A 72,089-nucleotide genomic window follows, 5' to 3' on the forward strand; every position below is an offset into this window, starting at 1 on the left:
GAAGCAGTACAGTGAAAACGTTCCCAGTGAAAACTGTTGGATAACACCCACTTAAACACCCTACCTAAAAAACGTTCACTCTAGTGATGATCAAGCGTGCTCACCACTGCTTGATATTCAGTGGAGCATTGGGGTGCTCGGGAATGCTCATTACTCAGCCAAGTATCACAGGTGCTCAAGCTCCATGCTCGAATCCCCGTCCCGCATGTATTAAGGCTGTTTTTAATTTCCAAAAGTATTATTTTAGATGAGGAATTACAACTGGGTAATGGGAAGAATAAGGAGAATACATTACAATATTTGAGGACTACATTGTAAAGATATATAGTAAAACAATATAGATAACGGGTATAGGAATGGGAGGGGAGAAATGGGAAAGTAAACTTTTATTGGGAAAACCAGGGAAGAAGAGGAGGAAAAAGAAAGAAGGAGGGAGAAGAATATTTATATAAATTCCAAATATATAGCTGTTAAAATATAATGTAAGTTACACATATATAAAGTACAATCCTCTAGAAGGAAAAGTTAGAAACATACAATTAATTGATCGTAACAGTTATATAGCGAAATAAAACATTAGAAGTCAAGATGTGAAGAAGGAAAGAATGAAAGGAAAGGAAAGGAAGAAAAGCAAAGGAAAGGAAGAGAAGGAAAGGAAGGGAAAGGAAGGGGAAGAAAGGGAAAGGGAAGGAGGGAAGGAAGGGAAGAAAGGGAGGGATGGGAAGGAAGGGAGGGAAGGGAAGGAAGGGAGGGAAGGAAGGAAAGGAAGGGAAGGAAGGAGGAGAGAAAGGGAAGGAAGGAAGGGAAGGAAGGGAAAGGAAGGGGAAGAAAGGGAAAGAAAGGAAGGGAAGGAGGGAAGTAAGTGAAGGGAAGGGAAGAAAGGGAGGGAAGGGAAGAAAGGGAGGGAAGGAAGGAAAGGAAGGGAAGGAAGGAGGAGAGAAAGGGAAGGAAGGAAGGGGAGTTTTTCAGCCACTATACATGCTGAGATTGCATGCCAATCATAGTAATGTCATAGCTATGTGGCACTAAAGGGTATTTGTAGCCTGGTGTAATATAATAAATAAATAATTACTTTAGCTGGTTATCAAAGATGGGGGGAACCCGTCACTTTTTTTTAACTATTTCATTTTTTACTTCGCAGCAGCGATCTGGGAGTCAGAGATGTGTCGAGGTGTCTTTCCCATGCTTTTCCCATTACATTTTAGCACTGTTTCCATCCATTTCAGGATGGACCCTCCCGCCAGCCTTCCTAGGGTGGATCTACTGTAAAAATGCTCGAGGTCTCCATAGACTTCCATTATACTCATTAATTGAATCGAAAGGGTCCAAATGTCTGACCTGCTAGATTCGAGTAACGCGCACTTGTGCGCTTTTAGTGCTCGCTCCTCACTAGTTAACTCATTAGATGCCAAATACTTTGATTGCTAATATCTCCACAACACAGGAATACATTTTTTTCCACACTGCAGCTACTATTGCATTGTGTGTGAAGTTAAACGTGAATAATTTGCTGAATGGTCCTCCTTTTGAAATCCTGCATTTGACTCATGCCATTATACACCCTGCACTGATTTGTACTTCTTTGAGGTTTGTCAGCAGCTTATGTAATAAGCTCATAGTTTATAATTAAACAAAGGAATATCCTCCATTATTTGCTCTCAAAACCCGCTGTATAAATCCAGCTCCATTTTGGGCCTCGAGTATTAAGTAACTGAAGGAAATATTGTGTTTGCTGAAAAGTACCCAGCACCTCATAAGAATAAAAGAAATTAACTGTAGCATACCTGAGCGACTACTCACCATGTTGAGCCTCTCACATAACCACCTCTTGTCACATGGCTCCTGTGTTAGGACATCACTAGACAAAAGATCTGGAGAGCATTTACAGAAAAGCTCCACATTTCAAGGTGTAGTTCTGGCAATGGGCGCTCTCATTTTTTGTATTCTGTTTTATTTCTGTTTTGCAAATAAAAGGTTACATAGAAAGTTAAATATCAGTCACTTAATCCAGAAGTCACATTGCACAATTCAAGCAAAATGCTAATAATTACAAAACTCAGATGTTGGATAGATGTCTACCTCGAAACCATACAAATGTCTGTGTGACCACTGATGTAGTAAGGATAGAAATAAAAAAGATGGTTTTAGTGATTGGTAAACTCGGCAATCATTCTGAGGATTAAACCCCCAGGAGGAAGCTAAGCATGGAGCCTGCAAATCTTCACTACGCGGGACCACCGAAGATTGTACGATTAATCCCAGCAATGTCCAAGACCCCTAAATCCTTCACTACATTAGCATTGTATGGCGATGTTATTTCGACAATGAATGGTAGCATTGTGTAGGAAATAGATGACAGTGTATGTATAACCAAGAACAAATCAGGGAGTATCTTACAGTATGTTTGCGTTTATTTGGGCAGCAAAGGAATTATTAAAGGGAATCCGTCAGGTGATTTTATAGTACAAAACTCATGGCATCCTTGGGCAGCCCTTTCAGAATCAGTAACTTTTATTGCTCTACCTTATCCTGTTATCTTGCTGTAAGCCCCTGGAGGAACCTGAGAGTGAAACCTACAAATCTTCACTACCAGGGACCTCCGGAGATTGTACCATTAATCCCAGCAATGTCCAAGACCCATAACTCCTTCGCTACATTAGCATTATATGACTGTTATTTTGACAATGATTGGCAGTATTGTGTAGGAAATAGATGACAGTGCATGTATAACCAGGAACAAATCAAGGAGTATCTTACAGTATGGTTGCATTTATTTGGGCAGCAAAGGAATTATTAAAGGGAATCTGTCAGGTGATGTTATAGTACACCTGTCAGGTGTAATATGTACCCAGAACCACAAACAGTTCTGGGTGCATATTGCTAATCCCTGCAATGTCCGTGTATCTATCTAGTAGAATAGATAAAGAGATCTTTAGAAAAAGTATTTCTAAAGATCTTTTATTTTATGCTAATGAGACCAGGGACTAGTCACAAGGGTGTTAGTTTCCTTGGGTAGTCGGCCCCTTAGCATGTTAGTACGCCCCTGTGGGTGAGCTAGCATGCTAATGAATGTGCAGCGTCACAGGATGGTTGCATTCACCTCTCTGTTGCCACAGTGTCAGAGTCCTGGATTTCGGCTCAGTGCGCATAATCTTGGACTTTCAGTCATGCACACTACATAGATTTGAAGCCAGGACTCATACACCTGGTGGTCCTGCGCACTATGAAGTCGGGTCTGGGTGTACGAGTCCTGGCTTCAAACTCATGCAGTGTGCATGACCAAAAGTTGGGGATCAGACACACTGAGCCGCAATCCAGGACTTGGATGCGATGGCAGCAGAGAGGCGACGCGACCATCCTCTGACGTTGCGCATTCATTAGTATGTTAGCACAGCGGCGTACTAACATGCTAAGGGGCCGACTAGCTAGGGGAAATCACGCCCATGCGACTAGTTACTTGCCTCATTAGCATACGATAAAAGATCTTTAGAAACACTATTTCTAAATATCTCTTTATGTATGCTACTAGATGCTCGGACAGTTAGGTAGGGATTAGCAATATGTATCCAGAACTGCTGGTAGTTCTGGGTGCATATTGCACCTGACAGGTTCTCTTTAATAGCGATTAGGAACATGATAGGCTCCCTTAAAAGGAAGTCATGACAGAACGCTAGATCTATCATACGACAGATCCAAACAGTGTTCGATGCCCCATTATCTTATAATGATGTATGTGGGGGTTCCACTAATTTAACAGAAAGAATGGCACTGACAGCCGGTGACAGAACCCCTGGAAGAAGCATATGTGGCATGAATATGCACACGTGGTCTATCAGATCCAGTAACATGAAGCGTCACGCTGCTGTAACAGAATACAATAATCATTATCGTGGTAATTATACGGCGAATGAGCCTTTGTCAGCTGCCCAAGGTGCTGGATGAAGAATTATTTGCTAAAATGACGGAGCGTGAAAATTCAGTTTTACGTGTGACAATACAATGGAGATTTCAAGACATTCCAAATATGTGCGAAAAGACGCCATACGCATTTAACCCTTCATGAGCCAGGATCTGCTACTAACTACATATATGGTAGCAGTACCAGTTTTATTTTATTTTAGTAATAGTATAATAAATACTTTGAACTGCTGAATGCGGGATCTGCTGATATAATGATATTATTGGTCTGTGTGACCCTTTAACTCAAAGTGTTGTACAGTTATGGTGCTGTAAAGGGATATACAGCATAGTGATGACAATAGTCATCAATGGCAAAGGAGAAGGGAAGACTGATACGTTTTCTTTCTTTTGTATTGTGTGTGTGAATTCAACCTAAAGTAAAGCCTAAACTGTTTTTTAGACTTTCCCTTGGTCCTTTTGGTTGTGTCCTGTCATTACAGTGTAGGTGTCAATTCATGTGATATAGCAACATATTGTGCTGTGACTGTATTTAGATGTTTGTTACCTTCGACTATTGCATAGCCCTTATAATCCTCTAGGGGGAGACAGCATGTTATCTCTCTCCGACTGTATTGTACAATTCACTAGGAGGAAAAAGTCAAACCAACCATTTGTGTGACTTCTTCAGCAATAAGTTACATCTTTTTCAATTTGTTGCAAAAAAAATAAAGAATTTTGCTAAATATGCAAACAATGACTCGTGGGGGTGGGATGGGGCAGCTAAAGTAAAGTTGCACCGAACTTTACAACTTTTTTTTAGAAGTCACAATTGATGAATCAGGCGAAGACTTCTGGAAGTCAAAAACTGAGCTCATAATGGCAAACATAAGAAAAAACAGGCGAATATGTGTAATATAGCTTTAAAAAAAAGGTGGAAACTACAACAGGCAAGAAATACCAAAAACTAGACACAAAACAAGAACGTATGAAAAAATGAATCAGGGGCAGATACTATTCGTAAACATGGTTTAAGGCTACTCATGTGATATTGTGGAGCCCCTGAGGCTTCAGTCGCAACAGGGTACTTCACCTCACTTAAGGTGCAGTATTCATCTCGGGTCAGGAGGGGGTTAATCACCGGTGTTTCCACATTTCACCTTATATACAACTTAGGTACCTTCTCACTGGGGACTGGACTAGGGTAGGCTAGGCTAGGCTTAGGAAAGGACATTTCCAAATACCGGTGGCTATCTCCAACTTATCCGGGATCGGCTGAGGCCCATCACGGCAGAGACCGGTACCATGAGGCAGCACTTTAACTGTGAGTAAAAAGACCTGAAATCGCAGTAGCTGACTCAGCCTCTTATTGCCGGTGCCGGCGCCCTGCGATTCGGCGCCTACGGCCACCACTACAACCTCCATCATCCTCCCCGGGGCTCGCTCCACCTGTGGGGAGCAGAACCTTCTTTGCTGCGACACCACCAGCCCCGGAAGACATCACCCGCAGTGGCTAATCCCTGGCCGCATACCACAGGTGGTGTCACGAGACAAATTACTATTCCATCATCCTCCCTTTTATTGTACACCAAGGGGCCACGGAGATGGGCAGGACCACTCGTGACATCCCAGACCCGACATCACCGGCCCAGCGACGAGTATATTTAACCCCTTGCCCCGTGGGTGCTACAATATCAATAAATACCAGAAAGTATCCAAAAGAAAGGAAATTTATTTAACTGCTTGACCCCCCGAGCCTGTTTTTACCTTCATGATCAGGCCATTTTTTCAATTCTGATCAGTGTCACTTTATAAGATTATAACGCTTCAACTGATCCCAGAGATTCTGAAATAGTTTTTTCCTGACATATTGTATATCGTGATAGTGAATTTAGGGCAATATTTTTTTGTGTTTATTTGTGAAAAGATCGGAAATTTAACGAAAATTTTCTAAATTTTGCAATTTTCAAACTTTGAATTTTTATGCCTTTAAATCCGAGAGTGATGTCAGACAAAATAGTTAATAAATAACATCTCTACTTTACAACAGTGCAATTTTTGAAGCATCTTTTTTTGTTAGGAAGTTAGAAGAGTTCAAAGTTTATCAGCAATTTCTTATTTTTCCAACAAAATTTTCAAAAACATTTTATTAGGGACCAGATAACATTTGAAGTGACTTTGAGAAGCCTAGGTGACAGAAAAAAGTGACCCCATTCTAAAAACCACACTGTGTTTGTGTGGCGCCCCTGACCTGGTCAGGCACCACTGAGTACTGCACCCATGCTGGGTGAGTGCAAACAGGTAATCCTGAAGGCTGGAATAGGGTGTGTACGCACAGACACATAGTGACCAGGTCTCACACACACTCTAGAGGGGACCCCTGGGCAGACCCAGGAGGGGGCGTGGCCTCCACATCTCAGCTAGGAGTGTAGGGGAGGGGCTGGAAGCTAGTGTAGCAGTGGCAGTCAGAGAGAAAGGAGCAAGAGAGGAGTAGAGCCTAGTCTGAAGCGGAAACGCAGAAGAGCGGACACGCTAGTCAGACCCTGCAAGTGTAGTGGCTGTTGGTGGGGGAGAACGGTCACCAGAAGTTGGACAGAAAGACGCTGAGGAAGCCAGTGGGTCAGAAAGACACTGAGGAAGCCAGCTGGTCGTGTACGGAGACTTCTGGTGGCTAGGCACGCATGGGGAACAGGTCCCTAGAGCCAGACATCTGTAAGGTCCTGGTGGTGTAAACACTGGACCGTACACCGGACTGCCCCAGTGAGGCAACCAGACCAGTCACCCCGCCAGAGGGCCCTGATGCACGGCAGCCGAAGCACTACTGGTAGCAAGACAGTCCGTTCTGGGAACTGGGAAGTAGATGTCTCTGGGGTCACTGAGTTCCTGAAAGTAGTCCGGGTGACGAGACTCAGGTTCAGATGCCGGGCTGTGGCGTCAGGTGGAATCCGGAACCAGCTGAGCGAGAGGGCAGGTCACCAAATGGAACCGGGGATCGGAGACAGGTGGAACTGAGGAGGTGGTGGAATCCTCAGACAACAGTCACCGACAGGAGTCCTGGACAGCCGTGGACAGGACCGGTTGGTGTAGCAGGACAGTCTCTGTGAGATAGACAAGGTTAATACCAGACAAGGCAAAAGGGGGACCTGGACTCCTAGCTTACTAAACACGTAGAATAGGCCCCGCCCACCTGGAAGGAAGATCCTCTTATACCCAGTACCTGCATAGGCAATATCCTGTTTCTGGACGCTGGCCCTTTAAGAGAGGGTCAATGACCGTGAGCGCGCCCTAATGCGCATGCGCGAGGCCCGAGTGCCGGCGGCCAGAGCGGGGAGCGGTGCAGAGGAAGCAAGAGTGCCCGGCAGAGAGTCTTGCGTCGCAGAGGAGCGAGGAACAGGACGCATGGAGGACGCAGGAGAGGGAGCAGGGTGAGCGCGGAGAGGAGGGCCAGAGGCCGGAGCGGTGAGTAAGGAACGCCGTCGGGGACCGGGGAGCGTGACAATATCCATTTAGTGGTCTGCTAAACCTGCCGGTGGGGTGGACAACAAGTCCCACACCAACCAACACAGAGTCCGAGCATCAGCAGCAACGAGAGAGCCCTTAAGGAGGATCGAGTCTGGAGCTATCTTCCTTGGTCCACGCTGCCAGTAAACCGGCCAGAAAAGGGAGAAAAGGCAGTTGCGACTTCCCTGGATGAATCCCACGGTACTTTAAGTCAGGGGTTGTCCGAAACAAGAAGTGCTAGGAAGGCGAGTCAGCAGCTACCCTTATACCAGCCTGAAGGATACCTGGTGCTCTTCGTGTGTATCTCAGCATCGCACGGGTTAGCTCACACCACCAGCAGAACGTGAGTAAACAAGTTGAAAGACCCTTTGGACAGAGACTGAGTTCTTCTGCGACCTGTTGTTCTACACACACACACACACCCGAGCCCCTGGGGCCAGCCTCACTCTCGGGAGGCCACACCATCTGACGGCAGATTCCATCAGCCCCAGACGCTTGTTAAACTGCAGTGGCGGTCACCTATAACCCTGACCGCAATCCGAGAGTGGCGCCACGACTCAGAAGTAAATAACCTGACATACCTATTGCCAAAGAAGATCCTTAAGAGAAGTCCCCTCTGCGTCTCTGGAGGTGGAGCGGTGTCCCTGAGGCGACCGCCGCGGCGTGGGGCGAGTCTTTTGGCCTCAGTTAAGCGGGGTCCATTTTTTCAAAGGTGCATAAAACTGTTGATGACCGCACTTTTGTGCACGTCTAAAAAGATGGACACTGTTGCACCACAGGTCAAAAGGGCGTTCAAAGTGACTCCCTCTGCCTCATTACAGTGAATTTTCCGTTGTGAGTTTTTCCTGAATCCCGTTTATCAGAGATTTAGGGTATAGGACCATGATCAGCACACGCTGTGTTCTGGACGCAGCATGTCTTCTCCTACGAAGACGCGAGTGTCGTCCGTAGGAGATTGTAGCTGCCTGTGCGCACGATCATGATCCAGGGTGCTGTGGAATTTCACCGAGTTCTCCCTGCAGAGAACACTCGTATCTCCACAAGCATAAATTGACAGGACAGAAAGCTGTGCTGCATGTCAGTTTACGCTGCGGAGAAAAAAAGCACAGTGGGCATGGGATTTCTATAAATCCCACCCACTGTGCATGTACTGTACAATGCAGTGTTTTGAAGGCATCAAAAACACGTTTAGTTTAAAACGTTGCTATTCCTGATCGTGGCACACCCCCCTGCACATAATCACCAGAGTGGCATGTTGGAGAGGTGTTCTCTTCAAGGGTGAATCCTGGTTTTCACTGTACAGGGAAGATGGCATACTGGCAAATGGAAGTCACACCAGCTACTGACTGTTTTTTCTGACTACCCCTCACTCACCATGGACCCTCACAATACTGTAAAACTGCACATTTTAGAGTGGACTTTTATTGTGGGCAGCCTAAGTCACACCTATACAATAATCATGCTGTCTCATCAGCATCTTGATATGCCCCACCTGAAGCTGGATAGTTTATCTCACAAAGGAGAAATGATCACTAACAGTGATGAGCAAACCCACAGATGTTCAGGTCCAGTGGATCCAGCCACACTTAAAAAAAACAGTCCGGTTCGGGCCCAGATGCCGAACCTGAACATCTGCCTGGACGCTATATCCCATATAATTCCATGGAGACCTGAACGGCCTGTAAAATAAAGGGATAAAAAGGAGCATATACTTATCGAGCCTCCCTGTGGGGGTAATGCTACTTCTGGGTACACTCATCATTTCATTACTCATACATATTCACTGCTTTTCCTGACCACCGTCAGCTGTGAATGGCTGCTAGTAGGCCATGCCCCCACACTCTCTAACAGCACCTGTAATTGGTTGCAATCACAGGCACTGTTGGCGGCCTTATACTGCAGTGTAAAATAAATAAAGAAATAAAAATGGCGTAGGATCCCCCTATAGTGATACCAGCACAGATAAAGCCATGACTACAGGCTACCGCCTCCAGCTGTGGGTTATCTTGGCTGGGTATCAATATAAGAGGAATCGCATGCGGGTTTTTCTTTGTTTTTTTTTAAATATTTAAATAAATAATTTTAAAAAACGATGTACGATCCCCCTTAATTTTGATACCAGCCAAGATAAAGCCGATAGCTGGGGACTGGTATTTTTAGCCTGGGGAGGCTCATGGTTATTGGGACCCCCAAAGAGATGAAAAGTAGCCAGTAGCCGCCCCGGAATTGTCGGCATCAATGTGTGGGCACACCTGGAGGTGTTGCCAGAGTTCAAAGCCTGCAAGTGTCCAACACCTGTGAACTCAGTGATGTCACAGGTCTCAACTGTGGCTCAGTCAGTCTCTGCCTGCAGTTGCAGCAGAGTAGTCCTGTTCTGCCCTGCTGCCACTCCAGTATGTAGCAGAGTTGGGATCGTCATGGATGTTGTGTTTGTGGATTTATGCAAGACCTGGTTATATCGTGGTTATAAAAAAATAATTGAAATAAAGGATTTTTCCCTGTTTTAAGATTAGTGATGGGGGGGTCTCATAGACCTCTACCAATCACTAATTTAGGGCTTAGTGACAGCTGTGTGCTGTCATTAGCCCGTTATTACTCCGATTGCCACTGCATCAGGGGAATCATTAAGAGCCAGGTAAAGAGTCGGGATTGTTGAATTTATTGGATGCAACAATTCCAGGGCGGCTGCAGGCTGCTATTCTTAGCCTGGGCGTCCCAATAACCATGGGCCTTACCAGGCCGAGAATACCAGTCCCCAGCTGTTGGCTTTATCTTCACTAAGTATCAAAATTGGGGGGACCCCACGCCATTTTTTTTATATTATTTTTTTAAATTATTTAAAAAAAGCAGCCTGTAGATGTGGCTTTATCTGTGCTGGTAGTAGTATACAAAGGGGACCCTATGCTATTTTTTAAATTTATTTATTTTAAACTCCAGTATAACACCGCAAATGTGACGCCCTGGACTAGCCAGGTAGTCACAGACAGGCCCTTGCACAAACACCCGTCCCCTAAAAAGGTAACAGCAGCTAACCTAAACACTTTGGTCACCCCTCTCGGGTCTTGACGTTCACACAAGGGGGAGGAGCCAGGTGGTTGACCACGCCCACCGAGGAGTTCGGATAGCCTGAGGTGGGAAGTCAGACCAGATGAGTTTTGGAGGTGAAAGAGAGAGGAGTAAACGTCTGACAGGGGTCTGGGTCGTAGCCTGGACACCCTTTGGCCAAAAGGCAGACGGTGGTTGCGACCTGCAGGAGCCGGGAAGACGGCCTGGTGGAACCTTAAGGCACTGGGACAGGGTGGTGGTCCACCGGTACCGAACCGGGGAACCGACTGGAAACCGGAGCACAGAGGGGGGTACTCAGACCCTGAAACGAGGTCCCGAATCTACCGGACTAAGTTAATTCACTGATTGAGGTCTGGACTTTAGGTCCTTTCCCAACCAAGTCCCGACTGAAGACAACAGCCCAATGAGGGGGATAGAAAGCCACCGCTCAGGCAGAGAGATCCCACGGGCCAGCGTCTGCGGGCAAACGGGCTCTCCCAACACACACACAGCCGGGGAGCGGACTCCCGTTGCTGAAGCGCAGGCAGTCCACAGCTACAAAACAAGGTGCAGGAGAAAGGCAGCGACCACCCAAGCGGGTGGGGGACCAGACGCAGCCGGCTGCGGGCACTGACCACCATCTTTTTGGTTTACCAGAGACTCCGGTGTATCTGTCAGAGTGAGTACAACTGTGCCCTCGGGCCGCGCAACGCCCCGCACCACACCAATCCATCCGCACCCTCACAACCGGGTCCCGGACCACCAACCCACGGAGGGGTCAACACCTGGCTACACAACACTGTCCCCGGCGGCCTATTAAACAGCAGCAGTGGTGTCTACATTCACCACAACCCGTGGGTGGTGTCACGAACTTAACCCAAACCACGGCCCCGGCGGTAAAACTACCTACCAACCCCCTACGTAGCGCCAGCATCCTTTCAGAGCGACGTGACCCCGGGTCCGGAGGCGCTCGAGCCACCCACCGATGAGCCTGGATCCGAGCGGCTCGGCTGCAGCCGAGCGTGGGACGGTACACATCGACTCTTCTGGCGTCACAAACAGGATACTTACCTAATCGCCTACCTGGTGAAGTGCGCTTTGAAGTGAAAGTCAGCGGTGACTCGTTGAAAAATTTCAGAATCTGTCATCTTGCCGCCATCTTTTGGCGCGAAGATTCCCGCCAAAGCCTTCTTCCCCGCAAAAGAGCGCGAGAGTTGAAGCCCCGCCCCCTGGGAACTCAGCTGTGCAGGAAAGTGCGCGGCCGAAAAACGAAACTAAGCAGCAAAAGAACCGAGTGCCGCGAAAAGACCAAGGGGGAGCGGATGCAAGATGTTGGCGTTCAGGGAGGCGAGCGGAGCGGTGCCCGTTACCGGAGTGGCGGGACCCAGAAGCGTCAGAGGCAGAGTGGCTTTTGATCCGGAGGACCGCAACCCAAACGAGCTCCCCGCCGGAACCGCTGCTTGGTTGGAGCGGGAGCTGGGCCGATTCTGCATCCGGGTAAGAGCGCAAACCTTTTAACAGGTGCTAGACTGGAAGGCGAAGGTCCGGAGAATGGTTGCCGTGCTGTGGGCCCGTGAGCAGAGAGCTGCCGCAACCGTGCAGCACCGGGACAAAGCCACGCAGACCCCGATGTCGTCCCTGATCAGCTGGGAGCTGGAGCCTGCCAGTACTGTGACCAGCGAGCCTGCAGTAGCGCAACTCATGGAATAAGAGGTACCGTGTACGCTGCCCCCGCCGCCGTTCCCGCTGGAAGTCCACAGCCCAGGGATCTATTGCCCCTGGAAGGGGAGCCCGATAACCCGTCCAAAGATGGCGCAGTGTGGTCCCCTACAATGGTAGCTGCATCTGAAAGTTAACCCCCGAAGTTTTAAAGTTTTAAAGTTGAAAAGTTTTAAAGGACCTGCTCCAGCAATAAGACTCTTAACTAGTGATGAGCGAGTATGCTTGTCACTACTCGGTACTCGCACGAGTATCACTGTACTCGGGCTACTCGGCGGGTACTAATTTCGCGATACTCGTGCTGTACTCGTGGTCTTCATCCCTGCATGTTGGCGCTCTTTTGAGAGCCAGCCCTCATGCAGGGATTGGCTGGCAGACCACTGCAATGCCACAGCCCTGTTAGTTGTGGAATTGCAGTGATTGGCCGGCCCGCACAGCGTGACCGAGCCTTTATACCGGCGGGCGCGCTGTGCTCTGCACACAGCGATCTCATATTCCCTGCTTTCCCCGCCCACAGGCGCCTATGATTGGTTGCAGTGAGACACACCCCCACGCTGAGTGACAGGTGTCTCACTGCACCCAATCACAGCAGCCGGTGTGCGTGTCTATACTGTGCAGTAAAATAAATAAATAAATGATTAACAAAAACCGGCGTGCGGTCCCCCCAATTTTAATACCAGCCAGATAAAGCCATACAGCTGAAGGCTGGTATTCTCAGGATGGGGAGCCGCACGTTATGGGGAGCCCCCCAGCCTAACAATATCAATCAGCAGCCGCCCAGAATTGCCGCACACATTAGATGCGACAGTTCTGGGACGGTACCCGGCTCTTCCCGATTTACCCTAGTGCGTTGGCAAATCAGGGTAATAAGGAGTTAATGGCAGCCCATAGCTGCTACTAAATCCTAGATTAATCATGTCAGACGTCTCCCCGAGATTCCTTCCATGATTAATCTGTAAATTACAGTTAAAAAACACACACACACGAAAAATCCTTTATTAGAAATAAAAAACAATAACAAAGTCCCTCATCACCAATTTATTAACCCCGACAAAGCCCTCCATGTCCGGCGTAATCCACAGTCCTCCAGCGTCGCGTCCAGCTCTGCTGCATGCAGGTGACAGGAGCTGCAGAATACACCGCCGCTCCTGTCAGCTTCACACAGCAACTGAGGTGAGTAGCGCGATCAGCTGCTGTCAGTCAGGTAACTCACGGCCACCGCTGGATCCAGCGGTGGCTGCGATTAACCTCAGTGACAGCTCAGCTGATCGCTATACTCACCTCAGTTGCTGCGTGGAGCTGACCGGAGCGGCGGTGAGTAGCGCGATCAGCTGAGCTGTCACTGAGGTTACCAGCGGCCACCGCTGCATCCACCGCTGGATCCAGGTAACCTCAGTGACAGCTCAGCTGATCGCGCGGCTGTCTTCAGTTGCTGTGTGAAGCTGACAGGAGCGGCAGTGTATTCTGCAGCTCCTGTCACCTTCATGCAGCACAGCTGGAAGCGATGCTGGAGGTCCGTGGATTACGCCGGATATGGAGGGCTTTGTCGGGGTTAATAAATTGGTGATGAGGGACTTTGTTAGTGTTTTTTATTTCTAATAAAGGATTTTTTGGGTGTGTGTGTTTTTTAACTGTAATTTACAGATTAATCATGGAAGGAATCTCGGGGAGACGCCTGACATGATTAATCTAGGACTTATTGGCAGCTATGGGCTGCCATTAACTCCTTATTACCCCGATTTGCCAACGCACTAGGGTAAATCGGGAAGAGCCGGGTACAGTCCCAGAACTGTCGCATCTAATGTATGCGGCAATTCTGGGCGGCTGCTGACTGATATTGTTAGGCTGGGGGCTCCCCATAACGTGGGGCTCCCCATCCTGAGAATACCAGCCTTCAGCCGTATGGCTTTATCTGGCTGGTATTAAAATTGGGGGGACCGCACGCCGTTTTTTTTAATTATTTATTTCACTGCACAGTATAGACACGCCCACCGGCTGCTGTGATTGGGTGCAGTGAGACACCTGTCACTCAGCGTGGGGGCGTGTCTCACTGCAACCAATCATAGGCGCCACAAAGCAGGAAAGCAGGGAATACGAGATTGTTTAATGAGCGGCCGGCTTTTTCAAAAGAGGAAAAGCTGCCGGAGTTTAGTGAACAGCTGTGCAGCGCCGCGCCGGTGATCGGGGAACGGTAAGTAAGAGAGAGGGGGGAGAATGACCGACAGACTGTGAGAGGGGGACAGACAAGACAGAGAGAGACCGACAGAGCGAGACCGACCGACGGGAGATAGAATGAAAATAAAAATGACCGACATCGCTAGTAAAAAGCAAAAAACGTGCGTTTTGGACATCGGAGTGCCACACAATGTTTTTACGTAAAATCTTTCATGTAATAATCTCAAAAAGTAACATACATCAGCTCTATCTCACTATTAGGTATGTGCCCTTAACATTTCCGCCATGAAAATTCATTTTGGTGTCATTTTGGAAGGTTTTCTGGTGAGTCCGTAAAAATGGCGTAAAACTCGGACAAAATTGTTCACAGCTGTGACTTTTGAGTGATAAATGCTTCAAGGGGTCTTCCCCATGCTGTTGCCATGTCATTTGAGCACTCTTCTGAGACTTTTGTGACATTTTTAGGGTTTCTACATGCTGCCGGGGGTCATTTCAGAAAAATACTCGGGTCTCCCATAGGATAACATTGGGCTCGGTGCTCGGGCCGAGTACAAGAGTATCTTGGGATGCTCGGCCCGAGCCTCGAGCACCCGAGCTTTTTGGTACTCGCTCATCACTACTCTTAACCCTTTGTTGAACGTCCCTAAGTTCCTGGGAGACGCCATCCAGCATGCTGGGTGGATGGGAAAGACAAGCTGCCCGACTTGTTGAACGCCGTTGCTGTTGGATCCCCAGAAGGCGCCATCAGGGGTAGGAGCCCCTGGTGGAGGACGGCAAGCCAGTTAAGTTGGAGCAAGGATAGTTCCCGTTACAGAGCCCGGTTTACCGTACCCGCACTGCAGGCAGTGGAAGACGAGGTCTTTCTGGACAGTGTCAACGTGAGTGAATGTGGCATTAGGGACCCGTGCTGCCCTGTGGTGGACTGAGGGAAAGTGCCGGAGGAGGCTGCGCCGGCAGCAGAGTTAATGTTTGTAAATAATCCCGGACCACCCTTTCCTGTCCTACAGTCTCTGGAGAGGCTGGTTGGAGGAAGGGCCTGCGGCAGAGGAGGCCGAGATCCCGTCACCATGCAAACCAGTGACAACCCTCCGGGTCAGGGGTCCCCTGGACAAGGGGCCTCTGAGAGACTGCCGGGTAAGGATTTTTTTACCCGGCCCGTGTGGACAACACCCGGACCTGAACCCGATTCCTGGAATGGGGAAAAGGGGTGCTGACCTGGTTTTAGAGGCAGCATCAAGGCTAGGTTTTTTTGGGTGGGCAAGCGGAAGGGTTAATAAAAATGTTTTCATTAGTTTGCAACATTTAAGATATATATGCCTCCCGCAAGGGAAGAATCCATAAAAGTTTGTTATATAAATGTAAATGTTTTTCCCTTTTATCTTTTCAATTACAAAAATAAACCGGTGGTGGTCGGGCAGCCCGCGAACGGTCTGCATTTAACCAAGGGGGAATGTGACGCCCTGGACTAGCCAGGTAGTCACAGACAGGCCCTTGCACAAACACCCGTCCCCTAAAAAGGTAAAAGCAGCCAACCTAAACACTTTGGTCACCCCTCTCGGGTCTTGACGTTCACACCAGGGGGAGGAGCCAGGCATTTGGCCACGCCCACCAAGGAGTTCGGATAGCCTGAGGCAGGAAGACAGAGCAGATGAGTTTTGCAGGTGAAAGAGAGAGGAGTAAACATCTGACAGGGGTCTGGGTCGTAGCCTGGACACCCTTTGGCCAAGAGGCAGACGGTGGTCGCCGCCTGCAGGAGCCAGGAAGACGGCCTGGTGGAACCGTAAGGGACCGGGACTATGTGGTGGCCCGCCGGTACCGAACCGGGGAACCGACTGGAAACCGGAGCACAGAGGGGGGTACTCAGACCCTGAAACGAGGTCCCGAATCTACCGGACTAAGTTAATTCACTGATTGAGGTCTGGACTTTAGGTGCTTTCCCAACCAAGTCCCGACTGAAGACAACAGCCCAATGAGGGGGATAGAAAGCCACTGCTCTCCCGACACACAAACAGCCCAGGAGTGGACTCCCGTCGCTGAAGCGCAGGCAGTCCACAGCTAAAAAACAAGGTGCAGGAAAAAGGCGGGGACCACCCAACCGGGTGGGGGACCAGACGCAGCCGGCTGCGGGCACCGACCACCATCTTTTTGGTTTACCAGAGACTCCGGTGTATCTGTCAGAGTGAGTACAATTGTGCCCTCGGGCCGCGCACCGCCCCGCATCACACCAATCCGTCCGCACCCTCACAACCGGGCCCCAGGACCACCAACCCCCGACCCACAGAGGGGTCAACACCTGGCTGCGCAACACCGTCCCCAGGGGCCTAGTAAACAGCAGCGGTGGTGTCTACATTCACCATAACCCGTGGGTGGCGTCACGAACTTAACCCAAACCACGGCCCTGGCCGTAAACCTACATACCAACCCCCTACGTAGCGCCAGCATCCTTTCAGAGCGACGTGACCCCGGGTCTGGAGGCGCTCGAGCCACCCACCGACGAGCCCGGATCCGAGCAGCTCGGCTGCAGCCGAGCGCGGGGCGGTACACAAACAGCACCTGTGATTGCAACAAATCACAGACGCTGTTAGAGAGGGTGGAAGCATGGCCTACCGGCAGCCAATAAGAGTTGCCAGTGGTTGGGGAAAGCAGTGAATATGTATGAGCACTGATGAGCGGACCCGGAAGTAGCGTTACAACCATGCGGGGAGACTGGTAAGGTAAGTAGAGATGAGCCACTCCCCTAGAGTTCGAGTTTGGTTCGTCAAATGGAGGACAAGTTCGTTGAACATTCAACGAACGTTCGACGAACCAACTCAAACCCCATTGAAAACAATGGCAGGCATACAAAAACACATAAAAACACATTATACATGTACACATACAGTTAATAAACATTGCCATTACACTTACAGGTCCCCGCGACGCGTTCTGCACTCTGTCTCCCGCCTCTTTTCCTTCCGATAATCGCTGAGTCCTCCCGGTAACCAGTACTGATGATAGGACCTTCCGCGACGTCAAAATAGCATGTGACCAGTCACATGTGTATTATCTCATTGGCTACAGACTGGTCACATGGCTAAACGTCATGCTAGATCCTGTCAGTGCATCTCTCCGGTACGCGGTGCTCATTTGTGCATCTCCGTGTACCGGCGAGATGCTCTAGCATATGGTCAGCTTCCCCGTTCCTGCATGTGGGTGCTCTTTACAGAGTCAGCCCACATGCAAGGACTGGCTGCCACAGCTGGTGAATTGCGGCACCGGGAATCACGTGATCGGAGCACCGTTGCTATAGTAACCACCTGTCAGATTATTTTAGCAACGGTGGCAGCGGTGATGTCACCGCTTACAGCCCGCAGCCTCTGCTCACTCTCACTGAGTGATTAGACTGCACGGAGCAGCAGCGTCTTCCTCCCATGCAGTGCTGTCTGATGTAGCAGAGCTGCATGGGTTGAAGGAGAAAAAAGACAGAAGACCAGGATCGTGGAGGGGTGAAAGGGAGTAATAAACATGGAGTCTCTAAGTGTGTCTGTGTATTTATTTCTATTAAAGTATTTTTTCTCTGTGTAGTGTCTTTTTTTTAACCCTTTATTGGAGATTCTTAATGGCCGGGTCAAACTTGACTGACATTAAGAATCTCTGGCTTAATACTAGCTAGTAAAACAAAGCTAGTATAAACTCATTATTACCCAGCAAGCTTCAGGGCTGCTGGAAGAGCTGGATACAGCACCAGATGATGGCGCTTCTATGAAAGCGCCATTTTCTGGAGCGGCTGCGGACTGCAATTTGCAGCAGAGAGGCCAGAAAGCTCGGGCCAACCTGTGCTGTGGATTCCAATCCCCAGCTGCCTAGTTGTATCTGGCTGGACATAAAAATGGGGCAAAGCCCATGTCGATTTTTTTTTAATTATTTCATGAAATTCGTGAAATAATTAAAAAAAAGGGCTTCCCTATTTTTTTTAGTTCCCAGCCGGGTACAAATAGGCAGCTGGGAGCTGGGGGCAGCCGTACCTGCCTGCTGTACCTGGCTAGCATACAAAAATATGGCGAAGCCCACATCATTTTTTTGGGGGGCAAAAAACTCCTGCATACAGTCCTGGATGGACACAAGAAAAAAAAGAAAAAATACCGCTCACCGTATGATATTATGCTGGTAAATTCATGTTGTAGAGAAGGTCAGACGGTGCATGGAATAAGGGAGGCTCAAACGTGATTGCAGCAAAAAAATTACGTGGGCTTCGCCATGTTTTTGTATGCTAGCCAGGTACAGCAGGCAGCTACGAGCTATCCCAACCCCCAGCTTCCTATTTGTACCCAGCTGGGAACCAAAAATATAGGGAAGCCCTTTTTTTTTTAATTATTTCATGAATTTCATGAAATTAAAAAAATAATGACATGGGCTTCGCCCAATTTTTGTGTCCAGCCAGGTACAACTAGGCAGCTGGGGATTGGAATCCGCAGCGCAGGGTGCCCAAGCTTTCTGGACACCCCTGCTGCGAATTGCAGTCTGCATCCGCCCCAGAAAATGGCGCTTTCATAGAAGTGCCATCTTCTGACGTTGTATCCAACTCTTCCAGCTGCCCTGGTGACGAGTGGCTCGCTGGGTAATAATGGGGTCAGGGCTACCTGTATATTTTCAACTGGCCCTAAGCCCGAAATTCATGGTGTCACGCCAATATTAGACATGAACACCATGAATTTCTAGTACAGATAAAAAAAACAACACACAGAAAAATATTTTTATTAGAAATAAAACACTACACAATTAGTGACTCCATCTGTATTGAAATAAAGAACCCCCCTCTGAAGTAATCCTGGGTCAAGGGTCCCGCACCGTCCATCCGGATCCAATATCATCTGATCGGTTTTCTGTAAGGCAAAGCGATCAGATGATGTGTCAGGTTCAAGGGCCTGAATCACATGACAGCAGCTGATTGTATAAACGGAGAGAGGGAGAGAAAGAGAGAAAAAGAGAGAGAAAGAGAGAGATAGAGTGAAAGAGAGTGAGAGAACAAGAAAGAGAGAGAACAAGAGAGAGAGAGAACAAGAGAGAGAGAGAGAAGAGAGAGAGGAGAGAAAGAGAGAAAGAGAGAGAAAGAAGAGAGAGAGAAAGAGAGAGAGAGAAAAAGAGAGAGAAAGAGATAGAGAGAGAGAGGGAGAAAGAGAGAAAAGAGCAAGAAAGAGAACAAGAGAGAGAGAGGAGAGAGCAATGCAGCCTCATTCCGTGAACTGCTCCGATTTTAGAGGTGTGGCCTGCGGCTCACAGCTGATGTCCGGCTCCTCCCCTCAGTGCATAAGTAAATTAAATTAAATCATAATAATTATAATTTAAAAAAATAAAATTCTTTACCGGGGCTTGAACTTGTGAATTAATGCTTTTTAGGCGGGAGCTCTAACCATTGAGCCACTGGCTCTAATGAGAAACATGGGAAGATTTGGTTATCTTGACCTCTGCATTGCAGAGTGAAGTTTCTGGTGACAGCGCGGCTCACTTCAGGTGCTGCGTGGAGAGGACACAAAGCGCTTGTGTTCTACGGGGCTCCCTGTCATCTTCATTTAGCAGAGCTGACAGTGTCGTGTGGATTACTTCGGACCTGGATTATTGTTTGGGGATTCATAAAGAGGTAAATGAGGGGTTTTTTTGTCTTTTATTCCAAATAAAGGATTTTTCGCTGTGTGTTTATTAACTTTCACTTACAAGTTAATCATGGAAGGTGTCTCGGGGAGACGCTTGTCATGATTAACCCCGGTATTATCTCGATTGCCACCACACCAGGGCAATTCGGGATGAGCTGGGTAGAGTACCGGGACTTAATTTCCGGTACTCATTTCATTTCATTTCCGGAATTCCGGGCGGCTGCAGGGTGATATTGTTAGGGTGGCTCACCATAACATGGCGCTCCCCATCCTGACAATACCAGCCTCAAGGCGTGTGGCTTTATCCTGGCTGGCATCAAAATTGGGGGGACCGCTTTTTTTTTTTTTTTAAATTATTTATTTATTTTACTGCATGATATAGACACGCCCACCAGCGGCTGTGATTGGTTGCAGTGAGACAGCTGTCACTCATCGTGGGGGCGTGTCTGACTGCAACCAATCATGGGCGCCGGTGGGCAGGGAAGGCACGGAATACCTGATTGAACAATGAAGCGTCAGCCATTTTCAAAAGAGGAAAAGCCGCCGGAGATTTGTGACAGCCGTGCAGCAAGGCGCCCGTGGTCGGTAAGTAGGAAAGAGAGAGGGATTGTGCTGGAAACGCATGACGTGATATGCAACGTACTTACTGTAAAAAGCCACGCTTTTGGTGATCGAGCCGTTCTCGAACTGCCGAACTTTTAGCAAATCGTTCGAGTTCGTCGAACGACTCGAACACCCCCCAAAATCACTCGAACATGAAATTGGCGAACCGTTCGATTCGAACATCGGTCATCTCTAATGGTAAGTATATTCTATTTTAAAACCCTTTTTTTTTAAGTTATCTGGGTGGCCAAACTCGAACTGTAACACAGACTTCGCAGAGTAGTCTGTGTCTGGGTCCAGAACCTGAACACCTGCTGTTCAGTACGGACGCCAAATTTTAACGTTTGGGTTTGCTGATCACTACTTACTAACATAGACTTAGACAAAAATGAGCGAAAAAGGCCTTGTGTGTACATAGAAAAAGTCTCAGATCTTTGAATTCAGCAACAAAAGTGTTGCATTTATATCTTAGTTCAATATATATATATATATATATATATATATATACGGCTGGTTTCTTTTGACTTTCCCATGATGCTGAACAAAGAAGCTGTGTGTTTCAGTTGTGCATTAAAAAAATCCGGTGTGTCTCTAATTAACTCAGATGTTGCCAATAAACCTATCAGAAGCTTCCAAAGACATGACATCATCATATGGGCTGTCTCATATTGTTTAAAAGCATAGTACTCTTAGGCTATGTGCCCACGGGAGCTTGCTCCTGCGGATTTTTCAGCGGAAAACCTGCGAATTTATCTGGATTTTCCAGATAAATCCGCAGGTTTCAGCATGTACAGACACTCCCCATGTTATCCTATGGGACATGGGGAGTGTCTGTGTCCACATTGCGGAATGAGCGGCTGCGGAATATCCTGCGGATGTCCCGCAGCCGCACATAACTGCATGTCAATTATTCCTGCGGATTTACCTGCGGAAATCTGCCTTGGTCTCATACTTACCTGCCTTGATAGCAGACACCCGTCACTTTCTTCCGGTGCACAGGAGCGCGGTGGAGCTAGGAGCAGGAAGGAGGAGGTGGGTGGGGCCTGCACAAGCTCCGGTCATGTGACAGCCAGAGCTAGTTCAGGCCCGCCCACCTTCTCCTGCACAGTGCAGACGCTGACAGTGACACGGCCGGAGAGAAGTGCTGCGTGATGGAGGTAAGTATGAGCTCCCTGATCACTCCAGCACTTGTTCTGCATTGAGGATGCAGTCCCGAAGCCATGGTACTGTATCCTTAATGCAGAATGCCCGCACCATATCCGCAGGACATTATTATTATCATTATTTATTATTATAGCGCCATTTATTCCATGGCGCTTTACAAGTGAAAGAGGGTATACGTACAACAATCATTAACAGTACAAAACAGACTGGTATAGGAGGAGAGAGGACCCTGGCCGCGAGGGCTCACAGTCTACAGGGAATGGGTGATGGTACAATAGGTGAGAACAGAGCTGGTTGCGCAGTGGTGTACAGGACTGAGGGCTATTGTAGGTTGTAGGCTTGTTGGAAGAGGTGGGTCTTGAGGTTCCTCTTGAAGCTTTCCACGGTAGGGGAGAGTCTGATATGCTGAGGTAGAGCGTTCCAGAGTATGGGGGAGGCACGGGAGAAATCTTGTACGCGATTGTGGGAAGAGGAGATAAGAGAGGAGTAGAGAAGGAGATCTTGTGAGGATATGAGGTTGCGTGCAGGTAGGTACCGGGAGACTAGGTCACAGATGTAAGGAGGAGACAGGTTGTGGATGGCTTTGTATGTCATGGTTAATGTTTTGAACTGGAGTCGTTGGGCGATGGGAAGCCAGTGAAGGGATTGGCAGAGTGGCGAGGCTGGGGAATAGCAGAGGGAGAGGTGGATTAAGCGGGCCGCTGAGTTTAGGATAGATTGGAGGGGTGCAAGAGTGTTGGAAGGGAGGCCAGAGAGCAGGAGGTTGCAGTAGTCGAGGCAGGAGATGATGAGTGCATGCACTAATGTTTTTGCTGATTCTTGGTTAAGGAAAGCACGGATCCGGGAGATATTTTTGAGTTGTAGTCTGCATGAGGTGAAGAGGGCTTGGATGTGTGGCTTGAAGGATAGAGCAGAGTCGAGGGTTACTTCAAGGCAACGAGCTTGTGAGACTGGGGAGAGTGAGCAACCATCAAGTTTGATGGAAAGGCTTGTTGGAGGAGATGAGTGAGGAGGAGGAAAGACAATGAACTCTGTTTTGTCCATGTTAAGCTTTAGGAATCGCGCAGAGAAGAAGGATGAAATAGCAGACAGACATTGTGGAATTTTGGTTAGTAGAGAGGTAATGTCAGGTCCAGACAGGTAGATCTGTGTGTCATTGGCATAGAGATGATACTGAAAGCCGTGGCACTCTATGAGCTGTCCCAGGCCGAAGGTGTGGATGGAGAACAGCAGGGGTCCAAGAACTGAGCCTTGGGGGACACCGACAGATAGGGGGCGAGGTGAGGAAGTGTTGTGAGAATGGGAGACGCTGAAAGTTCGGTCGGTTAGGTATGAGGATATCCAAGATAGGGCCAAGTCTGTGATGTCCAGAGATGAGAGAATCTGTAGTAGGAGGGAATGGTCTACCGTGTCTATTGCAGAGCACAGGTCCAGGAGGAGGAGATAGAGTAGTGTCGCTTGGCTTTGGCGGTTAGTAGATCATTGGTAACTTTGGTTAGGGCAGTTTCAGTAGAGTGATGTGGTCGGAAGCCAGATTGTAGCCGGTCAAAGAGGAAGCAGGAGGAGAGGTATGAGGACAATTCAAGATGGACATGCTGTTCCAGTAGTTTTGAGGCATAGGGGAGAAGGGATATGGGACGATAGTTTGACACAGAGGATGGGTCAAGGGAGGGCTTTTTGAGGATGGGTGTAATGGAGGCATGTTTAAAGCATGAGGGGAATACACCACTTGTTAGTGATAGGTTGAAGAGATGGGTTAGGGCTGGGATGAGGACTGCGGTGATGTTGGGGATGAGATGCGATAAGAGCGGGTCAAGTGCACAGGTGGTTAGATGTGACCTTGAGAGTAGAGTGGAAAGATTGTTTTCTGTCATGGTGGAGAAGCTACATTTGGAGGAAGAGGGCTGAGTAGCTATGATGAGGGGCTGTGGTGATTGTGGGCCAAATCTTGCTCTGATGTTGTCAATCTTCTGCTTGAAGAAAGAGGCAAAGTCTTCAACTGAGATGAGAGAAGAGGGAGGTGGTGGTGGGGGACAGAAGAGAGAATTGAAAGTGTTGAATAGCTGTTTAGGGTTGTGAAAGAGAAAGAAGATATGAGGGATGAGAAGTAGGTTTGTTTTGCAGCAGTGAGCGTGGACTTGAAGGTGGTGAGGGACTCTTTATATTCAATGAAGTGCTCAGTGGAATGAGACTTCTTCCATCTGCGCTCAGCAATTCTGGAAGCCTGTCTCAGTTGTTTAGTCTGACTCGTGTGCCAGGGTTGCCTGTTGATTGAGCGGGTTTTGGTGTGTGTGAGGGCGGCAGCTGATTCGAGAGCTGAAGATTGTAGTGTTGTATAAAGTTGCAGCAGCATCTGCATCGTGTAAAAATGCAATGTCTGTGAGAGGGAGAAGGGACTGAGAAAGTGCGTGTAAATCAAGGTGTTTGATATTTCTGCGAGGGTGTGAAAGTTTGTGGAGGGGGGGTTGCGTACTTGGAGAAGAGAGGGAGGACAATGTGAGTAGGTTGTGGTCAGACAGGGGGAGAGGTGAGTTAGAGAGGTTAGATAAGGAACAAAGGCGAGTGAAGATGAGGTCTAGCGTGTGGCCATCTCTGTGAGTAACTGCAGAGGACCATTGGGTGAGACCGAAGGAGGAAGTGAGTGTTAGAAGTTTGGAGACAGATGAGTGGGAAGTGTCAATGGGGATGTTGAAATCACCCATGATCATGGTGGGGATGTCGGTGGAAAGGAAGTGTAGTAGCCAGGTGGTGAAATGATCAAAAAAGGCAGTGGATGGCCCTGGAGGGCGGTAAATGACAGCCAGTTGAAGGTTGGAGGGGGCGTAGATGCGTACGGAGTGCACCTCAAAAGAGGGAAGAGTAACAGAGGGTGTTAGTGGAATTGGTGTAAAGGAGCATTGGTCGGACAGGAACAAACCAACTCCTCCACCATGCTTGTTACTGGGGCGGGGGGGTGAGAAAGTTGGAGACCGCCATAAGAAAGTGCAGCAGGAGAGGCTGTGTCAGAGGGGGTGAGCCAGGTTTCTGTGATGGCAAGAATGGAAAGTTTATTAATGATGAAAAGATCATGAATGTAGGAAAGTTTGTTGCAGACAGAGTGAGCGTTCCATAGTGCTCCTGTTAGTGGGACTGGGGGAACGGGGACTGGGTGGATGGGTATGAGGTTAGAGAGATTGCGTAAATTTGTGAAAGGTTATGGATGAGGGTTTGAAGTGACAATAGGGATGTGGTGAGAAGGACCTGGATTATGAGAGATATCTCCAGCAGTCAGGAGAAGCAGAGAGAGTGTTAGTAGGTGGGAGCAGGAGAGGCCATGAGATGGTTGTGTGTGTCTGGAGACACTGGGTGAAATGTGGAGGAAAATATGTGAGGGGAAGGTGAGATGGGTGGGGAAGATGGAGGGAGAGATGAATAGTTCATTACTGGGTTTAGGGATCCGAGGGGGCAGTAGAAAGTGAAGTAATATAGGGGTGAAAGAGAAGAAAAACACAAACATTGTTTACTGTGACTATGTTTCCAGTTACCTTCCGGTCACTTTCGGCCCAATTCTGGCCTAATTCAATGCATCATACTTATATGGTGCAGACTTGTCATGGTGCAGACGAAAAGTCTTGTGCAGACTTTTTAGTTGCCCCAATATATACATATACAAGTGCAATCAGCTGTGAAGGGGTGGGGTGCAGCAAGGACCTCTTGATCATTCAATCAAAGAAGCCAGATGCAGCATCACATAGGCAGAGTAAACAAAGGTCATAAAAGGAAGGTGGGGAACAGAGGGGGAAGAGGTCACAGTGAGAAGTTGGAGCATACCAGGGAGATATTGAAGCAAAGAGAGAATAGGTCAGATATTTTGGGAAAGTAGAGTGGATGGTTTAACATACCTGTGGGAAGATAGACATGATGATTAGATGATGGCAGAGAAGTGATGATAGATGATAGATGACCAAGTGTATCATAATAATATCTCTGGCCTAATTCAATGCATCATACTTATATGGTGCAGACTTGTCATGGTGCAGACGAAAAGTCTTGTGCAGACTTTTTAGTTGCCCCAATATATACATATACAAGTGCAATCAGCTGTGAAGGGGTGGGGTGCAGCAAGGACCTCTTGATCATTCAATCAAAGAAGCCAGATGCAGCATCACATAGGCAGAGTAAACAAAGGTCATAAAAGGAAGGTGGGGAACAGAGGGGGAAGAGGTCACAGTGAGAAGTTGGAGCATACCAGGGAGATATTGAAGCAAAGAGAGAATAGGTCAGATATTTTGGGAAAGTAGAGTGGATGGTTTAACATACCTGTGGGAAGATAGACATGATGATTAGATGATGGCAGAGAAGTGATGATAGATGATAGATGACCAAGTGTATCATAATAATATCTCTGGCCTAATTCAATGCATCATACTTATATGGTGCATACTTGTCATGGTGCAGCATTGAAATAGACAAAGTTGTGCTGCGGTTTTCTGGGAGCTCCTGCGGAATGTCCTGCGGATATAACCGCGTGACACTTTCCCCGTAGGCACATAGCCTTAGTGTATGTAAACTTTTGACTTTGCAGAACGTAATAAAAATTCATTAAAACATTCTCTCTCATTATTCTCGCATTTGGCAAATATAAATAATTTTGGTTCCTAATTGAACTAAAACGGAAAAGATTTATTCTGATTTCATGTTAGATAGTGATAAAAACATGCATATGTGTCTTTTTTAGATCGTGTAAGTAAACTCTTGGTTTAATGACCCAACCATACTTCAAGAATCCCTCAGAAATGGATGGATACAATGCGCTGGAGAGGTCTGAAGTGGCAGCAATGAGTTCGGATCTAAATCCCATTGACATCTTTGGAGAGATCGTATACTTGCTCTTGGGAGAAGAGTCCAAAATTCCAGGTGAGAGGAGTAAGAAGCTTGTGGACGGTTATAGGAAGCGATTGATTGCAGTTATTTATTCCAAAGGGTGTGCTACCAAATATTAAGTTGAAGGTGTCAAAAATTTTATCAGGCCCAGTTTTGGAGTTTTGTGTGAAATTATTTTTTTTGTGTTGTTTCAATACCCACAAATGAAGCATATGTCGCGGGCGGGGAGGAGGGTGTCAGCACACCGCGCTCACCCCTTCTGCTCGGGTCCGGCAGCTGCTCCTGGTGGCTCGAGCTGTGGGCCGGATCCCGGGGTTTCTCGAGCGACACTCCTCGCCCGTGAGTGAAAGGGGGGTGTTTGTTGGGTGTGGGGAATTGTTATAGTTCGTGACGCCACCCACGGTTGTGGTGATTGCACCACCGCTGCTCAGTGTGGGGGTCCCGGGGATGGTGATGCGGAGCAGCCAGGTGTTGTGTTGCCCCTCCGTGGGTAGGGGTTGGTGATCCCGGGGCCCGGTGATGAGATGTAAAGTGCAGGGCCTGGAGGGCGCAGGGACGCGGGGGCAGCGCTGTGCCTTGCGGCACTATGGTACTCACTCAGCCTGACACACGGACACAGTTTGTACGGTAAACCAACGGCTGGTAGGACGGTCCCACAGACGGCTGCACCTGCACTCCCGGTAGGTGATGGTGATGTCTCTCTTCCTTGCACCTATGTTGACTGATGGTAGCGGTGGATTCCCTCCGGTTACCCGCTCCCCGACTGCAATCTGGGCCGGAGGAGCTCTACACTTTGCCCGCAGGCGCTGGCCCTGAGAAACTGGTGCCGTGGCGGTGGCGGTGTCTCTCCAATACGGGTTGGGCTGTTGCCTTCAATCGGGACTTGGTTGTTGGGGGATCTGCGTCCCCGTCACTGACGGATTTGGCAAATCTGGCGACTCCTAGCCTTGCCGGGGTCCGAGAGGCCCCTGCCCTGGTGCTGACTGTCCTTCGGAACACTGCTCCAGACCACCGGGCACACAGCCAACGGGGTCCTTCCAGGAACTTCCAAACGGTCCCCCCTCCAGACAGTCACCGCCGTTGCTGACCTTGCTGTTCTGGCCCTCACAAAGCTGGACCCTTCAGGCTGTCTTTCTCTTCTGTTACTTTACTTGCTTTCCTCCTTTACTACTTTTACTTTCACTTTCTTAACTCCTCCACTTTAGCTCCTCACTCCTGCTCCTCCCTGAGCTATCTCCTTCCACTTCCTCCTCCTGGACTCATCTCCCTGGTTACTTCCTGCCTCCAGTGTTGTGAGCTCCTCGGTGGGCGGAGCCAACCGCCTGGCCCACCCCCTGGTGTGCATCATCAATCTCTGGAGGAAGGCAACAAGGATTTGTGGTTAGCTGTGATGTGCCTACCTGGAGTGTGGGGTGTGGTGGTGTTTGACCTGTGTCCCCTGGCTTGCCCAGGGCGACACATTCCCCCTTAGCAAAATGCAGACCGTCCGCGGGCTGCCGTCCTACACCGGTTTTATTTTTCTGTAAAAAGGGGGTAACAGGGTTAAGAAAACATAAATAACATTTTTAATCAAAACTCTTCCCAAGACGGGAGGCACATTTACTTAAACGTTGCAACGGTATACGGTCACGGTTTCCGCTCTCTCCCACCCAAGCAACCTGGCCCTGATGCTGCCCCTAAAACCCAGGCAGCACCCCTTGACCCACAGTCCAGCACAAGTCACCCGAGCGGGATCTGTCCTTGCCCTCCAGAGGGTCGCCACCGGTTCCTTTGGTGGCTGGGCCCTAGCCTGCTCTGCTCAGGGCCCTCCCTCCAACCTGCCTCTCCGGAGGCGGCATGGCGGAAACGGTAACGGTACCCAACATATTTACAAGCCACTTAACGTTTGTGGTGCCCTGCAAGTTCACGGGCTTGTCCATGGATAGTTCCCATGCTTTTTAAACTTTAAACGGTCCCCACGGGGACAACGGTGCCGGCTCCAGCCGGTTGCAAATCAACACACAAATCAGGTGAAGTACTCGGTGTCATTTCACTTATCATTCTTGCAACAACTTTTTCAAAACTTTTTCAAACAACACACTGACTTCTGGTCCCAACGGGGATAACTTTTAGGCAGAGGACCGCCGGCTTAGCAGTCCATCCTCAATCGCGGGGCTCTAGTGCCACCTTCATATGGTGCACCGCCGTGGACCCCGATGGTAGCTAGCTGCGGGTCATCTTCCTCCATATTCGTGCGGGCATGCACATCCGCTCTACACCCCTCTCGGGCATCGATCTCCCTGCGCAGCTGCTGTTGCCGTCGTTCCCAGCCGGGAGTACTTTGTTTGCTCCGGTTCAGCATGTGCGGGGGACGGGCCCAGCCAGAGTCCCTCCGTGTCGGCTACGACCGGCACCTTCAGTAATGAGGGACCCCGCTGTGACATGGCCTGCTCTGCCTCCTGGCAGCCGCATCCCCGCCGTGCCTCCGGTGCATCTTTGCTGACGGCTTCAGCCTTCGGCTTTTTCCATAGAAGCGATTCAGGGGGGTTACGGGCTTCTGCTGCAGGTCGGTCCGCCGGGGCGGATTGGCAGGGTACCGCTACCGGTGGTGGTGGTAGCAGGGCTAGTGGCGGGGCAGCAGCAGCTAACGCGGGTAGCGGGGGAGGCAGCAGGGTGAACGGGTGTAGGCCGGGCCCCTCAGCCGCAGCGGCCGATCCCTCGGGAATACAGGGACGTGGGTCTCTTACCCGTTCCTCCAAATCTTCCTCCACCTCGCATCTCCGCATAGCAGCCACCACGTCCGCCATGTCGGCCTCCCGCTCCTCCAGGAGGAGCCGCCTGTGGACCTGCAGACGGCTGCTTAGCTGGACGGTCCGGACTTCCACCCACGCCGCCATGTCAGGCGCGGGGACCACGGTGTTGCTGGTCGGACTCAGCATCTTTAGCAGCGGCCTCTTCCAGGAACCAGTAAATGGCCGCAGGGTCCTGGCGTCCCTGCTTCCACAGCCGCGCTCACATGCGGCCAGCCGCCATTTCGTCCCCCTTAGCTCTTTCCGGCCCCTCCTCTCTCGGGGCGGGGTTTTGGCCTTCGCGCCTCTACTGCTCGAGAAGACGCTCGAGCGGGAACTTTTCGCGCCAAAGATGGCGGCTTCTGAAATTTTTCTGCCGGATGCCTCCGGCGGTAGCAAGGCGCACCTCTACCTGACGGCAGAGCGGTAAGATCCTGTTCGTGACGCCAAGTTGTCGCGGGCGGGGAGGAGGGTGTCAGCACACCGCGCTCACCCCTTCTGCTCGGGTCCGGCAGCTGCTCCTGGTGGCTCGAGCTGTGGGCCGGATCCCGGGGTTTCTCGAGCGACACTCCTCGCCCGTGAGTGAAAGGGGGGTGTTTGTTGGGTGTGGGGAATTGTTATAGTTCGTGACGCCACCCACGGTTGTGGTGATTGCACCACCGCTGCTCAGTGTGGGGGTCCCGGGGATGGTGATGCGGAGCAGCCAGGTGTTGTGTTGCCCCTCCGTGGGTAGGGGTTGGTGATCCCGGGGCCCGGTGATGAGATGTAAAGTGCAGGGCCTGGAGGGCGCAGGGACGCGGGGGCAGCGCTGTGCCTTGCGGCACTATGGTACTCACTCAGCCTGACACACGGACACAGTTTGTACGGTAAACCAACGGCTGGTAGGACGGTCCCACAGACGGCTGCACCTGCACTCCCGGTAGGTGACGGTGATGTCTCTCTTCCTTGCACCTATGTTGACTGATGGTAGCGGTGGATTCCCTCCGGTTACCCGCTCCCCGACTGCAATCTGGGCCGGAGGAGCTCTACACTTTGCCCGCAGGCGCTGGCCCTGAGAAACTGGTGCCGTGGCGGTGGCGGTGTCTCTCCAATACGGGTTGGGCTGTTGCCTTCAATCGGGACTTGGTTGTTGGAGGATCTGCGTCCCCGTCACTGACGGATTTGGCAAATCTGGCGACTCCTAGCCTTGCCGGGGTCCGAGAGGCCCCTGCCCTGGTGCTGACTGTCCTTCGGAACACTGCTCCAGACCACCGGGCACACAGCCAACGGGGTCCTTCCAGGAACTTCCAAACGGTCCCCCCTCCAGACAGTCACCGCCGTTGCTGACCTTGCTGTTCTGGCCCTCACAAAGCTGGACCCTTCAGGCTGTCTTTCTCTTCTGTTACTTTACTTGCTTTCCTCCTTTACTACTTTTACTTTCACTTTCTTAACTCCTCCACTTTAGCTCCTCACTCCTGCTCCTCCCTGAGCTATCTCCTTCCACTTCCTCCTCCTGGACTCATCTCCCTGGTTACTTCCTGCCTCCAGTGTTGTGAGCTCCTCGGTGGGCGGAGCCAACCGCCTGGCCCACCCCCTGGTGTGCATCATCAACCTCTGGAGGAAGGCAACAAGGATTTGTGGTTAGCTGTGATGTGCCTACCTGGAGTGTGGGGTGTGGTGGTGTTTGACCTGTGTCCCCTGGCTTGCCCAGGGCGACACACATACATGTTTATGACAAAATGTGTAATTGCAATAATTTTCTTATAGAAAATTTTCTGGAAATTTGCTTTTCTGGAAAAATTTCAAGGGTGCCAATACTTTCGGTCATGACCGTATATGTCCTCATCCTGGGCCCATCCTGATAGATATGTCCCCATCCTGGTATATATGTCCTGTACCATCCTGGGCCCCTTCCTCATATATATCTCTTTGTCCCTTATTGTGGGCTCATTCCTGGTATATTTGTCCTTGTCCCTTATCTTGGGCCCTTTCCTGGTATTTATGTCATTATCCCTTTTCCTGGGCCCCTTCTTGGTGTATATATGTCATCAAGATCCCTTATCCTGGGGCCTTTCCTGGTATATATGTCCTTGTCCCTTATCTTGGGCCCCTTCCTGGTATATACACTACAGTTCAAAAGTTTAGGGTCACTTAGATATTTTCTTATTTTTGAAAGAAAAGCACATTTTTTTCTAAATGAAGCTAACATTAAATTAAACAGTAATACAACTCTATACATTGTTAATGTGGTAAATGACTTTTCTATCTTCAAACATCTGGTTTTTAATGTAATATCTACATAGGTGTATAGAGGCCCATTTCCAACAACCACCACTGCAGTGTTGTAAAGGTACATTGTGTTTGCTAACTGTGTTAGAAGGCTAATGGATGTTTAGAAATCCCCTGAAAACCCTTGTGCAAGTATGTTAGTACAGCTGAAAACAGTTTTGCTAATTAGAGAAGCTATAAAACTGACCTTCCTTTGAGCTAGTTGAGAATCTGGAGCATTAGATTTGTTGGTTCCATTAAACTCTCAAAATGGCCAGAAAAAGAGAACTTTCATGTGAAACTCGACAGTCTATTCTTGTTCTTAGAAATGAAGGATATTCCATGCGAGAAATTACCAAGAAACTGAAGATTTCCTACAAGGGAGTGTACTACTCCCTTCACGCGAGAGCACAAACAGGCTCTAACCAGAGTAGAAAGAGAAGTGGGAGGCCGCGCTGCACAACTGAGCAACAAGACTAGTACATTAGAATCTCTAGTTTGAGAAATCGACGCCTCACTGATCCTCAACGGGCAGCTTCATTACATAGTACCCGCAAAACGCCAGTGTCAATGTCTACAGTGAAGACGCGACTTTGGGATGCTGGCCTTCAGGCAGGGCCGCCATCAGGGCATTACTAGTGTGACTCCTGTATCGGGTCCGGTGAAAAGAGGTGGGACCGGCTGACAGCTCGGGCTCCTCCCCTTTCATTCCTCTGCTCACCGGGCCCCATGGGCAGGGGTCGGGGACGTTGCACTGGCAGACATATCGCAGTGCAGCACCTGCAGTCACACAGGGGCCCCAAGAGGGAGCGGGCCCCTAGAGCCGGAAAACGTGTTAACCCCTTAGCAACCTATCACGTACTGGGTACGTCATAGCTCCCTGGTACTTAAGGATCCATGACGTACCCAGTACGTCATGGCGAGATCGCGGCCCCGGAGCCCTGATGGCTGCGATCGCTTTGCAAATACCTTAGATTCGGGGAGGAGGGGCCCTCTGCCTGACCTCAGGAGGGGTGGTGTCTCCCCCCCCCGGACCTAAGGAGGCTGTGATTGGCTGACGAATGCTGCTCAGCCAATCACAGCCACTGTAATGTTTCAGCCATTGAATATGGCTAAACATTGAAATCCAGCCATGATCAGTGCAGCTATAGCACTGATCATTGGCTGGAGCTGGGTGACCTCAGTTTCACCTGCCCCCAGCTCTGATTGGAGAGAAAGGCCTTGTGACCGATCTCTCCAATCACTGTGGATTTGGGGCCGGAGACCGCACCCCTCAGCTTCACTCCGGCGTCTGTGGAAGCCGTGGAGAGCGATCAGTAAGTTATAGACACTGTCTCCTTTCAGCCGCCGCCATTACCCCAGCCCCCACCCTTCAGCCGCCCGCTGCAGCAGTCACTGCCCCCGATCCACCGCCACTGAACCCATCTGCTGCCTCCCCTCCATCTGCCACCACTCTCCTCAATCAACCGCTGCCCCCCACCCTCATCTGCTGCCCCCTCTCCCATCTCTCACCTTCCTCCACCTGCTGTGATCCCCCCACCTGCTGTGATCCCCCCCCACCTGCCCTGATTCTCCCCACCTGTTGTGATCCTTCCACCTGCGGTGATCTCCCCATCTGCTGTTGTTGCGGGCAGGGGCCGCTGCCGCTTCTCTGGGCCCGCTCGGATCCGGGTTCGCTGCTGCGGCTTGAATGGTGACCAGACCCGGGCTCGCACGGCTGTCCGTCCTCACAACCGTCGGAAAGGGGGGAATATTTACAGGGGGTTTGTTGTGTCGGTGAAGCCACCCGTGGCATGTGGTGAGGGATGGTGACACCGCCGCTGCCTGGTGATAGGGCGCCCGGGGCTGATGGAGCGGGTCAGCAAGATGGGATCCCCTCCATGGGTAGGGGAGGTGTAGTCCCGGGGCCCGTGGTCTGAACTCGAGAGTGATGGCTGCTGGAGGTGGTGTGCCGGGTTGGACAGGGGGACAATGGTGTACTCACAGTTCAGTAATCTCACACAAGTCCAGTGGTAAACCAAGTTGCCAGTGACCGGCTGCCATTGGGGGGTGTATTCGGGTCCCACACCCAGGCTAGTGAACAGGCGTCCCTTCCTCCTTCACTCTGTTTGTCTCTTCTGTCGGACGACTTCTCATGGAACGGAAAAGTCCACATCCGGTTCTATGTGTATTTGGGAGCTGTGGCCCGTGAAATCTGACCCTTGGGATCTCTGTGGGTTCTGACGGACACCCTATCCCCCGCGTTGGGCTTCTGTTTTGCTCTCTGGGCTCCGGGAGAACAAGGCCTGAAACCTCGTCCTCTGCTGGTTAATTAACAAGGGGCATGCAACCTTCCTCCTCCTTCGGTCCAGGCACCCCGTCTGTGCACGGCCTCCGGATCGGATTCCCGCTGTCGGCACCGGCAGGCTACAACCCTGCCCCGGTCCACTTAAGGTTTCTCGCGACCGGATCTCTGTCGCCTGAGGCCCTGTTCACTGTCTGCCACCTAGCCGGGTAGTCCAAGGGTCCCTACCCCTGACTACACTTCTCAGTCTGTACATCACTTCCACTCAACTACTACTCCACACTTGAACTACAACTTCCACTTGTCTGAACTGTTCTATTGTGTTCCCGCCCCTGACACCTCAGGACCCCTAGGTGGGCGTTCACATCTGCCTGATCACGTCCACTGGTGTGTCCTTATTATCATGAGGTGGTGGCTAGGCTTTAATGGCTGTGTGTTGTACCCGGGTGTGGATTTTTGGTGGTGACACGGAGGGTGGACACTTTTGTGACTACCTGGTTTTGCCAGGGTGTCACACTGTGATCCCCCTAACTGCTGTGATCCCTCCACCTGCTGTGATCCCCCCACCTGCTGTGACCCCCCACCTGCTGTGAGCCCCCACTATCTATCTATCAATCTATTCCTCTATCTATTATTCTATCTGTTTATTTATCTCCTATCTATCTGTAGCACCCACGGGGCAGGGGTTAAATGTTACTCGTCGCCGGGCCAGTGATGCCGGGCCGGTGATGTCGGGTCAGGGATGTCACAGGTGGCCCTGCCCGGCTTTGTGGCCTCGAGGTGTACAATAAAAGGGGATTTGGATGATGGTGGGGGAATGATGGGAATGATAGTCTTGTGACGCCACCTGTGGTATGGAATAACGTTTGGAACACCATTCTAAGTCTGAACTGGGTGCAAAAACCTAAACCTTACATATAGCTATTGGATTTTTCAAGTCAGTATTCACACAGCAGTTTCTGCTATTCCATGTATTCCCCTTACATAGTCACTGGTGTGCATACCTTATCTCCCCATAGTGATGTTTTTTTAGGTTTTTGCACCCAGTTCAGACTTAGAATGGTGTTCCAAACGTTATTCCTTATTGTTAGTAGTTTTTCGTTTGTGAACCCTCCCCAACCACACCTATTGCCAATCCATATCATACGCATAAATAGCCTGGGTCTCAGCTTCCCATACACGGTAAGTTTTTTAACTGCATGAGAGGACACACACAAGCTAGGGACCCCAACGTAGAGAAATACTTTGGCGTAGTGTTGGGGCTTTATTGCATTGATCAATTCAGTAGCTAAATTTCTCTTGATTCATATGTTCATGGCAGTAATGCAGATTCCATTTTTCACATTTTCACTCTTACATATAGCTATTGGATTTTTCAAGTCAGTATTCACACAGCAGTTTCTGCTATTCCATGTATTCCCCTTACATAGTCACTGGTGTGCATACCTTATCTCCCCATAGCCACCTGTGGTATGTGGCCAGGAATTAGCCACCGCTGCTGTCGCTGTCCCCCGGGGCGGACAGTGTTGCAGCAAGGATGGTTCTGCTCCTCACAGGTGGAGTGGGGCCCCTGGGATGATGATGAGGAGCGAAGTGGCCGTTGGCACCGAAGCATGGGGCGACTGCAATCAAAAGGCTGAATCAGCTGCTGTGATTCCAGCCGTGATGGGCCCCAGCCGATCCCGGATCTGTTGGAGGTTAGAACCGGTAATGTGGCTGATGGGCCCTTCCTTCTTGCACCTTTAAAGATGGATCTCCGTGGCCTGAAGCTACTTGGGGACCCCGGTTTGTGTAGTGTTAGCTCCTGTCCCATGTGTAGGTGACGCGGGGCCGCTGTGGGGCTTGACTGTAATCACGACTCCAGACCCCATGTGGCACTGTGCTCCGGGATCTAGTGGTGGTCAGAGGGATATGCAATCCCCCAGTCCTGCAGATTTTGGTGATACAACGTGAAGTCTGTTCCACCCTAAGGGGTACTTTGCACGCTGCAACATCGCTAGCTGATTGTAGCGATGCTGAGCGCGATAGTCCCCGCCCCCGTCGCAGATGCGATATCTTGTGATCGCTGCCGTAGCGAACATTATCGCTACGGCAGCTTCACACGCACTTACCTGCCTTGCGACGTCGCTCTGGCCGGCAACCCGCCTCCTTCCTTCACACCGCAGGCGGCCAATAGAAGCGGAGGGGCGGAGATGAGCAGGACGTAAACATCCCGCCCACCTTTTTCCTTCCTAATTGCAGGCGGGACGCAAGTAAGGAGAAGTTCCTCGCTCCTGCGGCTTCATACACAGCGATGTGTGCTGCCGCAGGAACGAGGAACAACATCGTACTTGTCACTGCAGCGAAATTATGGAAATGACTGACACTACACCGATCACTGATTTACGACGCTTTTGCGATCGTTTATCGGTGCTTCTAGGCTTTACACGTTGCGACGTCGTTACCGTCGCCGAATGTGCGTCACTTTCGATTTGACCCCGACGAGATCGCAGTAGCGATGTCGCAGCGTGCAAAGGCGCCCTAAGGCTCTGCACCCTGAACTGCACCGGTCCCGCTCCTGTTCTCTCCTGCTGGAGAACACTCTAACTGTTGTGTACGCTCCCAACTCCCCCCTGGTGGCTGCTCCTCCCCCGTTTCCCTGTCACTAGTGGGTGGCTGCCCCCCATGTTTGGTGACTACCTTGAGACCTAGCCCGGTCCCCAATGGGGAGGGCAACCTGGTTGTGTATATGAGTTTGTGTTGTGGAACTGGTACCGACCTCCTCTGGATCCATGATGAGTACTGCACTATAAGTGAGGTGCAGTACCCTGTGGTGACTGAAGCCACAGAGGTGCCACATATCCAACTATCTATCTATGATTCTACCTATCTATCTAGCCATCTATCTATCTATCTATTGAAAGAGCCTTAAAGTGAATCTGTCAGCAGGTTTTTGTTCTCCATCTGAGTGCTGCATAATGTAGAGACAGAGACCCTAATTCCAGCGATGTGTCACTTACTGGGCTGTTTGCTTTCATTGTGATAAAATCAATGTTTTCTCTGCTGCAGATCTAGTAATTATACAGAGCTCATGAATATGCTGGACTACTTGCAGCGTGACGAGTAGCCCTGTAATGATAATCTTCTGCTGATTAACCAGTGATGTTATCAAAACTACACTAAGCAGCCCAACAAGTGACAATCGATGGAATCAGGATCTCTTCCCCTATGTTATGCTCCGCTTAGATTAGGTGTTAAAAACCTGGTGACAGATTCCCTTTGAAGGGGCTGTTAGGTCTAAATTTACAAGTCAGCATTATCACAATTTGGTTTCAATTAGTTTAAAAACTGTATGTGACACATTCCCTTAAAGAAAAAAAAATAGATATACCAAAAATAAATATATACCAAAGAAGTTAAGGTCCAGTCACACTAAGCAACTTACCAGCGATGCCAACAACGATAGGGATCGCTGGTAAGTTGCTAGGAGGTTGCTGGTGAGATGTCACACTGCAACGCTCCAGCGATCCCACCAGCAACCTGACCTGGCAGGGATCGCTGGAGCGTGGCTACATGAGTTGCTGGTGAGCTCACCAGCAACCAGTGACCAGCCCCCAGCGCCGCGTGGAAGATGCTGCGCTTGGTAACTAAGGTAAATATCGGGTAACCAACCCGATATTTACCTTGGTTACCAGCGCACGCAGCTACACGTGCAGAGAGCAGAGAGCAGGGAGCAGCGCACACTGAGCGCTGGCTCCCTGCTCTCCTAGTTACAGCACACATCGGGTTAATTACCCGATGTGTGCTGCAGCTACATGTGCACAGAGCAGGGAGCAGCGCACACTGCTTAGCGCTGGCTCCCTGCTCTCCTAGTTACAGCACACATGGGGTTAATTACCCGATGTGTCCTGCAGCTACATGTGCACAGAGCAGGAGCCGGCACTGACAGTGAGAGCGGCGAAGGCTGGTAACAAAGGTAAATATCGGGTAACCAAGGACAGGGCTTCTTGGTTACCCGATGTTTACCGTGGTTACCAGCCTCCGCAAAAGCCGGCTCCTGCTGCCTGCACATTTAGTTGTTGCTGTCTCGCTGTCACACACAGCGATCTGTGCTTCACAGCAGGACAGCAACAACTAAAAAATGGCCCAGGACATTCAGCAACAACCAACGACCTCACAGCAGGGGCCAGGTTGTTGCTGGATGTCACACACAGCAACATCGCTAGCAACGTCACCAAAGTTGTTCGTTAGCAGCGATGTTGCTAGCGATGTTGCTTAGTGTGACGGGGCCTTTAGATTTAAAAAAAAAAAAAAGTTAGAGTAGGACCCTGCCAAAAGAGTCTACCTTATTGTGGTGGCAGGCTTACAAAAATCTTTTGGCCAAAACAAAATCTGATGGTTGCGTGTGTGATACGGTGTTCAATGTGAAGGGTTAATGTGTGATTGGTGAGGTTGTAGTGCAGAAGTGAAGTTTTTCCAAGAGTGGCGGTGGGACTGTAGAAAATTCGCGGGGTGGAGGCGGAGCTGGGGTGGAGCCTCAAGGGGCCCCCGAACTTTTGCCAGTACGGGGCCCTGAAATTCCTAGTGGCAGCCCTGCCTTCAGGGCAGAGTGGCAAAGAAAAAGCCATATCTGAGACTGGCTAATACCGTAGGGCTTATTTTTGGAGGAGGTCTTATTCTTGGAGAAACATGGTTGGGGGTAAGTTAACCCCCCAAAAAACAGATGCCCCCCCCCCCACTTCCCAGGAGACTCATACTCACCAGACCCGAATGTCTGCATGGCTCCCAGGTCCTCCTGTGATCTCCGGTCGGTGCTGCATGCCGTTCTCCCCTGCTGCTGGCTGACACACACAGCCCGATCGCAGACACTCACAGCAAATCACACACACAGCAGATCACACACACACACAGCAAATTACACACACACACACACACACACACACACACACAGCAGATCACACACACAGCAGATCACACACACACACACACACACACACAGCAAATCACACACACAGATCACACACAGCAAATCACACACACAGCAGATCACACACACGCAGCAAATCACACACAGCAGATCACACACACACACACACAGCAAATCACACACAGCAAATCACACACACACAGCAGATCACACACACAGCAAATCACATACACAGCCGATCGCAGGCACACACAGCCGATCGCAGGCACACACAGCCGATCGCAGGCACACACAGCCGATCACAGATACACACAGCCGATCACAGATACAGCCGATCGCAGACACACACAGCAGATCACACACAGCAGATCACACACACACAGCAAATCACACACAGCAAATCACACACACACAGCAGATCACACACACAGCAGATCACACACACAGCAAATCACATACACAGCCGATCGCAGGCACATACAGCCGTTCGCAGGCACACACAGCCGATCGTAGGCACACACAGCCGATCGCAGGCACACACAGCCGATCGCAGACACACACAGCAGATCACACACACAGCAGATAGCAGACATACACAGCCGATCGCAGTCACACACAGCCGATCACAGGCACACACACAGCCGATCGCAGGCACACACACAGCCGATCGCAGGCACACACAGCCGATCGCAGAAAAACACAGCCGATCGCAGACACACACAGCCGATCCCAGACACACACAGCAGATCACAGACACACAGCCGATCGCACACATCACATCACATCCAGCGCTTATGGCCTCAGAGAATCATGAGAGCAAGTCACGTGTCCCAACCCAGGTCCTGTTCGTTGCGCTCCACTGCACTGCCTCTCAGGATTCTGCCGGCGAGAAGACATCGGAGTCGCTGGATAAGGTGAGTGTGTATGCGATCCGATGTGTATGCGATCCAATGTGTGTGCGATCCGATGTGTGTGCTATCCGATGTGTGTGCGATCCAATGTGTGTGCGATCCGATGTTTGCGTGTGTGATTTGATGTTTGCGTGTGATCCGATGTTTATGTGTGCGATCTGATTATGTGTGCAATCTGATTGTGTGCGATCTGACTGTGCGTGCGATCCGATGTTTGTGTGTGAGATCTGGTGTGTGAATGAGATCTGATTGTGTGTGTGTGTGTGTGTGTGTGTGTGTGTGTGTGTGAGATCTGATGAGTGCGGGTGTGTGATCACTGCAGGTCCTGCCGCTCAGCATCGGGTGAGTGTAATTGCCAGGTGCCGCTGTCTATAATGAAGTGTCCTGCAGTATTTGTAACCTTTTTTAGCTGCACGAACACTTCATTATTGATCCGGGACTTGGGCTTATTTTTGGGGGAGGGCTTATATTTAAGCCTTGCTTCGAAAATGCTGAAAATCCCTGCTAAGGCTTATTTTTGGGGGAGGGCTTATTTTGGAAAAACACGGAAAAAGGATAAGATTAATATGGTCCTCCTGTGATCTCCGGTCGGTGCTGCATGCCGTTCTCCCCTGCTGCTGGCTGACACACAGCCCGATCGCAGACACTCACAGCAAATCACACACACAGCAGATCACACACACACACAGCAAATTACACACACACACAGCAGATCACACACACAGCAGATCACACACACACACACACACACACACACACACACACACACAGCAAATCACACACACAGATCACACACAGCAAATCACACACACACAGCAAATCACACACAGCAGATCACACACACACACAGCAAATCACACACACACAGCAGATCACACACACAGCAAATCACATACACAGCCGATCGCAGGCACACACAGCCGATCGCAGGCACACACAGCCGATCGCAGGCACACACAGCCAATCGCAGGCACACACAGCCGATCACAGATACACACAGCCGATGGCAGGCACACACAGCCGTTCGCAGGCACACACAGCCGATCGCAGGCACACACAGCCGATCGCAGGCACACACAGCCGATCACAGATACAGCCGATCGCAGACACACACAGCAGATCACACACACACAGCAGATAGCAGACATACACAGCCGATCGCAGTCACACACAGCCGATCACAGGCACACACAGCCGATCGCAGGCACACACACAGCCGATCGCAGGCACACACAGCCGATCACAGAAAAACACAGCCGATCGCAGACACACACAGCCGATCCCAGACACACAGCCGATCGCACACATCACATCACATCACATCATATCCAGCGCTTATGGCCTCAGAGAATCATGAGAGCAAGTCACGTGTCCCAACGCAGGTCCTGTTCGTTGCGCTCCACTGCACTGCCTCTCAGGATTCTGCCGGCGAGAAGACATCGGAGTCGCTGGATGAGGTGAGTGTGTATGCTATCCGATGTGTATGCGATCCAATGTGTGTGCGATCCGATGTGTGTGCTATCCGATGTGTGCGATCCGATGTTTGCGTGTGTGATTTGATGTTTGCGTGTGATCCGATGTTTATGTGTGCGATCTGATTATGTGTGCAATCTGATTGTGTGCGATCTGACTGTGTGTGCGATCCGATGTTTGTGTGTGAGATCTGGTGTGTGAATGAGATCTGATTGTGTGTGTGTGTGTGTGAGATCTGATGAGTGCGGGTGTGTGATCACTGCAGGTCCTGCCGCTCAGCATCGGGTGAGTGTAATTGCCAGGTGCCACTGTCTATAATGAAGTGTCCTGCAGTATTTGTAACCTTTTTTAGCTGCACGAACACTTCATTATTGATCCGGGACTTGGGCTTATTTTTGGGGAAGGGCTTATATTTAAGCCTTGCTTCGAAAATGCTGAAAATCCCTGCTAAGGCTTTTTTTTGGGGGAGGGCTTATTTTGGAAAAACACGGAAAAAGGATACGATTAATATGGGCAAAAGAACACAGACATTGGACACAAGAAGATTGGAAAAAAGGGTTATGGACAGATGAATCGAAGTTTGAGGTGTTTAGATCACACAGAAGAACATTTGAGAGATGCAGAACAACTGAAAAGATGCTGGAAGAGTGCCTGACGCCATCTGTCAAGCATGGTGGAGGTAATGTGATGGTCTGGGGTTGTTTTGGTGCTGGTAAAGTGGGAGACTTGTACAAGGTAAAAGGGATTTTGAATAAGGAAGGCTATCACTCCATTTTGCAACGCCATGCCATACCCTGTGGACAGTGCTTGATTGGAGCCTATTTCATCCTACAACAGGACAATGACCCAAAGCACACCTCCAAATTATGCATGAACTATTTAGGGAAGAAGCAGGCAGCTGGTATTCTATCTGTAATGGAGTGGCCAGCCCAGTCACCAGATCTCACCCCTATTGAGCTGTTGTGGGAGCAGATTGACCGTTTAGTACCCAAAAAGTGCCCATCAAGCCAATCCAACTTGTGGGAAGGGGGAAGCAAGGGGTGAAATATCTCCAGATTACCCCCCGCAAATTAACAGCTAGAATGCCAAAGGTCTGCAAAGCTGGAATTGCTGCAAAGGAGAATTATGTGCCGAAAGCAAAATTTGAAGGAGAAAATTATTATTTCAATTAAAAATCATTATTTCTAACCTCGTAACTGTCTGGACTATATTTGCTATTCATTATGCAACTCATTTGATAAATAAAAGTATGATTTTTCATGGACAAGACAAAATTGGGTGACCCCAAACTTTTGAACTGTAGTGTATGTCTTTGTCTCTTATCCTGGGCCCCTTCCTGGGATATATGTTCTTATCATGGACCCCTTACTGGTATATATGTCCTTGTCCCTTATCCTGGGCCCCTTCCTGGTATATATGTTTTTGTCCTGGGCCCTTTCCTGGTAGATGTAGTCCCTGTTCTGTCTCTAATGGATAAAACAACACCAAACCTTTCTACTCATTTTCCTCAGCTCTCATGACACGCAGTGTACTCCTCTGTAGCCGGCGCAGTTCACGGCAACTAACATTGCCTGCTATGGTGATGCATGTCATTGCTATGCGTCCCAGTCACGGTACCGCTGATGTCAGCTACTGGTCTCTGTTCGGCCGGCGGCTTATATTGCAGTGCGCGGACACGATGGGTCTCTGTGCCGTGATGCATTTCAGCTATATGTACACCATAGGACGTACTTCCAGCTGAGAAAGGTACTTTTAGTCGCCGAGCCACCTCCACCCCTGGTCGCAACCTCTACAACTATGATTGTTACGTCCCTGTTTCCTGGATACACCCACGATTGGGTAGTACGGATTTCCGTGTTCCCACACTCTATGAACCATTATTAGGTGAGCTGGCTACAATTTTTCTGTTTCAGCTACATGAAGAGACTGCAGACTATTGTGTCATGTCTGGGCAACCCCTTTAAGGGTCAAGAAAAATGGTGACACAAACCCAATATTATTTTTTAAGCCACTAAAATAAATAAAAATACAAGTTTGTATCGTCATAATCGTAGTCACCCCCAGAAATATATTACGGGGTAATTTTTACCACACAATGAACAATTTAAAATGAAAGCCCTTTAAATATAATGGTGGGAATGTTTTTTGCTTCTAAACTATTTAGGATTCCTCCCCCCCCCCATTTTCCAGTACACTATATGGTAAATTAGATGGTGCCATGTAAAACTACAACTCATTTTGAGATATTGGAAGAAAGTGAGAAAAGTAAAGGACAAAAATGAAAATTAAGGGGTTAATTGTTATTGGTTAGAAAGGATTATCGGCCGATCATCGAATTGTGTAAATATGGGAAGTTTTGTCTCCTTTCTATAGACACAGATGATGAGTTTTCGCCTCTCTGCCTCCAGTGATAACATTTATGAGGTAAATATTGCTGGTGTTTGTCTTCAGCCCCCACACACCCACTCCCACCCATTCATCAGCTAATTGCCCTCATGCTGAGCGCGGGAGGCCGCCATTGCCCCAGGAGGTCCTGTCAGACACTGACTGCCCGCCACAAGCCGGCGCGCGTATTTATGAGCGCCGCCCGTCTCCTAGGTAACCCCGCCCCTCGCTGCCGCGCGAGACGCTGACAACTGCTGTCTCTCTTCAGCGGTTCTTTCGCCGGGAAAAAGTTCTCACGGTGACGTCACATCCAGAGGTTCCCGATTCTGACCAATCAGCGCGCTGCACAGCTGGATATAAAAGCTGCTGCAGGTCGCCGCACAGCCATAGAGGTAGGGAGGGAACTGTGCAGGACACATGTGCGCTAAGGTCGCAGACATGGTGACGTGTGCGGTCAGACGAGCGGAGGAGCAGGTGACAGAGGACGGGGCTGTGTGTCCTAGCAAGAGGAGGATGGAGGAAGTCACCCCGCAACACCGAGGAGATGCCAAGAAGGCCAGATACCACAGGAAGCAGTCCCTGGAGCTGAGGAGCTGTGACTCCGGGGTGGGTGACCTGTACGGGACCCCCAGCCCCACATCTGTGCCCTGTGCCCATGAGCCGTGCCCCCTGATCTCAGACCGGCTGGGACTGCAGACCTTCAGAGACTATGGGGAGGAATGCTGCTCCTTCAAGAAGGGCCTGGAGAAGAGCTACCTGGCTGCTCACTGCATGGCCAACCAGCCCCAGGTAAATCCCCGTCTTATCCAAATAGGTGGCAACCAGTGCGGCCACCATACTGTGCCCACATGGCATATGCCGCTCAGATCTCCAAATAATGTGCTGCAAAACTACAGCTCCCAACATTTATCTCCGCACATGCCGGGAGTTACAGTTTTGCAGCAGCTGCACTTTTTTCTGGAATTGGATGAACATTTTTCTTGATCAGATTTTTCAAGATCTCGGTTTACTGCCAGAGAACGAAAACCCACAAACTGTTTTTGATCCCTGAAAGGTAAATGCTGTGCAGATCCCTGACCAAACTGCGCTCTCCAGCTGCTTCACAACTACAGCAGGTACACACACTCCCCAACTGCTTCACAACTACAGGAAGGTACACGCACTCCCCAACTGCTTCACAACTACAGGAAGGTACACGCACTCCCCAACTGCTTCACAACTACAGCAGGTACACGCACTCCCCAACTGCTTCACAACTACAGCAGGTACATGCACTCTCCAGCTGCTTCACAACTACAGCAGGTACATGCCTTCTCCAGCTGCTTCACAACTACAGCAGGTACACGCACTCTCCAGCTGCTTCACAACTACAGCAGGTACACACGCTCTCCAGCTGCTTCACAACTACAGCAGGTACACGCACTCTCCAGCTGCTTCACAACTACAGCACGTACACAAGCTCTCCAGCTGCTTCAGAACTACAGCAGGTACACAAGCTCTCCAGCTGCTTCACAACTACAGCAGGTACACGCACTCTCCAGCTGCTTCACAACTACAGCAGGTACACAAGCTCTCCAGCTGCTTCACAACTACAGCAGGTACACAAGCTCTCCAGCTGCTTCACAACTACAGCAGGTACACGCACTCTCCAGCTGCTTCACAACTACAGCAGGTACACAAGCTTTCCAGCTGCTTCACAACTAAAGCAGGTACACAAGCTCTCCAGCTGCTTCACAACTAAAGCAGGTACACAAGCTCTCCAGCTGCTTCACAACTAAAGCAGGAACACAAGCTCTCCAGCTGCTTCACAACTAAAGCAGGAACACAAGCTCTCCAGCTGCTTCACAACTAAAGCAGGAACACAAGCTCTCCAGCTGCTTCACAACTAAAGCAGGTACACAAGCTCTCCAGCTGCTTCACACCTACAGCAGGTACACACGCTCTCCAGCTGCTTCAGAACTACAGCAGGTACACAAGCTCTCCAGCTGCTTCAGAACTACAGCAGGTACACAAGCTCTCCAGCTGCTTCACAACTACAGCAGGTACACAAGCTCTCCAGCTGCTTCACAACTACAGCAGGTACACAAGCTCTCCAGCTGCTTCGCAACTACAGTAGGTACACACGCTCTCCAGCTGCTTCACAACTACAGCAGGTACCAGGCAGGGGGAGAGCTGGAGTTTTGCAGCAGCTGCAGAGTTGTACTTTATTCTTTACTCACAATGAACACTATAAGATCTGTGCTGACTGTCAGTGAATGACGACCCGTATACTGCAAATCCCTACAGCTGGTATCACCCTTACCTCAGTGTTTGTAGCCAAAACCAAGAGTGGTTTTGGCTATAAATACTGAGATAAAAAACCCCCATCAAATACTCAACGTGTGCACATGGCCTTAAAGGGGTTGTCTGATGAAAGCAAGTGATAATTTACCCACTGGATAGGTGATACCTTAGCGCCTTTCACATTGCGTTTTCTCCTACGTTCAGTGGCCACGTCGGGGCTTATGTCGAACCCCTCTACTCTCGCAGAACGGGACTCAGGCATAGATGTTGACAAGGCCATTGAATAAAATGATAAAGATGAATGTGGAAAGGGTTAAAGAGAATCTGTCACTAGGTTATCTGAGAACAGTATAAAGTAGGGGCAGAGATCCCGATTCCAGTGATGTGTCACTTACTGAGCTGCTTAGTGTAGTTTTGATAAAATCACTGATTAATCAGCAGGAGATTATCATTACAGGACTACTTGGAGTGCTGCAGGTAGTCCAGAATACTCATGAGTTCTATATAACTGCTGCATCTGCATCAGAAAAAATGTTGATTTTATCAAAACGACAGTAAGCATTTCAGTAAGTGACACATCGCTGGAATCAGGGTCTCTGTCTCTACATTATGCTGCTCTCACATGGGGGAGCAAAAACCTGGTGACAGATTCCCTTTAAATCCCCGCTGCCCGATAGGAGAACCGAAGACATTGAATTCCTTCAATGCGATTTATTAGATCCTGCATGTTTCAGAGTTTTCCAACTCCTTCCTCAGGGGAAAGTTACATTTATGGTGCACACTGTAGTGTGGCCTTGAAGCTATATGATGAAGATAAGGTTACAATGCAGGGTGCACCATGTATGTGATTTGTCCCTGACGAAGGAGAAGGACACTCTGAAACGCATAGGATCTAATAAATTGCATTGATGGAATTCAATATCTTTGTCTCCTAGCGGGAAGCGCAGATTTAACCCTTTCACTATATTGATTTCCAAGGTTTTGCAGCAGCCACATTGTCTATGTAGTTGTGTCTGACACATCTATTACAGGTGAGCACCACCAAATGTCTCACTGATTTAGGCCCCCTTCACATGTCCGTGAAAATCATGCACATTTTTCACAGACGTGTCAAAGGTGCGTATTGTCCTCCGTGTGTCATTTTTATGGCACACGTGTGTTCTCCGTATGTTATCCGTGATAACACACTGAGAACGGGAACTTTCTGCTCACCCGTCCCTGGCGTCCCTGTCCGTGGTGCTGATCTACGGTCTCCGGTCCTGCCGACTCCCCGCTGCTGCTGCTTCCAGCCGCAATGGAGTGAATATGCGATGAGCATAATGAGCGGGGGTCGGAAGCGAGTGACAGCAGCGGCAGAGACTGCGAGACTGGAGACAGGTGAGTATTGAATTTTTGTTTTTTTTTCCAACGCGTGTGTTATCTCAGGTGTGTGTCACACGGATCACATCCGTGTGCCACCCGTGATGCCGGAGAAAAACGGATATGTCTACGTGTGGAACACACGTATGCTCCACATGGTCCATAGCAAAACACGCACGTGAGCACAGGCCCATTGATTTTAATGGGTCTACGTGTGCCCGTGTCTCGGCATGTGAGGAAACGGACCAAACACGTACCGGAGACACGGACGTGTGAAGGGGGCCTCAGTCTCCTGATAAGACCCATTTGCACTCCTCTTCTCTGTTGTGCATCATTTTCGGCAATATACACCTATTGGAGGTGGACAGCAAGATGTAGTAGACTATTCGAGCAATGAGACTTGCACTCACCGGTGCAATAGGGAGCTTTTATCCCTGTCAGAATGGAGCAGCAGTGTGCTCACCCGCTGCGCTATCCATTCCCTGTGCTGCTGCAGAGCGCTGCGCTCAGCTTTTTCTGGCAGCTCCATAGAGAATGAATGAATGAATGGAGTGGCAGTGTGTATGCTCCCTTGCTACTCTCTCCATTTGCTGTGTTGCTGTGGAGTGCTGCCTCAGTTTTTTCCGGCAGCTCCATAGAGAATGAATGGAGTGGCACAGTGCATGCTCATCCGCTGCGCTATCCATTCCCTGTGCTGCTGCAGAGCGCTGCACTCAGCTTTTTCCGGCAGCTCCTTAAAGAATGAATTGAGTGGCACAGTGCATGCTCATCCGCTGCGCTATCCATTCCCTGTGCTGCTGCAGAGAGCTGCACTCAGCTTTTTCCGGCAGCTCCATAGAGAATGAAAAGAGTGGCAGTGTTTGTGCTCCCCCGCTGCGCTATCCATTCCCTGTGCTGCTGCAGAGCACTGTGCTCAGCTTTTTCCGGCTGCTCCATAGAGAATGAATGGAGCGGCACTCAGGTATCCAAACTGCAACTCTATTTTGTAACAGGGATGAAAGTTCTCCATTCTGCCTATCAGTACGGATCCCAGCGGGCAGACCCACCACTGATCAGCCAGTCCTCATGTATCCAGAGGAGAGAAGATAACTTGTTTACCCTCGGGCAACCCCTTCAAACGGATTCTTTAAAATTGATCACCTAGTGGGGGAGGGGCTGACCCCATATCTCTCACCTTCATGGTTTACACTGCCCTATACTTTTAGTATCAGTTTTATCACCTTATAATACTGAGCTAATCAAATAGCCCTGTACTGTAGTAAGTGTGTAATTGCTGATTTCTGATGATTTTTGTTCTTTCTTTTGTAGCTGAAGCCGGAGTCTCGGTGTAAGCTGATCAGCTGGCTGATCCCGGTGCACAGACACTTCAGCCTGGGCTTTGAATCCCTGTGCCTTACGGTCAGCATCCTGGATAGATTCCTGTCCTGCACGCCTGTGGCCATCGACTGCTTCCAGCTAGTGGGCGTCACATCTCTGCTCATCGCTTCTAAGCAGGTATGTGCCGTCATACAATGTGTATATACTTTACATCCTAAGCATCTTTGCTTTTACCAGTATAGAGAATGTAGTAACTATGCAGAGGGGGCTACTGGGGGGGTATAATTTGGGTTCTACTCACATGTTAATTAGGATAATAATGTTGCAAATTTGAATGGAAGAATAGCACAATGTACAGTGATGGATCCTGATAGACACCATTAGATCCCGTGATCCCAACGTATTGTTGCCCCTCTATAAATCACTTGTAAGGCCACATCTGGAATATGGGAACCAGTTTTGGGCTCCATATTTTAAAAAGGACATTCAGAAGTTAGAGTCAGTTCAAAGGCGGGCAACTAGATTACTACAAGGAATGGAGGGCTCCAATATGATGAGAGGATGAAAAAGTTAGATATGTTTAGCTTAGAAAAAAGACGTCTCAGAGGAGATCTCATTTATATGTATAAATACATGTGTGGTCAATATAAAGGACTGGCACATGACTTATTTCTTCCGAAGACAATACTAAGGACCAGGGAGCACTCACTGCGAGTGGAAGAAAAGTGATTCCGGCAGCTAAATAGGAAAGGGTTCTTTACAGTTAGAGAAGTCAGACTGTGGAATACCCTACCACAAGAGGTAGTAATGGCAGACACTATAACAGGTTTTAAAAAAGGGCTGGATGATTTCCTCAGTACACAATATTGTTGGTTATAAATGACTTAAGGCCCTGTCACACACACCGATAAATCTTTGGCAGATCAGTGGTTGCAGTGAAATCATCGACATATTGTTCCATTTGTACACAGCCACAAACCTGGCACTGATTGTCCACAATTTCACTGCAACCACAGATTTGCCAAAGATTTATCTCTGTGTGTAAAGTGACCTTTAGTGACCAAATGTAGAACTGGTGGAGGAAGATTGAACTAGATGGACTGGGGGCTTTTTTATCAACCTAAGTAACTATGTAACCATATTAAGTTAATTCGAAGAAATCTGGCAAAATTGATATCTGCTTCATTTTCTTTATTGGAACCAGACACACTCCCCACACTGGCGAGAACAAAGATACTTAAGCCTGCTTTACATGTTGCAATTTCGCATACGATATCGTATGCAATTTGCAACGCCCCCATCGTATGTGCAGCACGTTCAATTTGTTGAATGTGCCGCACAAACGATTAACCCCCGTCACACTTACTTACCTTCCATACGACCTCGATGTGGGCGGCGAACGTCCACTTCCTGGAGTGGGAGGGACGTTTGGCGTCACATCGACGTCACGCGGCAGCCGGCCAATAGAAACGGAGGGGCGGAGCTGAGCGGGACGTAAGCATCCCGCCCACCTCCTTCCTTCCGCATTGTGGGCTGGGAGCCGCAGGAGGCAGGTAAGATCTGTTCATCGTTCCCGGGGTGTCACACACTGCGATGTGTGCTACCCCGGGTACGATGAACAAACTGACGTTCTATTCGTCAGGAATGAACGACGTGTATGCGATGAACGGTTTTTCGTTCAATCGCAATTGCACGTCGCTGTCACACGCTACAACATACCTTACGATGCCGGATGTGCGTCACTTACGACGTGACCTCGCCGACACATCGTAAAATATCTTGCGTGTAAAGCGGGCTTTAGGATGTGTCCAGTGGTGGATTAAAGGAGAAGTCCCTGCTAAAGACCTATTCCACTCTTCATAGATGGATATTATATGATAGTTCTTGTGGAAACAAGCACTTAGACTATTTATTATTGCTTATTAAAACTTGCAGCTGTTCTTGAGATATTAAAGGGCACCTGTCTTCGAATTTGGCCCCTGTAAGCTGTGGCCACTACCAGTGAGCCCTTATACGCAGCATTCTAGAATACTGTATATAAGAGCCCAGGCCGCTCTGTATCACATAAAAAACCTTTATTATACTCACCGTGGGGTGGTCCGGTCCTATGGGTGTCGCTACTCTCCGGTTCAGCGCCTCCTCTCGGCTGAGATCTCCGTACTCATTCTATCCATCCCAGGCCGGCATTGAGGTCCTGCAGAGGCACACTTTGAGCTGCCCTGCTCAGGGCAGATCAAAGTACTGTAATGCGCAGGTGCGAGGAAAGGTTAAAGACTGCCTGCGCATGTGCACTACAATACTTTGATCTGCCCTGAGCAGGGCAGGTCAAAGTGCGCCTGTGCAGAACCTCAATGCCGGCTAGGGTGGATGATCTAGTGGCACACCCTCCCCATTGTCAGTGGTCACCCTTACCCCATGTTCGGAATCATGCGCAGGCAGCTTTATTTCTTTAATATTAGACTTTTCATCATGTATTTTTCCCCCTCAGGTGGAGACTCGACCTCCTCGAGTGAAGCAGCTCCTCGCCTTGTGCTGTAACAACTTCTCCCGTGAACAGCTCTGCAATCTGGAGTGCATCATTTTGCTGAAGCTTCAGTTCCAGCTGGCAGCTCCTACGCTCAACTTCTTCCTGCAGCATTTCTGTCTCCGGCAGTTGGCGGACGGAGAACCCACGGAGCTGGATCTTTCTCAGGCCTCCAAATCGCTTACATTGGCAAAGGGCATTGCAGAACTCAGCCTGGCCGACTATGCCTTCAATGCCTATCCACCGTCCTTGATGGCCATCTGTTGCCTGTCGCTTTCGAAGTGCATGTTATACCCAGAGATCTCTACCAGTGTGCAGGACAGTGAATATTCTGATGACGAGCTTCAAGAATGCATGGCCAAGATTGACTTGCTCGTCTCGCTGAATAAAGATTCCTTGCTGCGGCTTCTGCCCGGTGACCTGCCAGAGATGGCAATGGACGTGGAAAATTAACTAAATCATGCGTATTTTTTTTTATCTAAATGTGTACGTTCAGTGAACAGCTCAATAATTAACCTGTAACATATACAATGCACAATGGCTGCTAAAAGTCAACTAATTTATTTCTTAAGGAGTCAATGAAGTACTTTTCTTGAAGGATGTGATGCTCCTCTAACAGTATTGCGTTATAGGCAAACACTTGAATATTTATGGTGCCATTACATTTCTGTTGAGTAGAAATCCTAAAGACACTTGTCTGTAAATTTTAACGTTGCTTTTTTTTTTTTACATTGCTACTAATGTAGCATTTATTTTGCACTAGTATTTATATACTCACAACGTCTTTGTATATAGGAATAGAGATGAATTGTTTATATTAAACATTGTTTCTGATGACGTGAAATTAAATTGCATTGTCAAATTAAAATAAAACTGATTCATAAAAAAATATTTTTTTTTTTGTGTGTTTAGTGAGTTTGTACAGCTATTAAATGGTTTGCCCCCACCCCCCCACACACAGTTGTATACAATGAAGTGTTTCTGCAAAGAGCATCTCATTCTGGAGAACACATCACCTCTGAGACTTAAGGCCCCGTCACACGCAACGACGTATCTAACGATATATCGCCGGGGTCACGGATTCCGTGACGCACATCCGGCATCGTTAGCAACGTCGTTGCATGTGACACCAACGAACGGCCATTAATGATCAAAAATACCTTATCGTTGACATGTCGTTCATTTTAAAAAAAATAGTTGATTGTTGCAGGACGGAGGTTGTTCGTCGTTCCCGAGGCAGCACACATCGCTATGTGTGACACCTCGGGAACGACGAACTACAGCTTACCTGCGGCCGCCAGCAATGAGGAAGGAAGGAGGTGGGCAGGATGTTACGGTCGCTCATCTCCGCCCCTCCGCTTCTATTGGGCGGCCGCTTAGTGACGTCGCACGAACCACCCCCTTAGAAAGGAGGCGGTCCGCCGACAACAGCGACGTCGCTAGGCAGGTAAGTCCGTGTGATGGCTCCCAACGATTTTGTGCGCCACGGGCAGCGATTTGCCCGTGACGCCCAAATGACGACGGGCGGGTGCTCTCACCAGCTATATCGCTAGCGATGTTGCTGCGTGTAAAGCCCCCTTTAGGCTATGCACTTATGTTGCTTTTTTTGTGTGCTTATTTTCTGCACATAAAAAAGAATGTTTTGGCATGAAAAATGCATATGAAAAAACACATTTTTTATTGTGTTTGCGCTTTTTTTCATATGAGTGTTTTCCTGTTTCTTTTTTGTGCTTTTTTAAGTCATGGCGATCACAAAGGTTCAGGTGCTGTACTTCTGCGATCACCACCGGGTCTCCGGCTGATGTTACACCTGGGACCTGGCTCTCACTGCCCGTAGTGGGATCACTTGCCTCTCCCTGGCATGCGATCACAGGGACTTGATCACTGCCATGGTAACCCTGAGTTGTCACCATGACAACCCTGGGTTAATGAGCTATGGATTGCCTGTATGCATGGCATGTGAGGCAAAGTGCTGCAATATAATCCACTGTAGTGATAAAGCACTGCAGGGGTCCACGATGCAGTGAATATTCATGAGCATTATGAGCGGGCCCGGAAGCAAGTGACAGCAGTATTGGAGACAGGTGGGTATAAAAAAAATTAATTTATTTCAAAGACGTGTTTTCTCCAGTACGTGTCACACTGATGTCACAGATGATATCCGTGTGCGGTCCATGTGACATCCGTACTGCTGGAGAAAAACGGAGATGTCGCTGAGCGGAGCACACAGACACACGTCCGTGAGAAAACGGATGTCTGCGAACACCCATTGATTTTAATGGGTAGGCGTATGTCTGTGTCTCCGGTACGTATGAAAACGGACGTCATATGTACTGGAATGACGGTCTTGTGAAGGGGGCCTTAGGTTGACCAACCCTACCAAACATCTATAGATGGCAACCTCCCACAAAAGACGATGTTTGGTGAAAGAATGATCGGGCACGCTGAATTTCAATGCCCCATTCCTTTATTCAGTAGAATCCGACAAATATACACATATCAAACAAATGCACAATATTTCCATGTCAGATATTATTTTATACAGTTAAAAGGAGAATAATTTTTGCGTGTGTTCCCTTCTTGGTAAATATTCTGATTAACAAAAAAACAGGAGTATCATAATCTAAATCTTTAGAGTTATTTTGGGTTGTTTTATTTTGATCGTGGAATTTCAGTTGCAGAATAAGCAGTGAAAATTAGTAACAAGGTACAAATCAATATTAATGTATCAGGTTTTAAAATACTCCAATAACTCAAAGGTAAAAAAATAACTGCGTTTTTTTTAAATGTTGAAAATGTGTTCATCACTATTCAAAGAGTGAAATCCTGCTGTCATACCTGCATCAAAGTCCACAATGAACACACATTTAGGCCAGTTTCAGACGTCCGTGTTTCAGGTATGTGGGACATCCGTTTTTAACACAGATGCCATACATACCCATGTTATTCTATGGTGTGACTCACACGGCCGTGTTTTCACACGGACCGTGTAAGCCCTCGTGGCCCCGCATTCACAGACGGAGACATGTCCATTTTTTCTCCGGCAGCATGGGAGGACAGCATCATGGGGACAGGTGAGTATTCAGCAAGCAGTGTGTGTGCAGTTATGTCCAGGAGCTCATCAGAGTTCCCAATGAAGTCTGATGAACCCGTGAAGTGACCTTCCTGACACCCGCTGTAGTGCGGGTGTCATCAGAGTTCATTGGGAACTCCAATGACCTCCTGGACGTCACTGCATACAGACTGCTTGCTGAATACTCACCTGTCCCTTCGATGCTGTCCTCGGCGGTGCTGTACCCAGCGCTGTCCCTGCAATGCTCCGGCATCCAGCTCCTTAGTGTGATAAATAATCAATAAATATAATGAGCGGGGGTCAGAAGCGGGAGGCAGCCAAAGAAATCAGCGCTGGATACAGGTGAATATAGAAAATCTTTTTATTTCAAAGACCGTGTTTTCTCCGGTACATGTCACACGTATGCAAACACAAATGTCACATGTGTGACAAACGTGTGACACACGTATGACACACAACCATGCGTGTGGCTTGTACCTGATTAAACACGGACGTCTGAAACCGGCCTTAAGCCTGCTTTATACCTTACAATTAAGCATACGATATCGTATGCGATGTGACACGCCCCCATCGTATGTGTGGCACGTTCAATTTGTTGACCGTGTCGCGCAAACGATTAATCCCCGTCACACGTACTTACCTACCATACGACCTCGATGTGGGCGGCGAACATCCACTTCCTGGAGTGGGAGGGACGTTCGGCGTCACAGCGATGTCACATGGCAGCCGGCCAATAGAAGTGGAGGGCCGGAGATGAGCGGGACGTAATCATCCCGCCCACCTCCTTCGTTCCGCATAGCTGGCGGGAGCCGCGGAACGCAGGTAAGATGCAGTTCATCGTTCCCGAGGTGTCACACACAGCGATATGTGCTGCCTCGGGAACATTGAACAACCCAACGTTCAATTTTTCGGTTTTGAACGACGTGTATGCGATCAACGTTTATTCGTTCAATCGCAATCGCACGTAGGTTTCACTTACTACAATATCACTAACGATGCCGGATGTGCGTCACGACGTGACCCCGCCAACACATTGTTAGATATATTGTAGCGTGTAAAGCCCGCTTTCGATTGAAAAATTAATCAAAGTGTGAACTTACTCCTAAAGTTTATCACTGACTCAGGCCCCTTTCCCATGTCTGATTTTTTTTGGTACTAGTTTATATCCATGTTTTTCACAGATAGAACATGTATCCATTGTAGTGTATGGATGTTTCCTATGTCTATTCTATATGGACCAAGTGTCTGTAAACAAAAAATTAGAGACAAATCAATTTTTGTTCCTTGTTACATATCAAACCCATTGTGAGTTAATGGATCCATGAAAACTCAGACATCACACTGATGGCATTCTACTGGTGGTGTCCATTATTCACTGACTGCTAGGGCTCTTTCACACGTCTGTGTTTTCCGGTACGTGCGACATCTCATTTCACACGTACCGGAGACACGGACACACGTAGACCCATTAAAATCAATGGTTTTACATACGTCCGTGTTTTGATATGGACCCTGTGTCTGTGTGGAGCACACACGTGTTCTTGTGCTCCACATGTAGACATGTCCGTTTTTCTCCGGCAGCACGGGTGTCACACAAACCGCACTCTGATGTGATCCGTGTGATATCAGTGTGACATGTACCGGAGAAAACACATGCCTTTGAAATAAAATTATATTCTATACTCACATGTCTCGAGCACTGCTATCACTTGCTTCCAGGCCCGCTCATTATGCTCATGAGTATTCACTGCACCGAAAACTCGAAAGCAGCAACAGCACCAGACACAGCAGCACCATGGACTGGTAAGCATAGAAGTTCATGTAGTCTGTGTGCTATGCGGATGTCACACGGATAGCACATGCTGAACGCACACACGTACACACCTACACCATGGACCGTACAAAACGTGTATTAAGAGGCTTCAAGGGAAGCTTGTGAAAGCTCCATAAGTTTTTTTAGAAGAGAAAATCTGATGGTAAAAACTGACTCAAGGACCAAAAATTAATGAAAATATGATCCAGAACACTGATGGAAATCATTCAGATCTTCATGGAAGCAAAAATAAAAAGTATTTGTGAATAATGTACTCTACTTCTTTTAGTTGTCCGTTTTTCTTCCTGCGTATGAAACAGAGCAGCCCTATTTTTGCTGCAGATTTTTGTTCACTTTTCGTCTGTGTCCATTTATCGAACAGTGCTGCATCTGATTTTCTCGGATGAAACATGGATCGCATCTGTGTTCTAACCTTTTTTTTTTTTTAAGGATTCATTTACTTACATGGTGACTTTAATCCATAATGGGCATGTTTACGGTTTGTTTTGCATTTATTCAGATTTAAAAAAAAACAAAAAACAAAACAATACAGATTGTTAGCAGATATGTGAAGCTAATAGGTGAGAGCGGATCTCCGATGCTCGTACTGACCTGGAGTCTCATATTGCCAGGTAAATAGCAATAACATGGTAAATAAAAAAAAAAAAAACCAAAAAAAAAATTGTGGAATTGCAATTTTTTGGGAATTTCACTGCACTTGGAATTTGTTTTCCCATTTTCCAGTACATTATGGGGCAGAATGAATGGTGCTCTTAAAAAGTACATCTTGTCCTGCAAAAAACAAGCCCTCATGTGGCTATATTGATGGAAAAATAAAAAAAGTTATCCTTCTTAGAAGAAGGAGAGAAAAAAAACAAAAAACAGAGGATTGCCTGGGTGTGAAAGGGTTAAAGGAGTTCTTTGGTGATAATGTGGTGCCCCTGTGGCTTCAGGCGCCACAGGGTACTGCACCTCACCCGAGGTGCAGTATTCATCTCGGATACGGATGAGGTTGTCACCGGTAATCACCACCAAATTCGCTCAACCAACACATAAACATGGGAGCTCTTCCACTGAGACACGGCTAGGGTAGGTACTAGGATGGCCATCACGAGGTATGGGGCCTCTTGCCGACTAGTTCAGGAACCCGGGAGGTGGGGTACCAACAGGGGAAGTTAGGAGCCACCTCACACATTCAGTCAGTCTCCGGCAGGTGCAGCAAGCACCAGCAGTGGAGTCTGCTCTGGGCACAGCAAGCGCCAGGTCGCACCAAGGAGGAGATAAGCAAGGACATGGATAGTTCGGGGCCCGTGGTCTGGAGCCTGAGGCTTGACCCGGGTTCTTAAGGAAGAAGGGGGATCCCAGGGTTTGTAGGGAGTGCAAAAGGCACGCGTGAACCGTTCTGCAGCCTAGGTGGAGGGAAACCGTTGAAAGGTGACGCACAGAAGGAAACACCAGCCTCGACCTCCGAAGTATCTGAAGCCTATCACAGTGTTGCCTGGTACTCCAACGGCAGTGTGCTTCCAGTGAGTAAAATAACTTGAACTGTACCCCTCTGTGTCATCCCATTACTGTCGGCGGTCTCAACATCACGCACCTGCACCATAGGAGACTACCACCACCATCATCCTCCCTGGGGCATAGCTCTACCTGTGGAGAGCTGTAACAGCCGAGCTACGTCACCATCCACCCCAGAGAAAAAGTCCCGCAGCAGCAGCTAATAATTAGCCGCACAGCACAGGTGGCATCATGAACAACTATCCCCATTATCCCCATCCCCATCTTTATTGACACCACTGGGATCACGGAACCGGGCAAGGCCACCGCGGCGACCCAGGAGGAGAACCACGGCCCGGTGACGGGTAACCTCAGACCCCGTTAATAACACATTATCTCCTAATCACATGATGGGTGATAACTAGGGATGATCGAATACTTCGATTATTCGGCTTCGCGAATATTTTCCGAATACCTCGCCGCTATTTGAGTATTCGTGAATATTCGATGCGCAATGTAAGTCTATGGGAAACTCTAATAACAACTATTCGGTACTATTCGGGCTTCCCACAGACTTACATTGCGCATTGAATAGTCGAATATTGGAAAATATTCGCGAAGCTGAATATTTGAGGTATTCAATCATCCCTAGTGATAAGTAGTGATGAGTGAATACTAAATATTCAAGTTCGGATTATTCATATCGAATACCTAGTACTATTCCAGTATTTGTCATGAATAACAAACCTAATGCAAGTCAATGGGCAACCACAGCATTTTTCTTGAAGATTTCTCACAAAAATGATTGGTGGGGGGTACAAGTGCTGGGATCTGCACTAATCGGCAGAATAGGAATTTTTTATCCATGTTATAATGAAGCTACAGTGCACGTTTAACTGCTGTTCCATTCATTCCCTATGGGGCAGCCGAGCGCTGCGCTCACCTTTTTTAGCACTGATAGAGAATGAATTGAGCGGCGGTCAGCATCCAACTTTCAGCTCCATTTGCCAGATATGGATTGGTGATAACTGGTTTTCTTTGGACAACCCCTTTAATTCCGCTTCTTCAGCTCCATCCTAAATTAAGATGAGTTTCTATATTAATGGAAATGCTGCATCCCTGACATCCCGGAGACTAGTGGCACCACACTGACCTGCTGACGTTCGTGTTTAACCCAAAAATAAGCCCTAGTAGGATTTTTCTGCTTTTTTGAAGTATGCTTAAAATATAAGCCCTGCTCCCAAAATAAGCCCTAGCTGTGATTCAGCATAATAATGTAGGCTAAAATAGGGCTGGAGCAGCCGTTTCAGTATATATACCTTTTATTGTTGTACATTACCCCTTTGTATAGTTTAGCGTCTATTAATGCAAAATTAATATTCACCTCTTCCGCCACTCACCCCTCTGTGCTGCTGTCAGTGATTGGCTGCAGCCGGACTGCCGTATTACTCGCCCCAGGACAGGCGGCTCTACTAACTGTCACGCTCCCCGGGTCCCCTGTCCAGCTCCCCGGCTCCCCTGCCACGCTCCCCGGCTTCCCTGGCTCGCCTCCCGGCTCCTCTGTCCGGCGTCCCCCGCTCCACAGCCTCCAGGTCCCCTCACCTATGATCCCCAGGCGTCCCGGTTCCCGCTCCCAGCGTCCGCCGGCAGCTTCGCTCCAGCCCGGCTCCCCTGCCTCCTGTTCGCCGCTCCCTGCCCTGGCTTCTGGCACCCGGGCCTCGCGCATGCGCATTAGGGCGCGCACGCGGTCATTGACCCTTTCTTAAAGGGCCAGCGTCCACGGACAGGATATTGAACACACAGGTACAGGGTATAAAGGAGTTTAATGTCCAAGTGGGCGGGCCCTGTTCTTCGTGTTTCCTAAGCTAGGAGTCAGGTCTCCTTGTGTCTCTGTGATATACTTACCTATCTCTCTTCTAGAGCCGCTCCTGCCTCGCCATCCGGTCCTGCCGATTCCCGAACCCCGAACGCTGACTATCTGCCATCCCGTCAGTCCGTACCATCTCTGATCCCTGTGGTGACCCGTCCTCTCGCTCCATCGGTTCCGGACTCTGCCTGACAACATCTCGGCCTCCGAACCTGAGCTCCGTCACCCGGACTACCATCAGTGACTCCGTGGTCCCAGGGACTTCTCCATTCCACACTTTTGCACGGACTGTCCTGCTACCCGTAGTGCTCCGGCTACCGGACCCCTTGCCTTCATTAAGGTGTTCGGCCCAGTGGATCCACCTCCTGGGTCTGCCCGTCCACCTGGCCCTAACACTAACCCGATGCAACAGCATGTCACGCTCAGTTCAAGAGAGCCGCCTGCCAGTCCAAGCATTGCGATGTGATCCTCAGGGCGGGGAAGTGGTCAATATTCATTATGCATTAACAGGTGACCAAATCACTGACGCCAATAAAAATGTAAGACATCCCCTGAAAATAAGCCCTAGTGCATACAGTACAGACCAAAAGTTTTGACACGCCTTCTCATCTCTAGAACAACTGTTAAGAGGAGACTTTGTGCAGCAGGCCTTCATGGTAAAATAGCTGCTAGGAAACTACTGCTAAGGACAGGCAACAAGCAGAAGAGACTTGTTTGGGCTAAAGAACACAAGGAATGGCCAGTGGAAATCTGTGCTTTGGTCTGATGAGTCCAAATTTGAGATCTTTGGATCCAACCACCGTGTCTTTGTAGAAAAGGTGAACGGATGGACTGTACATGCCTGGTTCCTTTGCTGGTGACACTGTTGTGGATTTATTCAAAATTGAAGGCATACAGAACCAGCATGCCTACCACAGCATCTTGCAGCGGCGTGCTATTCCATCCGGTTTGCGTTTAGTTGGACCATCATTTATTTTTCAACAGGACAATGACCCCAAACACACCTCCAGGCTGTGTAAGGGCTATTTGACTAAGAAGGAGAGTGATGGGGTGCTATGCCAGATGACCTGGCCTCCACAGTCACCAGACCTGAACCCAATCGAGATGGTTTGGGGTGAGATGGACCATAGAGTGAAGGCAAAAGGGCAAACAAGTGCTAAGCATCTCTGGAAACTCCTTTAAGACTGTTGGAAAACCATTTCTGGTGACTACCTCTTGAAGCTCATCAAGAGAATGCCAAGAGTGTGCAAAGCAGTAATCAAAGCAAAAGGTGGCTACTTTGAAGAACCTAGAATATAAGAGATATTTTCAGTTGTTCCACACTTTTTTGTTAAGTATTTCATTCCACATGTGTTAATTCATAGTTTTGATGCCTTCAATGTGAATCTACAATTTTCAGAGTCATGAAATTAAAGAAAACTCTTTGAATGAGGTGTGTCCAAACTTGTGGTCTGTACTGTATATTGGAGCTAAAATAATATAAGACCCTGTGACAGAGGTTCTGATTGAAGCCCCCAACACAGATGTGAACCGCGCTTCACCCAACAAACCATATTGACTTTCATAGGGTCTGCGGCGTTTCCCTATTGGTTTTCCAGCATTTTGATGGGCACAGGATCTTCACTAATAGAACATCCACCTCAGATCCGCAGAGTCTCATAGTGGGGTTTTGTTTTTTTTATTTAAATGACATTGTTATGAGATGGACAGAACACTGGAACAGAATGTTAGTTTGTTGCTATAAATCATCGCAGAAGAGACAGAAAACTCCCTCCCAGCGCAGACCTCTGAGTGCTGGAATCGGAGCTGGAGCTGTGCACGCTCGGGCAATGGCTGGGGCCCGGGATACAGGGGGTTAAGCCATTAATCTCCTGCGCCCTGAGCCCGGCACTCGGAGCCGCCGCCGCAGTTACAGACGTTGGTTTCTGTGTACAGTAATGAGACAGGACAGACAGATGGCAACGGCAGGGATGGCACCGAGCGCGCCAATGCGGGCAGAAAAGAGCGCAAGCTGCGAGCAGGAGCGCGGGGCCCCGGGACAAGGAGGCAGAGCGCCCCCACTGGCCGGACTGTGCACCTCATCTATAGTGCTTATACACTGCAGTCTGCAGCACAGATCCCCCTATTACTGACCCACAGTCTGCAGCACAGATCCCCCTCTATTACTGATCTACAGTCTGCAGCACAGATCCCCCTCTATTACTGACCTACAATCTGCAGCACAGATCCCCCCTCTATTACTGACCTACAGTCTGCAGCACAGATCCCCCCTCTATTACTGACCTACAGTCTGCAGCACAGATCCCCCTCTATTACTGACCTACTGTCTGCAGCACAGATCCCCCCTCTATTACTGACCTACAGTCTGCAGCACAGATCCCCCCTCTATTACTGACCTACAGTCTGCAGCACAGATCCCCCCTCTATTACTGACCTACAGTCTGCAGCACAGATCCCCCTCTATTACTGACCTACAGTCTGCAGCACAGATCCCCCTCTATTACTGACCTACAGTCTACAGCACAGATCCCCCTCTATTACTGACCTACAGTCTGCAGCACAGATCTCCCTCTATCACTGACCTACAGTCTGCAGCACAGATCCCCCCTCTATTACTGACCTAGTCTGCAGCACAGATCCCCCTCTATCACTGACCTACAGTCTGCAGCACAGATCCCCCTCTATTACTGACCTACAGTCTGCAGCACAGATCCCCCCTCTATTACTGATCTACAGTCTGCAGCACAGATCCCCACTCTATTACTGACCTACAGTCTGCAGCACAGATCCCCCTCTATTACTGACCTACAGTCTGCAGCACAGATCCCCCTCTATTACTGACCTACAGTCTGCAGCACAGATCCCCCTCTATCACTGACCTACAGTCTGCAGCACGGATCCCCCTCTATTACTGACCTACAGTCTGCAGCACAGATCCCCCTCTATCACTGACCTACAGTCTGCAGCACAGATCCCCCTCTATTACTGACCTACTGTCTGCAGCACAGATCCCCCCTCTATTACTGACCTACAGTCTGCAGCACAGATCCCCCTCTATTACTGACCTACAGTCTGCAGCACAGATCCCCCTCTATCACTGACCTACAGTCTGCAGCACAGATCCCCCTCTATTACTGACCTACTGTCTGCAGCACAGATCCCCCCTCTATTACTGACCTACAGTCTGCAGCACAGATCCCCCCTCTATTACTGACCTACAGTCTGCAGCACAGATCCCCCTCTATTACTGACCTACAGTCTGCAGCACAGATCCCCCTCTATCACTGACCTACAGTCTGCAGCACGGATCCCCCTCTATTACTGACCTACAGTCTGCAGCACAGATCCCCCTCTATCACTGACCTACAGTCTGCAGCACAGATCCCCCTCTATTACTGACCTACTGTCTGCAGCACAGATCCCCCCTCTATTACTGACCTACAGTCTGCAGCACAGATCCCCCCTCTATTACTGACCTACAGTCTGCAGCACAGATCCCCCCTCTATTACTGACCTACAGTCTGCAGCACAGATCCCCCTCTATTACTGACCTACAGTCTGCAGCACAGATCCCCCTCTATTACTGACCTACAGTCTGCAGCACAGATCCCCCTCTATTACTGACCTACAGTCTACAGCACAAATCCCCCCCTCTATTACTGACCCACAGTCTGCAGCACAGATCCCCCTCTATTACTGACCCACAGTCTGCAGCACAGATCCCCCTCTATTACTGACCCACAGTCTGCAGCACAGATCCCCCTCTATTACTGACCTACAGTCTACAGCACAGATCCCCCTCTATTACTGATCTACAGTCTGCAGCACAGATCCCACTCTATCAGTGACCTACAGTCTGCAGCACAGATCCCCCCTCTATTACTGACCCACAGTCTGCAGCACAGATCCCCCTCTATTACTGACCTACAATCTACAGCACAGATCCCCCTCTATTAGTGACCTACAGTCTGCAGCACAGATCCCCCCTCTATTACTGATCTACAGTCTGCAGCACAGATCCCCCCTCTATTACTGATCTACAGTCTGCAGCACAGATCCCACTCTATTAGTGACCTACAGTCTGCAGCACAGATCCCCCCTCTATTACTGACCTACAGTCTGCAGCACAGATCCCCCTCTATTACTGACCTACAGTCTGCAGCACAGATCCCCCTCTATTACTGACCTACAGTCTGCAGCACAGATCCCCCTCTATTACTGACCTACAGTCTACAGCACAAATCCCCCCCTCTATTACTGACCCACAGTCTGCAGCACAGATCCCCCTCTATTACTGACCCACAGTCTGCAGCACAGATCCCCCTCTATTACTGACCCACAGTCTGCAGCACAGATCCCCCTCTATTACTGACCTACAGTCTACAGCACAGATCCCCCTCTATTACTGATCTACAGTCTGCAGCACAGATCCCACTCTATCAGTGACCTACAGTCTGCAGCACAGATCCCCCCTCTATTACTGACCCACAGTCTGCAGCACAGATCCCCCTCTATTACTGACCTACAATCTACAGCACAGATCCCCCTCTATTACTGACCTACAGTCTACAGCACAGATCCCCCTCTATTACTGATCTACAGTCTGCAGCACAGATCCCACTCTATCAGTGACCTACAGTCTGCAGCACAGATCCCCCCTCTATTACTGACCCACAGTCTGCAGCACAGATCCCCCTCTATTACTGACCTACAATCTACAGCACAGATCCCCCTCTATTACTGATCTACAGTCTGCAGCACAGATCCCCCCTCTATTACTGATCTACAGTCTGCAGCACAGATCCCACTCTATTAGTGACCTACAGTCTGCAGCACAGATCCCCCCTCTATTACTGACCTACAGTCTACAGCACAGATCCCCCTCTATTACTGACCTACAGCCTACAGCACAGATCCCCCTCTATTACTGACCTACAGTCTGCAGCACAGATCCCCCCTCTATTACTGATCTACAGTCTGCAGCACAGATCCCCCTCTATTACTGACCTACAATCTACAGCACAGATCCCCCTCTATTAGTGACCTACAGTCTGCAGCACAGATCCCCCCTCTATTACTGATCTACAGTCTGCAGCACAGATCCCCCCTCTATTACTGATCTACAGTCTGCAGCACAGATCCCACTCTATTAGTGACCTACAGTCTGCAGCACAGATCACCCCTCTATTACTGACCTACAGTCTGCAGCACAGATCCCCCTCTATTACTGACCTACAGTCTGCAGCACAGATCCCCCTCTATTACTGACCTACAGTCTGCAGCACAGATCCCCCCTCTATTACTGATCTACAGTCTGCAGCACAGATCCCCCCTCTATAACTGATCTACAGCCTGCAGCACAGATCCCCCCTCTATTACTGACCTACAGTCTACAGCACAGATCCCCCCTCTATTACTGATCTACAGCCTGCAGCACAGAAACCCCTCTATTACTGACCTACAGCCTGCAGCACAGATCCCCCTCTATTACTGACCTACAGTCTACAGCACAGATCCCCCCTCTATTACTGATCTACAGTCTGCAGCACAGATCCCCCCTCTATTACTGATCTACAGTCTGCAGCACAGATCCCACTATATTAGTGACTTACAGTCTGCAGCACAGATCCCCCTCTATTACTGACCTACAGTCTACAGCACAGATCCCCCTCTATTACTGACCTACAGTCTACAGCACAGATCCCCCTCTATTAGTGACCTACAGTCTGCAGCACAGATCCCCCCTCTATTACTGATCTACAGTCTGCAGCACAGATCCCCCTCTATTACTGACCTACAGTCTGCAGCACAAATCCCCCCCTCTATTACAGACCTACAGTCTGCAGCACAGATCCCCCTATTACTGACCCACAGTCTGCAGCACAGATCCCCCTCTATTACTGACCTACAGTCTGCAGCACAGATCCCCCTCTATTACTGACCTACAGTCTGCAGCACAGATCCCCCTCTATTACTGACCTACAGTCTGCAGCACAAATCCCCCCCTCTATTACAGACCTACAGTCTGCAGCACAGATCCCCCTATTACTGACCCACAGTCTGCAGCACAGATCCCCCTCTATTACTGACCTACAGTCTGCAGCACAGATCCCCCTCTATTACTGACCTACAGTCTGCAGCACAGATCCCCCTCTATTACTGACCTACAGTCTGCAGCACAGATCCCCACTCTATTACTGACCTACAGTCTGCAGCACAGATCCCCACTCTATTACTGACCTACAGTCTGCAGCACAGATCCCCCCTCTATTACTGACCTACAGTCTGCAGCACAGATCCCCCTCTATCACTGACCTACAGTCTGCAGCACAGATCCCCCTCTATTACTGATCTACAGTCTGCAGCACAGATCCTCCTCTATTACTGATCTACAGTCTACAGCACAGATCCTCCTCTATTACTGACTTACAGTCTGCAGCACAGATCCCCCTCTATTACTGATCTACAGTCTACAGCACAGATCCCCCCTCTATTACTGACCTACAGTCTGCAGCACAGATCCCCCCTCTGTTACTGACCTACAGTCTACAGCACAGATCCCCCTCTATTACTGACCTACAGTCTGCAGCACAGATCCCCCCTCTATTACTGACCCACAGTCTGCAGCACAGATCCCCCTCTATTACTGACCCACAGTCTGCAGCACAGATCCCCCTCTATTACTGACCTACAGTCTGCAGCACAGATCCCCCCTCTATTACTGACCTACAGTCTGCAGCACAGATCCCCACTCTATTACTGACCTACAGTCTGCAGCACAGATCCCCCTCTATTACTGACCTACAGTCTGCAGCACAGATCCCCCTCTATCACTGACCTACAGTCTGCAGCACAGATCCCCCTCTATTACTGACCTACAGTCTGCAGCACAGATCCCCCCTCTATTACTGACCTACAGTCTGCAGCACAGATCCCCACTCTATTACTGACCTACAGTCTACAGCACAGATCCCCCTCTATCACTGACCTACAGTCTGCAGCACAGATCCCCCTCTATTACTGACCTACTGTCTGCAGCACAGATCCCCCCTCTATTACTGACCTACAGTCTGCAGCACAGATCCCCCCTCTATTACTGACCTACAGTCTGCAGCACAGATCCCCCCTCTATTACTGACCTACAGTCTGCAGCACAGATCCCCCTCTATTACTGACCTACAGTCTGCAGCACAGATCCCCCTCTATTACTGACCTACAGTCTGCAGCACAGAGCCCCCTCTATTACTGACCTAGAGTCTGCAGCACAGATCCCCCTCTATCACTGACCTACAGTCTGCAGCACAGATCCCCCTCTATTACTGACCTACAGTCTGCAGCACAGATCCCCCTCTATCACTGACCTACAGTCTGCAGCACAGATCCCCCTCTATTACTGACCTACTGTCTGCAGCACAGATCCCCCCTCTATTACTGATCTACAGTCTGCAGCACAGATCCCCCCTCTATTACTGACCTACAGTCTGCAGCACAGATCCCCCCTCTATTACTGACCTACAGTCTGCAGCACAGATCCCCCCTCTATTACTGACCTACAGTCTGCAGCACAGATCCCCCTCTATTACTGATCTACAGTCTGCAGCACAGATCCCCCCTCTATTACTGATCCACAGTCTGCAGCACAGATCCCACTCTATTAGTGACCTACAGTCTACAGCACAGATCCCCCTCTATTACTGACCTACAGTCTGCAGCACAGATCCCCCTCTATTACTGACCTACACTCTACAGCACAGATCCCCCTCTATTAGTGACCTACAGTCTGCAGCACAGATCCCCCCTCTATTACTGATCTACAGTCTGCAGCACAGATCCCCCTCTATTACTGACCTACAGTCTGCAGCACAGATCCCTCTCTATTACTGACCTACAGTCTACAGCACAGATCCCCCCTCTATTACTGACCTACTGTCTGCAGCACAGATCCCCCTCTATTAGTGACCTACAGTCTGCAGCACAGATCCCCCCTCTATTACTGACCTACAGCCTGCAGCACAGATCCCCCTCTATTACTGACCTACAGTCTGCAGCACAGATCCCCCTATCACTGACCCACAGTCTGCAGCACAGATCCCCCTCTATTACTGATCTACAGTCTGCAGCACAGATCCCCCTCTATTACTGACCTACAGTCTGCAGCACAGATCCTCCTCTATTACTGACCCACAGTCTGCAGCACAGATCCCCCTCTATTACTGACCTACAGCCTGCAGCACAGATCCCCCTCTATTACTGACCTACAGTCTGCAGCACAGATCCCCCCCTCTATTACTGACCTACAGCCTGCAGCACAGATCCCCTTCTATTTCTTTCATACCGTCTACAGCTTCTAAACCCTGCCATTCCTAAAATATTGCATGGGAATCCAAATACTTGGACGATATTTGTAAAATACTGTCATTTGCCAATTGTTATTGTCAGTTCTATTATAATTTTTGCTCCAATTGTTGTGGTTGATCTACAGAATCAATTGGCAAACTGGGGGAGGGATATATTTCTGCCTATTTGGATGCAGACACTGGCTAAATGGAAACCATAATGCGCACCCTGCGTTTTTAGGCTATGTGCGCACTAGAAAAAGGATTTTTCTTAAGAAATTTCTGGAGAGTGAAGGATTAGCACACCTGCATTAAAAACGCACCAATAAAGCACCGAAAAAAGCATGCGTTTTGATTTGTTTTTTGTGCGTTTTTTTGCAGGTTGGTCCCTGCGTTTTTTAATGCTTTAACAACAAATAAATAGATAAATAATCGATAGATAGATAGATAGATAGATAAGGGATAGATAGATAGATAAGGGATAGATAGAAAAGGGATAGATAGATGGATAGAAAGATGGATAGATGAATAGATAGATAGATAATGGATAGATAGATAGATAGATAGAAAGATAGATAGATGAATAGATAGATTGATAGGTAGATAGATAATGGATAGATAGATAGATAATCGATAGATAATCAATACATAGAGGACAGATCAATCAAAAGATAGAGTCCCTGTGAGGACACACTGCAGTTCTCGCGAGCGGTAATGTGTTCACATTACTGACCGTGAGAAATGACCCCTGCAGCATCGCTCACTGAACGAGGCTGCATTGAGTACTGTGTCAGACGTGGTTGGATCACTATGCAAGGGTTGTGGGACCTGTGTGGATTACACCGGAGCAGTGTGTTTGGGGGGTTAATAAAGTGGTGAAAGAGGGGGCTTTTTTTGTTATTTTATTTAAAATAAAGGATTTTTTCGGGGGGTGTGTGTGTGTGTGTGTGTGTTTACTCACTTTACTTAGGCTGCTTTCACTCCTCCGGTTTTAGCAGTGCCGGCCAATCCGGCTCTAAAACCTATGCAACGGATGCGGCGACAAAACCGCATCCTTTGCATAAGTTTTTGACATGCGGCCCGTCCGTTTTTTGCCGCTTGCAGCAGGCTACTGAGCATGCGCAGTGGAAAAACTGCATGCGGAGGCCGGATGCGGTGTTTTCCGCAGGACGCCGCATGCGGCGTCCATAGGCATGCATTGCAAATCGCGCCGCATCGGCCGGATGCGGCGTGATGCGGTTTTTTTGCCGGACAAAAAAACGCGCCAGGTATCGTTCCATCCGGCCGCCGCATCGGCTAAATCTGCCGCATGCGGCAAAACCCGGACGGAACGCAAGCCCATGCGGCACAATACGGCACTAATGTAAGTCTATGCAAAAAAAAACGCAACCGGCGGCAAAAAAAAACGGTTGCGTTTTTTCTGCAGAGCTCCGGATTGTGCCACACAGGAAAAAACGGATGTGTGAAAGCAGCCTTACAGGTTCATCATGGCAGCTGTCTCATAGACGCTGCCATGATTAAGCTAGGACTTAGTGGCAGCGCATAGCTGCCATTAACTCGTTAGTACCCCGATTGCCACCGCATCACGGCAATCAGGAAGAGCCGGTAACATGGCGGGACTGTCGCATAATGGATGCGACATTCTCGGGGCAGCAGCGGGCTGATATTCTTGGTTGGGGGGGGGCATTGACCATGGCCCTCGCCCTCCCCAACCTGAGAATACCGGGCATTCATGAACATTATGTCCCGAAAAACGTGAAATAACATTGGAATAACGTAGGAAAAGGCAATGAAACGCACAGAATTTGCTACCTGCGTTATTCCCTGCAGTATTTCATGATTACATTACAGTGAATGGAGTGAAATAACGCAGTTAGCGGCAGAAAAGAAGTGACATGCTCATTCTTTTTCTCAAGAAAATCTACAGAAAGAATTTTCTTGAGAAAAAAACGCAGTGTGCGCACAGCTAATTTTTTTTCCATAGGTTTTGCAGGGGAATGTCTGCAGAAAAGTTACAATTTCTGCAGCAAAACCGCAAAAAAACGCAGGTAAAAATGCAGTGTGCGCACGGGGCGTTACCGCATTTTTTGGTGCAGTTTTGTTGTCAGAAAGTTCTCACTTTTGACATCACAGCAAAGTGTAAGAGAAATCAGATTTGCTGTACTCACGTTTGTCACAAACTTCTGTAAAACTACAGCATGTTCTATCTTTTTGCATTTTGGTCCCTGCGTTTATCACTAGTGATGGGAGGATTGACAACTCAGGTTGGCAGGGGAATGATCCCTGGTATCTGGCCAGATGCCAGACGCCATATAATCTATGGGAACTAAAATCTGGCATAAAGGGGTAGGAACAAGCGCTACATACTTTCTGAATTACCAGCGCAGCTGTCACACTGCTCCCGCGGCCTCTCATTCTTCTTTTGGGGCCGCTCATTAGGCTCATGCATATGCACTGCTTCGCCTGCCCACCGGCGTCTGTGATTGGTTGCTGTCAGACGAACCCCCACACTGAGTGACAGCATGTCTGACGCTTCCAATCACAGACCCAGTAACAGTAAAATAAATAAACAAATCAATTGATGTAGGGTCCCCCCATATTATACCAGCACAGACAAAGCCACGGCTACAGGCTGCAGCCCCCAGCTGTGCGCTTATCTTGGCTGTGTATCAAAATAGGAGAAACTGCATGCGGCTTTTTAAAAAATAAATAAATAAATAATTAAAAAATCAGCGTGCGGTCCCCCCCAATTTTGATAGCCAGCCAAGATAAAGCCAGACAGCTGGGGGCTGGTATTCTCAGACAGGGGAGACACACGGTTATTGGGAGCCCCCCAGCCTAAAAATAGCAGCCTGCAGCTGGGATTATTAAGCCCTAGATTACTTAGGCGGCGTGTATGCAGATGAGATGTTGAGCCGAGAGCTCCATCTGCGCTCGCACCGACTCCGGGCGCCATTATTTGAAGTCCACACCACCGACATTTTCACACACCCTCCTCCAGACCCTGCTGCTGTAAGATTTCTGGCGTAGCGACTGTCATGGATTTGTCTAGGGTTGGTCATCACGTGCCCACTCAACTCACAGTGGTGGCATGAAAACAACAATAGTTGAATAATTTTCAAGCACTTTTCAGGGCTCTTTAAAGCTTTCATGTTATCAGGCTCTAAGGCCTTGTGCACACAGTGAGTATTTGGTGAGTTTTTTACTTCAGTATTCGTAGCCAAAATCAGGAGTGGGTGATAAATGCAGAAGTGATGCAGTGCCCTCTGCCCATGAGCCGTGCCCCCTGATCTCAGACCTTCAGAGACTATGGGGAGGAATGCTGCTCCTTCAAGAAGGGCCTGGAGAAGAGCTACCTGGCTGCTCACTGCATGGCCAACCAGCTCCAGGTAAATCCCCGTCTTATCCAAATAGGTGGCAACCAATGCGGCTACCATACTGTGCTCACATGGCATATGCCGCTCAGATCTCCAAATAATGTACAGTCTAACTACAATTTCCAAAATTTATCTCCGCACATGCCGGGAGTTACAGTTTTGCAGCAGCTGCACTTTTTTTCTGGAATCGGATGAACATTTTTCTTGATCAGATTTTTCAAGATCTGTTTTCTAACAGTGAATGAAAACCCACAAACTGTTTTTGAGACCTGAAAGGCAAATGCTGTACAGATCCGCGACCAAACTGCGCTCTCCAGCTGCTTCACAACTACAGCAGGTACACGCACTCTCCAGCTGCTTCACAACTACAGCAGGTACACGCACTCTCCAGCTGCTTCATAACTACAGCAGGTACACGCACTCTCCAGCTGCTTCATAACTACAGCAGGTACACGCACTCTCCAGCTGCTTCACAACTACAGCAGGTACACGCACTCTCCAGCTGCTTCATAACTACAGCAGGTACACGCACTCTCCAGCTGCTTCATAACTACAGCAGGTACACGCACTCTCCAGCTGCTTCACAACTACAGCAGGTACACGCACTCTCCAGCTGCTTCACAACTACAGCAGGTACACGCGCTCTCCAGCTGCTTCACAACTACAGCAGGTACACACACTCTCCAACTGCTTCACAACTACAGCAGGTACATGCACTCTCCAGCTGCTTCACAACTACAGCAGGTACACACACTCTACAGCTGCTTCACAACTACAGCAGGTACACGCACTCTCCAGCTGCTTCATAACTTCAGCAGGTACACGCACTCTCCAGCTGCTTCATAACTTCAGCAGGTACACGCACTCTCCAGCTGCTTCATAACTACAGCAGGTACACGCACTCTCCAGCTGCTTCACAACTACAGCAGGTACACGCACTCTCCAGCTGCTTCATAACTACAGCAGGTACACGCACTCTCCAGCTGCTTCACAACTACAGCAGGTACACACACTCTACAGCTGCTTCCCAACTACAGCAGGTACACGCACTCTCCAGCTGCTTCATAACTTC

The 72,089-nt window shown here is 49.1% G+C and overlaps 1 protein-coding gene across 1 annotated transcript; it reads left to right on the plus strand.

Annotated features, from left to right (window-relative positions):
• The first annotated feature begins 43,832 nt into the window (after nucleotides 1-43,832).
• Nucleotides 43,833-51,845, plus strand: CCNO (cyclin O). The gene is made up of 3 exons (XM_075342720.1): nucleotides 43,833-44,360; nucleotides 48,522-48,707; nucleotides 51,019-51,845. Exons 1-3 carry the CDS (start codon nucleotides 43,989-43,991, stop codon nucleotides 51,505-51,507), a joined length of 1,047 nt encoding a protein of 348 aa, XP_075198835.1. The 5' UTR covers nucleotides 43,833-43,988; the 3' UTR covers nucleotides 51,508-51,845.
• Nucleotides 51,846-72,089: the final 20,244 nt, after the last annotated feature.

The sequence above is a fragment of the Anomaloglossus baeobatrachus genome, chromosome 1, assembly GCF_048569485.1.
Source record: "Anomaloglossus baeobatrachus isolate aAnoBae1 chromosome 1, aAnoBae1.hap1, whole genome shotgun sequence".
Lineage (NCBI taxonomy): Eukaryota > Metazoa > Chordata > Amphibia > Anura > Aromobatidae > Anomaloglossus > Anomaloglossus baeobatrachus.

Bases quoted from the DNA above. Each gene is read 5' to 3' on its own strand.
- CCNO (XM_075342720.1), top strand. From the start codon at position 43,989: ATGTGCGCTAAGGTCGCAGACATGGTGACGTGTGCGGTCAGACGAGCG. The intron at 44,361-48,521 runs GTAAATCCCCGT...TTTCTTTTGTAG, and splicing joins GCATGGCCAACCAGCCCCAG to CTGAAGCCGGAGTCTCGGTG. The intron at 48,708-51,018 runs GTATGTGCCGTC...TTTCCCCCTCAG, and splicing joins TGCTCATCGCTTCTAAGCAG to GTGGAGACTCGACCTCCTCG.